At 43.2% G+C, this 72,089-nt stretch overlaps 2 protein-coding genes and 1 pseudogene across 8 annotated transcripts; 2 read left to right on the top strand and 1 right to left on the bottom strand.

The window, feature by feature from the left end:
* Window positions 1-18,058: 18,058 nt before the first annotated feature.
* On the bottom strand, window positions 18,059-26,145 carry LOC139556255 (interleukin-10 receptor subunit alpha-like). 3 transcript variants are annotated; one of them, XM_071369967.1, is made up of 7 exons: window positions 26,037-26,145; window positions 23,861-23,993; window positions 23,211-23,416; window positions 22,921-23,096; window positions 22,554-22,698; window positions 22,079-22,218; window positions 18,059-21,992 (listed from the first exon to the last, which is right to left on the bottom strand). In XM_071369967.1, exons 3-7 carry the CDS (start codon window positions 23,401-23,403, stop codon window positions 20,982-20,984), a joined length of 1,665 nt encoding a protein of 554 aa, XP_071226068.1. In that variant the 5' UTR covers window positions 23,404-23,416; window positions 23,861-23,993; window positions 26,037-26,145; the 3' UTR covers window positions 18,059-20,981. The 3 variants fall into 3 exon arrangements, with proteins under 3 accessions (XP_071226068.1, XP_071226067.1, XP_071226066.1); XM_071369966.1 differs by lacking the exon at window positions 26,037-26,145 and adding an exon at window positions 25,832-26,006 and having other exon boundaries at window positions 22,554-22,614; XM_071369965.1 differs by lacking the exon at window positions 26,037-26,145 and adding an exon at window positions 25,832-26,005.
* A 3,986-nt stretch (window positions 26,146-30,131) lies between these two features.
* Window positions 30,132-33,870, top strand: LOC139556253 (putative nuclease HARBI1). Of its 5 annotated transcripts, none has more exons than XM_071369961.1 (10): window positions 30,132-30,887; window positions 30,975-31,151; window positions 31,242-31,303; window positions 31,386-31,472; window positions 31,560-31,601; window positions 31,670-31,843; window positions 31,923-32,611; window positions 32,681-32,796; window positions 32,893-33,004; window positions 33,099-33,870. In XM_071369961.1, exons 7-10 carry the CDS (start codon window positions 32,140-32,142, stop codon window positions 33,185-33,187), a joined length of 789 nt encoding a protein of 262 aa, XP_071226062.1. In that variant the 5' UTR covers window positions 30,132-30,887; window positions 30,975-31,151; window positions 31,242-31,303; window positions 31,386-31,472; window positions 31,560-31,601; window positions 31,670-31,843; window positions 31,923-32,139; the 3' UTR covers window positions 33,188-33,870. The 5 variants fall into 5 exon arrangements, 3 of the variants coding, with proteins under 3 accessions (XP_071226062.1, XP_071226063.1, XP_071226064.1); XM_071369962.1 differs by having other exon boundaries at window positions 31,560-31,843; window positions 31,923-31,958; window positions 32,057-32,611; XM_071369963.1 differs by having other exon boundaries at window positions 31,560-31,958; window positions 32,057-32,611.
* A 2,339-nt stretch (window positions 33,871-36,209) lies between these two features.
* On the top strand, window positions 36,210-71,482 carry LOC139555856 (mediator of RNA polymerase II transcription subunit 23-like; annotated as a pseudogene).
* The last annotated feature ends 607 nt before the right edge of the window (window positions 71,483-72,089 follow it).

Raw genomic sequence — 72,089 nt, 5'->3', positions numbered from 1 at the left:
AGTGGTTGGGAAGGAATCAGTGGCTAACTGCAAGCATTGCAAAGCAATCACTAGCCTGCTATTCACTAGCCTGCTATATCTACTGCAGCCCTTATCCGCCACATACAACACCCGTTCTGCCAGTCACATTCTGTTAAAGGTCCCGAAAGCACACACATCCCTGGGTCGCTCTTTTTTTCAGTTCGCTGCAGCTAACGACTGGAACGAGCTGCAACAAACACTCAAACTGGACAGTTTTACCTCAATCTCTTCATTCAAAGACTCAATCATGGACACTCTTACTGACAGTTGTGGCTGCTTTGCGTGATGTATTGTTGTCTCTACCTTCTTGGCCTTTGTGCTGTTGTCTGTGTCCAATAATGTTTGTACCATGTTTTGTGTTGCTACCATGTTGTGTTGCTACCTTGTTGTGGTCTTGTTGTGTTGCTGCCATGCTGTGTTGTCATGTGTTGTTGCCTTGCTATGTTGTTGTCTTAGGTCTCTCTTTATGTAGTGTTGTGTTGTCTCGCTTGTCTTGATGTGTGTTTTGTTCTATATTTATATATTTTTTGTTATTTTTCATCCCAGCCCCCATCCCGGCAGGAGGCCTTTTGCCTTTTGCCTTTTGCCTTTTGGTAGACTGTCATTGTAAATAGGAATTTAACTGACTTGCCTAGTTAAATAAAGATTAAATAAATAAATATTCAGTGGCGAGGGTGTGTGGTCCAAGTCTGGGATTAAGGGTATCTTTTCCAAGCTTAAAAGGATAAACATTCACATGCAACACCATGGGCCAGAAAAGGTTGAATACATTGGCCATGCTGTCAATCCAGCCTGCCTCGTTCAAAACAACTGGGAACTGGGAACTGGGAAAACTCAGACTTCAGTGAGTTCAAGACAACTGAGAACTGAAAAAAAACTAGCTCCGACTGGGAAGATACGTTTTGAATGGTCATCCAACTCAGAATTCCTAGGCGGGAACTCGGGCCTCTTTCTGGAGCTCTGACCTGAAGATCACTGACTTCATGATTCAATTTTCCAAATTCACAGTCGTCTTGAAAGCACCATAAATACAGAGAATGCCAGACTTTGATGACAAAATGTGTCCACAATAAGGACCGCCACACCACCTTCCTGTTCAAGTGAGCACGACAAGGTGAGTCCAAAAATGTCTTATATGCTACTGCATAAATGATGTAATATGCCTTGGAGATATGTATACTGTAGCTAAGAAAGTAATACTAAGTGTATGTTGTGTAGTAAGCTGTTAGTAGCCCATGTGCCTCACCCTAATAATTTGGTCCCTTTCCCCCTCATAACTTAGCCTACTGTTCTGACTTGGTGGTGCACATGTAGCCAATAGTCTGTTTTAGAGAAAGGTCATCATCAAATATTGTAAGAGCTTCCATTGTCTACTTACAGTATATGCCCTCTTTAGTCATCCTATGGTTCTGACTTAGTGTACAGAGAGAATGCTGTAAGAACGGCCCATGTTCTGAATTCTGTCCCTGTACATTTCAAAAATGCTGAATGAATAGTCACATTAACTACGTTCGTCTTAGGTCGCTCATTAATGTCATAATAGAAATTACAGATTGCCTCTTATCCACTCATCGTTCCTTTATGCCATAGTTTATACATCTCAATTGTCAGTAGGAACCACATTTGTTTAAGCAAGTCAGCTGAATGAACTGTTTCGCTGCCAGACAAGGCTCCGTTGATAACCAGGTGTATCGGTGGAAAGGATTCACTCCATGGTGCTGAAAAGAAAGCTCTGCTGTTGGGACAGCTTTATGTAAGCCCTAACAGTTTGTGGGCATTGTTTGTCACTGTTATAGTACAAGTAATGTATTGTTTAGTGTTGTATTGTGTAGTAGCTTTGCTGGCATGCATCAAAAACAATGTTTTTTACTTTGTCCCACCAAGATTTACATGCTAAAATCTCCGCTGGTGCTACCACACCTGATTCTACTACTCAGCTGTTCATCAAGACCTCAGCTGTTCATCAAGACCATGAATAGTAGAATCAGGTGTTGTAGAACTAAGGTTGAACAAAAAAGCCAGCATACAGTGAATGTGGAAAGTATTCAGACCCCTTCACTTTCTCCACATTTTGTTACGTTACAGCCTTATTCTAAAATGGATCAAATAAAAACATTTCCTCATCAATCTACACACAATACCCCATAATGACAAAGCAAAAACAGGTAAAAATATTTGCTAATAAAAAAACTCAAAATGTAAATACCTTACTTACATTAGTATTCAGACCTATGAGACTAGAAATTGAGCTCCTTGAGATGTTTCTACAACCTGTTTGGAATCCACCTGTGGTAAATTCAATTGATTGGACATGATTTGTAAAGGCACACACCTGTCTATATAAGGCCCCACAGTTGATAGTGCGTGTCAGAGCAAAAACCAAGCCATGAGGTCGAAGGAATTGTCCGTAGAGTTCCGAGACAGGATTGTGTCGAGGCACAGATCTGGGGAAGGGTAGCAAAAAATGTCTGCAGCATTGAAGGTTCCCAAGAACACAGTGGGATCCATCATTCTTAAGTGGAAGAAGTTTGGAACCTCCAAGACTCTTCTGTCCAAACTGAGCTATCGGGGGAGAAGGGCCCTGGTCAGAGAGGTGACCAAGAACCCGATGGTCACTCTGACAGAGCTCCAGAGTTCCTCTGTGGAGATGGAAGAACCTTCCAGAAGGACAACGATCTCTGCAGCACTCCACCTATCAGGCCTTTACGGTAGAGTGGCCAGAAGGAAGCCACTCCTCAGTAAAAGGCATGTGAAAGCCTGCTTGGAGTTTACCAAAAGGCAACTAAAGGACTCTCAGACCATGAGAAACAAGATTCTCTGGTCTGATGAAACCAAGATTGAACTCTTTCGCCTGAATGCCAAGCGTCACATCTGGAGGAAACCTGGCACCATCCCTACGATGAAGCATGGTGGTGGCAGCATCATGCTATGGGGATGTTTTTCAGCGGCAGGGACTGGCAGACTAGTCAGGACCGAGGGAAAGATGAACAGAGCAAAGTACAGAGAGATCCTTGATGAAAACCTGCTCCAGAGCGCTCAGGACCTCAGACTGGGGCGAAGGTATACCTTCCAAAAGGACAATGAGCCTAAGCACACAGCCAAGACAACGCAGGAGTGGCATCGGGACAAGTGGCCCAGCCAGAGCCCGGACTTGAACCCGATCGAACATCTCTGGAGAGACCTGAAAATAGCTGTGCAGCATCACTCCCCATCCTACCTGACAGAGCTTGAGAGGATCTGTAGAGAAGAATGGGAGAAACTCCCCAAATACAGGTGTACCAAGCTTGTAGAGTCATGCCCAAGAAGAAGTAAGGCTGTAATTGCTGCCAAAGGTGCTTCAACAAAGTTTTAATTTTTATTTTTATTTCACCTTTATTTAACCAGGTAGGCAAGTTGAGAACAAGGTCTCATTTACAATTGCGACCTGGCCAAGATAAAGCATAGCAGTTCGACACATACAACAACACAGAGTTACACATGGAATAAAACAAACATACAGTCAATAATACAGTAGAAAAATAAGTCTATATGCAATGTGAGCAAATGAGGTGAGAAGGGAAGTAAAGGCAAAAAAAGGCCATGGTGGCGAAGTAAATACAATATAGCAAGTAAAACACTGGAATGGTAGATTTGCAGTGGGAGAATGTGCAAAGTAGAAATAGAAATAATATGGGTGCAAAGGAGCAAAATAAATAAATAAATAAATACAGTAGGGGAAGAGGTAGTTGTTTGGGCTAAATTATAAATGGGCTATGTACAGGTGCAGTAATCTGTGAGCTGCTCTGACAGCTGGTGCTTAAAGCTAGTGAGGGAGATAAGTACTGAGTAAAGGGTCTGAATACTTATGTAAATGTCATATTTCAGTTCGTTTTTGCTTTGTCATTATGGGGTATTGTGTGTAGATTGATGAGGGAAGAAAACATTTTGTCAATTTTAGAATAAGGCTGTAACGTAACAAAATGTTGAAAAAGGGAAGGAGTCTGAATACTTTCCAAATGCACTGCAAACCTGTAGCTTGTGAATAGCAATTGTGGCCATCCCTGAATTGTATTTACAAAGGTGACTATATCTGATGAATGTAGATTTGGTTGTGAATTTTATACTCAGTGATAACTCACCTTTGTTTACAGGTCATGTTGTACTCGGCCTTTCTTCGGTCAACTTTAAGGTGCATTTTCATGTAAATAGTTCATGGGGACATGTCAATTATTTGTGTATTTTCCAGGAACTTGCTCTATTCTCTTAAGAGAGATCAGGGGAAAAATGTCAGTTTACTCCATAATGTCTTAAATTGGGTTCTTTGTTTTTCGCTGCGCTCTGGAAAATCAACCTTTTCTCAATAGGGGGGCGCTGTTTTCACTTTGTAAAAATTTGTTCCCAAATTAAACTGCCTCGTACTCAATTCTTGCTCGTACAATATGCATATTATTATTACTATTGGATAGAAAACACTCTAGTTTCTAAAACCGTTTGAATTATATCTGTGAGTAAAACAGAACTCATTTTGCAGCAAACTTCCTGTCAGGAAGTGAGAAATCTGAAATCGGGCACTCTGTTCCAGGGTCAGTTTATTAATTTGCATGTAATCTATGGGTCGACATGCACTGCATACGCCTTCCCCTAGATGTCAGTAAGTAGTGAGAATTGGAATGGGGTGTCTAGGTAGATCTGAGGCCGTATAAAAGCTCTTGGAACCGGGTGTGCAGTCTTTTCAACGTTCGTCATGACGCAAGACAGACCTCAGGATTGCATTCTGAAAAGCTCTCGTTATAGGCGTTAGATATATCCGGCTCGATATAGGTGTTAAAAACATCATAATGTAGTTATTTTAAACCGAGTTATATCAGTTTATATCAGTATATTGCGATTTTCGGTATTTTATTTGTGCTGTGTTATAGTGAGTTGGACACGTCTTCGCCACATGGCTAATGTTTGCTGCTAATTCCAAAGTTGAAGACGACAATCTACAACCGAGCAACGATTATTATGGACAAAGGACAACTTGCACAAGATTCTGATGGAAGCTCATCAAATAGTAAGAACTATTTATGATGTTAATTCGTTGTTCTGTTGAAAAATGGTAAACTATTATTCCGCCATTAATTTCGGTGCGGTCTCGCTTTAACGCACGCTGTATGTCGTAGTAACGTTAATTTTAAAAATCTAACACAGCGGTTGCATTAAGAACTAATGTATCTTTCATTTGCTGTGCAACCTGTATTTTTTAGTCAAGTTTATGATTAGTTATTGATTAGATTAGGTGCCTCTCCCAAGATTTCTCCCGACATTTTGTTTGCATTTTGGCTACTATTCATATTGTATAACCACGATTTGTGCCGCTAAATATGCACATTTTCGAACAAACCATATATGTATTGTGTAATTTGATGTTATAGGACTGTCATCTGAAGAAGTTTGAGAAGGTTAGTGAAATTTTTTATATCTTTTGCTGGTTTATTCGTTATCGCTACTGTTGGCTTGAATCAATGTTGTTGTGTGGTTGGCTATTGTAGTAAGCTAATATAATGCTATATTGTGTTTTCGCTGTAAAACACTTAAAAAATCTGAAATATTGGCTGGATTCACAAGATCTTTGTCTTTCATTTGCTGTACACTGTGTATTTTTCATAAATGTTTTATGATGAGTATTTAGGTAATTCACGTTGCTCTCTGTAGTTATTCTAGTTCCTTTGGTGAGAGTTGTGATGGTGGCTGCAATGTAAAACTATGATTTATACCAGAAATATGCACATTTTCCGAACAAAACATATGCTATACAATAAATATGTTATCAGACTGTCATCTGATGAAGTTGTTTCTTGGTTAGTGACTATTTATATCTTTATTTGGTCGAATTTGTGATAGCTACCTATGCAGTAAAAAAATGGTGGAGAAAAAAAAGTTGTGTCTTTTGCTATCGTGGTTAGCAAGTAGAAATACACATTGTGTCTTCCCTGTAAAACATTTAAAAAATCAGAAATGATGGCTGGATTCACAAGATGTGTATCTTTCATCTGGTGTCTTGGACTTGTGATTTCATGATATTTAGATGCTAGTATTTACTTGTGGCGCTATGCTAGGCTATGCTAGTCAGCTTTTTTACTGATGAGGGTGCTCCCGGATCCGGGATTGGGACCAACTAGAAGTTAAATAAATACTAACAACTACATTATTTTTCCTACGATTTGTCATTATTGTTCGCTTTTGCGTAACTTTTATTGCTATGTTATGCTGTATTATAAACTGGGTGGTTTGAGCCCTGAATGCTAATTGGCTGAAAACCGGTGTATATCAGACCGTATACCACGGGTATAAAAAAATAAATGTATTTTTACTGCTCTATTTACGTTGGTAACCAGTTTATACAATAATAGCAATAAGGTACCCTGGGGGTTTGTGGCATATGGCCAATATACCACGGCTAAGGGCTGTATCCAGGCACTCGTGTTGCGTCGTGCGTAAAGAACAGCCCTAAACATGATGTTTTAAGTGAGAAGTAGACATTGGTCTGAAGCTGAAAAATAAAGGAAATTCACATGAGCACAACAATGCCTATTCCACCCATGCTCTACCAAGGTTTTCCAGCAAACAACTTCGACCTACTGTACTAGCTATGTTGGTATTGTACTTCAAACTATGTGTAAGCAGGTTGCTTAGGATTCAAACCTTCTCAAACAGCCTAATTCATACTCTTCAGATGGATAATTGTCACGTTCCTGACCTTATTTCCTTTGTTCTGTATTGTTTAGTTGGTCAGGACGTGAGCTGGGTGGGCATTCTATGTTATGTGTTTCTATGTTGGGTTCATTGTCAACTAGCCTGATATGGTTCTCAATCAGGGGCAGGTGTTTTACGTTTCCTCTGATTGAGAACCATATTAAGGTAGGCTGTTCTCACTGTTTGTTTTTGGGTGATTGTTGCTGTGTCTGTGTTTGTTCGCCACACAGTACTGTTTCGTTTCGTTCGTTCGTTTGTTCCTTCCTGTTCGTGCGTTCATTTTTATATGTTCTCAAGTTCACGTCTGTTCACGTTGTTTATTGTTTTGTAGTTTGTTTAAGTGTTTTTCCGTCTTCGTTTACTTAATAAATAAGTATGTATTCAAACCACGCTGCATATTGGTCCGATCCTTGCTCCTCCTCAGACGAGGAGGAAGACGAGCGTTACAATAATGTACTTTACAGTGTCCTGCTATTAAAATTATGTATACCGGTATATCATTTATCTGTATGTATTTTTAGATATAGGCCTATTGTAAATGTGTATTATTGTTGCATCTTTACTGCAAAAGAAATTCAAGTACGAGCATAACTTTAAGTGACATATTATTTTGACAGAGGTAATGAACTGCCTATTGATCGGCACAGCAATTGATAAAACAGGAAACACAAGTGGTTCTGAGCTTATGTCAATAATGCATTTACAAAGGTAAGCTAACAGTTAAGAAATCAGGAACGTAGACAGGAATGTAGACAGGCTCTATCTATCTGAGCTACCGTGTCCAACACACCACCACCTGTTATGGTATGTTGGACACCTACTGACAAATAAGGATGTTATTATGATTATTTATTTTCAATTACATGTTTCAAAACAATGACGCCAGAGGGCATGGCTGCCGTTTTACGGGCTCCTAACCAACTGTACTATTTTGTGTGTCTTTTCTCATTGTTTGTAACTTATTTTGTACATAATGTTGCTGCTACTGTCTCTTATGAACGAAAAGAGCTTCTGGATATCAGAACAGCGATTACTCACCTCGAACTAGATTAAGATTTTTACTTAAATGAATCCGACGCAAAGGATATACTGCTTCTCCGAGACCAGTCCCAAATCCCAGTCATTCGTGTGAAGAAAAGACGGAAATACAGGGGGCAGAGATCGAGGTGCCTATTTAGAATTCATCGTTGAGTAGGTAACCTGCCTCTATCGGCCAACGTGCAATCACTGGAAAATAAACTGGATGATCTCCATTTGAGCATAACCTACTAACTGGACATTATAAACTGTAATATCTTATGTCACCGAGTCGTGGCTGAACGAAGACACGGATAATATACATTTGGCTGGGTTTTCCGTGCATCGGCAGGACAGAACAGCTATGTCTGGTAAGACAAGGGGTGGGGGTGTGTGTCTATTTGTCACTAACAGCTTGTGCGCGATGCCTAATATTAAGGAAGTCTTGAGGTATTGCTCGCCTGAGGTAGAGTACCGCATGATAAACTGTAGACCACACAATCTACCAAGAGAGATTTAATCTGTATTTTTCGTAGCCGTCTATTTACCACCACAAACCAATGCTGTTACTGGCACTAAGACGACACTCAATGAGCTGTATAAGGCCATAAGCAAACAAAAAAAATGCTCATCCAGAAGTGGCGCTCCTAGTGGCCGGGGATTTAATGCAGGTAAACTTAAATCCGTTTTACCTCATATCTACCTGCATGTCACATGAACAACCAGAGGGAAAAAACTCCCCACTGTAACGGTTGCTTTCCTCCTCTTCTTCTGAAGAGGAGAAGCAGGGGTCGGACCAATACGCATCGAGGTAGTTTGACATAATGAATTTATTTAACAAGACGAACACGGACACGAACTACACTTGAATGATACAAAATAACAAAACGAAGTAGACAGACCTGAACTGGAAACTTACATAGACACGAAGACCGCATGAACAGGAATAGACTACAAACAAACCGAAACAGTCCCGTGTGGTACGAATAACATACAGACACGGAAGACAATCACCCACAAACTAACAGTGTAAAACAGCCTACCTATATATGATTCTCAATCAGAGGAAATGAATAACACCTGTCCCTGATTGAGAACCATATAAGGCTAATAAACAATCACACTCCCACATAGAACAAACAACACAGACTGCCCATCCCAACTCACGCCCTGACCAACTAAACACATACAAAACAAGAGAAAACAGGTCAGGAACGTGACATAACCCCCCCCCCTCAAGGTGCGATCTCCGGACGCACCACCAAAAAGTCTAGGGGAGGGTCTGGGTGGGCATCAATCCACGGTGGCGGCTCAGGCTCTGGGCGTGGTTCCCACCCCACCATAGTCAATCCCCGCTTTTGTAGCCTCCTCCCAATGACCACCCTCCAAATACACCCACCTAAAATAAGGGGCATCAGCGGGACAAGGGGCATCAGCGGGACAAGGGGCATCAGCGGGACAAGGGGCAGCTCCGGACTGAGGGACGGCAGCTCCGGACTGAGGGACGGCAGCTCCGGACTGAGGGACGGCAGCTCCGGACTGAGGGACGGCAGCTCCGGACTGAGGGACGGCAGCTCTGGACGCTCATGGCTGGCTGACGGCTCTGGACGCTCATGGCTGGCTGACGGCTCTGGACGCTCATGGCTGGCTGACGGCTCTGGACGCTCATGGCTGGCTGACGGCTCTGGACGCTCATGGCTGGCTGACGGCTCTGGACGCTCATGGCTGGCTGACGGCTCTGGACGCTCATGGCTGGCTGACGGCTCTGGACGCTCATGGCTGGCTGACGGCTCTGGACGCTCATGGTTGGCTGACGGCTCTGGACGCTCATGGCTGGCTGACGGCTCTGGACGCTCATGGCTGGCTGACGGCTCTGGACGCTCATGGCTGGCTGACGGCTCTGGACGCTCATGGCTGGCTGACGGCTCTGGACGCTCATGGCTGGCTGACGGCTCTGGACGCTCATGGCTGGCTGACGGCTCTGGACGCTCATGGCTGGCGGACGGCTCTAGCGGCTCCTGTCTGGCGGACGGCTCTAGCGGCTCCTGTCTGGCGGACGGCTCTAGCGGCTCCTGTCTGGCGGACGGCTCTAGCGGCTCCTGTCTGGCGGACGGCTCTAGCGGCTCCTGTCTGGCGGACGGCTCTAGCGGCTCCTGTCTGGCGGACGGCTCTAGCGGCTCGGGACAGACGGGCGGCTCTAGCGGCTCGGGACAGACGGGCGGCTTTGAAGGCTCGGGACAGACGGGCGGCTTTGAAGGCTCAGTACAGATGTGCGGCTTTGAAGGCTCAGTACAGACGGGCGGCTTTGAAGGCTCGGGACAGACGGGCAGCGCAGGCGGCGCTTGACAGACGGGCAGCCTGGTGCGTGGTGCCTGCACTGGTGGTACTGGGCTGGGGCGGGGAGGTGGCGCCGGAAATACTGGACCGTGCTGGCGTACTGGCTCCCTTGAGCACCGAGCCTGCCCAACCTTACCTGGTTGTATGCTCCCCGTCGCCTGACCAGTGCGGGGAAGTGGAATAACCCGCACCGGGCTATGTAGGCGAACCGGGGACACCATACGCAAGGCTGGTGCCATGTAAGCCGGCCCAAGGAGACGTACTGGAGGCCATATATGTAGAGCCGGCTTCATAGCATTTGGCTCAATGCTCAATCTAGCCCGGCAGATACGAGGAGCTGGTATGTACCGCACCGGGCTATGCACACGTACAGGAGACACCGTGCGCTCTACTGCGTAACACGGTGTCTGCCCGTACTCTCGCTCTCCACGGTAAGTACAGGGAGTTGGCGCAGGTCTCCTACCTGACTTCGCCACATTCCCTTTTAGCCCCCCCCAATAAATTTTTGGGCTTGACTCACAGACTTCCAGCCTCGCTTACGTGCTGCCTCCTCATACCACCGCTCCTGGGCTGTGGCTGCCTCCTTCCACTCACGAGAGCGGCGATATTCTCCAGTTTGCGCCCAGGGTCCCTTTCCATCCAGTATTTCCTCCCATGTCCAGAAATCCTCCTTATTCCTGTAATCCTGCGTTTGTAGTTGCTGCTTTTTCCCTCGTTGCTTGATCCTTTGTTGGTGGGTGATTCTGTAACGGTTGCTTTCCTCCTCTTCTTCTGAAGAGGAGAAGCAGGGGTCGGACCAATACGCATCGAGGTAGTTTGACATAATGAATTTATTTAACAAGACGAACACTGACACGAACTACACTTGAATGATACAAAATAACAAAACGAAGTAGACAGACCTGAACTGGAAACTTACATAGACACGAAGACCGCACGAACAGGAATAGACTACAAACAAACCGAAACAGTCCCGTGTGGTACGAATAACATACAGACACGGAAGACAATCACCCACAAACTAACAGTGTAAAACAGCCTACCTATATATGATTCTCAATCAGAGGAAATGAATAACACCTGTCCCTGATTGAGAACCATATAAGGCTAATAAACAATCACACTCCCACATAGAACAAACAACACAGACTGCCCATCCCAACTCACACCCTGACCAACTAAACACATACAAAACAAGAGAAAACAGGTCAGGAACGTGACACCCACACAGAGACAAATACAAAACTTGCCCTATATTTAGCAAATCTGACCATAATTCTATGCTCCTGATTCCTGCCTACAAGCAAAAACTAAAGCCGGAAGTACCAGTGACTCACTCAATACGGAAGTAGTCAGATGATGCAGATGCTACGCTACAGGACTGTTTTGCTAGCACAGACTGGAATACGTTCCTGGATTCATCCAATGGCTTTGAGGAGTATACCACCTCAGTCACCAGCTTCATCAATAAATGCATCCACGACGTCGTCCCCATAGTGACTGTACGTACATATCCCAACCAGAAGCCATGGATTACAGGCAACATCTGCACCGAGCTAAATGCTAGAGCTGCCGCTTTCAAGGAGCAGGACTCTAATCCGGATGCTTATAAGAAATCCCGCTATGCTCTCAGACGAACCATCAAACAGGCGAAGCGGCAATACAGGACTAAGATTGAATCCCACTACACCGGCTCTGATGCTCGTCGGATGTGGCAGGGCTTGCAAACTATTACGGACTACAAAGGAAAACACAGCCGCGAGCTGCCCAGTGACACAAGCCTACCAGACGAGCTAAATGCCTTTTATGCTCTCTTTCGAGGCAAGCAACACTGAAGCATGCATGAGAGCACCAGCTGTTCCAGGCGACTGTGTGATCACACTCTCCGTAGCCGATGTGAGCAAGACCTTTAAACAGGTCAACATTCACAAGGCTGCTGGGCCAGACGGATTACCAGGACGTGTACTTAGAGCATGCGCAGACCAACTGGCAAGTGTCTTCACTGACATTTTCAACCTGTCCCTGACCGAGTCTGTAATACCTACATGTTTCAAGCAGACCACCATAATCCCTGTACCCAAGAAAGTGAAGGTAACCTGCCTAAATGACTACTGCCCGGGAGAAAGTGAGAAAGAAAGGATGAAAGAGAGAGAGGTGGGAAGAGAGTGGAAGACAGACAGAGAGAGAGATGGAGAGAGAAACAGAGAGAGAAAGTAAGCAGTGCAAGTGTACTTAGACTTGAGTATTTCAACAACTCTTCTCTTCCAACTTGTTAGGCAATAATATCTACCTACGGGGGAAGGATGGCCAGCCACACAGCAGAGTGATTTTTACTAATGAGGAGAAGGAGGCCGTGCTGACCGAGATGCATGCTGGCCATTTGGAGTGAGGCGCAAGATTGTCAAAATCAACCTGCGCTTCTTCTGACAGGGAATTGTCAAGGAGGTGGACAGCTGGGCAAGTGAAATAACCTTTTGTTTATCAATCACATTCTATTATATCTGAAATTTTATGATTTCAATTAATGTCATATCAGAGAGCACACAATATTTCAATTTCTCACTTTTTGCCTTAAAGGTCAGTACCTTGTCTAGCCTGACAGAAGTTTGAGAGGGTCGAAGACTGTGGCGTCGGAGTTGAAGCCCATCAAAGTTGTTTCACCATGGCACATGATGGGTAAGTGTCTCAATTCAAATTTTGCCCTGATAAATTGTTTTGTAATGGTTTCTTTATTTGACCACAGCAGAGTTCAATATTATAGAACGTGTGTGTGTGTCAGTATCCTTACAAATATGAAAATCTGCAGACTGTATGACACAGATACAGGTAAGAATAAAGTAATCTTCTCTAACACTTTAAATGATAGGAGTGGACCTCATCGGACCATTCACTAAATCCAGGAAGGGCAACAGCTGGTGTCTGCCGGCGACCGATCACTTTACCAAGTGGGTGGAGGCAAAACCGATTAAGGTCAGTAAGGGAAGAGTACGTGCTTAACTCTAAATTCCCTTCTGTAACCCATTTAAAAAGGGTGCTTGGCACCATCAAGGACGAGACTAGCGAGGCCACCTCCGAGACGATGGTGGACATCTTCAACACTTGCCCCCCAGGAGATATCACGTCCACCAGAACCAGTGAGTTCGGATCAGTCTGATTCTCTGTGCTCTGAGACGGAGGGGGACCAGCTTGAGGTAGGCTATACCTTCCAAAAGTGTTGAAAAGTACTTATCTCCCATTTATAACATTGCACTAATCCATAAAATTGGCTTGTTTACGTCTCTGCCCCTTACCCTGTTCCTTTTAACTCTGCTCCTGTTCTCCAGGACCTAGGGGTTCTGCCCAACACCCAGACGTATGCCCAACACCCAGACGTGGATCCACCTGATGTCCTCCATTACCAACCATTCTCCAACATTTTATTACATCATCTACAGCTACTGTTGTTGTCATGTTGCCATTATCCGCTAAGAAAGTTTTATTGCTCTATCGTACCGGGTACATAATATGTGAGATACACAGATTAACTAAAAACACTAGCACTGCAAACACTCAGAACAAATAGAGCAGCAGTGCCTGGACTTTGCAGTTTCCCTCTTCAAGTTCCCCTTCTGAGACTGGCTTCCTGTTGAGAACATGTGACAGGCAGAAACTCGCAGCCACCTCCTCTATATTCCAAATACCAGAATTCAGAATTTTTGTCTATGATTGCCATGTGAGCGCGGTGAAAATAAATGAATGACGATCAAAGTTTATGTATTAAAATCTTAAATATTGCCAGGTTGGTTTTCACAGCTGTTTCACAAGGTGTTCATTATTGTAAGTTATCCTTTGATTGTATTTATTTGCTCCACATTATTCATTGTTGTGTCCTAGGACCTACTAGATACATGTATATTCAACCACAAGGGTGTACTATATATTCAACCACAAGGGTGTACTAACGAGCTATGCGAGATAGAAAGAAATTAATCATAACAGAGGACTACTGAAATGATATTATTTCAGTGTAGATAAGGGAAGGGCAGGTTAAAATAAAAACATGACAGCCAGACAAACCAGTGTATGAATCAAATGGATTTGCGTATGAATGGAGTGGAAATTAGCTGACCTCGTCATCTGTAGGGTAAGTAACGTCAATGTTTAGACAGCAGGTAGCCTAGTGGTTAGCACATTGGGCAGTAACCAAAAGGTTGCTTGTTCAAATCCCTGAGCTGACAAGGTAAAATCTGTCATTCTACCCCTGAACAAGGCAGTTAACCCACTGTTCCCCAGTAGGCTGTGATTTTAAATTAGAATTTGTTCTTAACTAACTTGCTTGGTTAAATTTTTTTAAATGTGTTTAAATGTTTAAATGTTGTAATGTTAACAAGCTAATAATGTTTTCATTTTATTAGCTAAACAAAACTTTTAAACAGCGAAATTGTTGCAGAAATCAGTCTTGTTTGCATAGCGATGATGAAATGAACATAATTTAGGCCGTAATGATCTCCAAAATTCGAATCATTAGGTCATCACAGCGTTGATATAGCAACGGATGCTAATAGTTTATCGAATCCCATTGTGACGTAGAGGAGGACACTATTTGGCCGGGGGACATTACTTGGGATGGGGTCCCCTCAGGGGAGCATGCTTAGTCCCCTCAAGTACTCCCTGTTCACCCACGACTGCGTGGCCAACCACGACTCCAGAACCATCATTAAGTTTGCTGACGACAAACAGTGGTAGGCCTGATCACCGACAACTATGAGACAGTCTATAGGGAAGAGGTCAGAGACCTGGCAGTGTGGTGCCAGGACAATAACCTCTCCCTCAACGTGAGAAATAAAAAGGAACTGATCGTGGACTACAGGAAAACGAGGGCCGAACACACCCCCATTCACATCGACGGGGCTGTAGTGGAGCGGGTCGAGAGTTTTAAGTTCCTTGCTGTCCACATCACCAACAAACTATCATGGTCCAAACACACCAAGACAGTCATGAAGAGGGCACGACAACACCTTTCCCGCCCTCAGGAGACTGAAAATATTTGGCATGGGCCCCCAGATCCTCAAAAAGTTCTACAGCTGCACCATCAAGAGCATCCATGGTGCAGCTGGTTGGTTGCACCACCGCCTGGTATGGCAACTGCTCGGCATCCGACTGTAAGGCGCTACAAAGGGCAGTGCGTACGGACAAGTACATCACTGGGGCCAATCTTCCTGCCATCCAGGACCTATATACTAACCTGTGTCAGAGGAAGGCCCAAAAAATTGTCAAAGCCTCACCCAAGACATAGACTGTTCTCTCTGCTACCGCACAGCAATCGGTACCGGAGTGCCAAGTGTAGGTCCAAACGGCTCCTTAACAGCTTCTACTCCCAAGTCATAAGAATGCTGAACAATTAATCAAATGGGCACCCAGACTATTTACATTGACTCCCCCCCCCTCTTTGTTTTTACACTGCTGCTACTCGCTGTTTATTAACTTTACCCCTACTTACATGTACAAATTACCTCAACTAACCTGTACCCCCGCACATTGACTCAGTACCGGTACCCCCTGTATATAGCCTCGTTATTGTTATTTTATTGTGTTACTTTTTATTAAATGTTTTACTTCAGTTTATTTAGTAAATATTTTCTTGAGTCTATCTATTGAACTGCATTGTTGGTTAAGGGCTCGTAAGTAAGCATTTCAAGGTAACACTGTTGTATTCACCGCATGTGACAAATAAAATTTGATTTTATTGCTAAAATAAAGGTTTAAGGAAATACATGCATGCAGCACATCATAACAAGAAAAAACAGCTCAATGAAGCCTGATGGTTTTTTAAGTACAAAATCAAATCTTGCTTCATTTAACAACAACAACAAAAAATCATGAAAAGGTAACGTAATGTGATAATATCTTACTGTGGTGTGTAAAGAATTCAATAATTTACCTTGTATGCAGTACAAATTACAACATTTTGGAAGCACCTCCTCTAAGAGTATGAACTAGGCTGTTTGAGAAGGTTTGAATCCTAAGCAACCTGCCTCCACATAGTTTGAAGTACAATACCAACATAGCTACAGTAGTAGGTCAAAGTTCTGTGCTGGAAAAACTTGGTACAGCATGGGTGGAATAGGCATTGTGGTGTTTGTGAATTTCCTTTATTTTTCTGCTTCAGACCAAGGCCTATTCTCACTTAAAACATAGTATTTTTGTTTTTAATAATCCCAAGTTCTCGTCTTCTGGCCTACAGGTCATCCATCAGCATTAAACTTTGCTTTGTCCATAGCTGTCTATTACCCAGTTCTGCTGCAAATATGGATTTCCTTTACAGAGGAGCACAATCATGAATTTCTGATATGATCATTCACCAACCATAAAACCTACTTCCCGATAATGAAAGGGTTTTGGAGCGGTCGTGTGATAGATCCAGCTCAGACCTGTATATTACCCCATGGCTCTGGCTGGGAGGATGACAGACTTTGAAGCTTGGAGTGGGAAGATTAGCTGAAGGCTTTCCTGGTCATTACCGCAGTTGTCTCCTCAGCTGCGCAAGGTAATTGAGCAGAATATATGTCTGGTCTCAGCACTGTGTTCAATATCACCCCACTCACCCCTCATTTGTGCAAAATAAGCAATATGACTTAAACAGGCAAGCACTCCTTCGTCTTCCTCAAAAGAGTGAGGCTGGCTGTGAGAGGAGGGAGAGAACTCAGTGAGTGAGGGAGAGTGCGACAGAGAGTGTGAGGACTTTACTTTGATGGTGTTTGCAGTGCGTGACCCACATGGACACACAGCCTACAGGTTTGAGCTGTAGTGCTGCATATCCACATTTGCCAGGCTTACGAGTTTTAAATACAGCAAAGCTTTGCTAAATCAGCTAAATTGTAACTTCCTAGGTTTTTCTTTAAGAAGCATATGAATTATGTTTTTTGCCTAAGTAAAAGGAATGCTCAAAGAGAAGTGAGATAAGCTTGCCTTGAGCTATCACGTTTGTACAGAAATTACACTTCTGTACAGAGCAGGAAACTGTCTCTCAGAAGTGCACCTTCCAAATCCATATCTTCCAATTCACAGTCAGTACAGACAGATAGACTGCAGATGTGCTGTTATAGGAAAAGGGCCCCATCTAGTGTACCTATTATTCTGTTTTTATGATATAAGATATGAAGTTCTGGTTTCACTTGTGAGCAACAGATTGGGGGCACTGATGTGTACAGTAGGCCTGCATGTATTTTTTTTTATTAAAAAAAACTCAGTCTTGAAGTCTTGAACTGCTGTGCTTTATCTTGGCCAGGTCGCCAGTTGTAAATGAGAACTTGTTCTCAACTAACCTACCTGGTTAAATAAAGGTGAAATAAAAATACAAATAAATTTAAAAAGTCTTGAGAGATATTTCATATTTAATCTGTTCAATTTTCAAGAATGTCTGAATCATGAGAATAAAATACTAACATCCACTTAGCTCCTCTTTTCTGAATCCTGATTGGTGCATTTCCTTTTCTTCAGTTCCTCTTTTCAAAAGCTTTCATCACAAAAGAGAATAGCTCGCTTGTGTTATGCCTCACAATGAACCAACATTATGCTTCTGGCAGTCTGTTCTATGTTTTTTGATACTGTGTACAACACAGGAGGTTCGTGGCACCTTAATTGGGGAGGACGGGCTCGTGGTAATGGCTGGAGCGGAATCAGTGGAATGGTATCAAATACATCAAACACATAGTTTTCATGTGTTTGATGCCATTCCATTACTCCGTTCCAGCCATTATTATGAGCCATCCTCCCCTCAGCAGCCTCCCCTGGTGTATTGTACAATATATTGTAGGCCTACAACATTGTTGATTTCTTAATTAAGAACAACAATTGCATTGCTTTTGTGCACACTCAGTGCTGTATGATGTAAAACTATGCTCTTGAGTCACTGGCCTTCTCATATAATGGTTGTAAACCCTTGTTTGAACACACAGATAAAAGCACACAGTTGATTCACACCATGTTCCAAATCTACAGTAACTGCACCTTTTATTCTTCAGAACAGATGACAAGATATTTCATAACCACAATGTATTCTTAAGTCTATTTCCTCACGCCCTCCCTACTCAGTGAAGATTAGAATACATGGAGATTCCATAGGGAGCTTTGTCACCTCCTCAGGTATTGGTCAGAGCATGGACTATTATTACCAAACAGTTTTACGACACATGGACGGTCGTTTTCAGCATTGAATCATGACTAGTAGTGTGGGTGATGCCCTACACAATGTAATATTATATGTTGTTATATGATCATTTTATAATTAACCACTAACAAGCCTGCAGATGGAAGCAGGAGCTATCAGAGTGTACAATCATTTATCTGGAACCGACTGGTTCTGTCCTTTAAAGAGACTACAATAAAGCTCACATTCTGCAGTATAAAGACAAATCTGTCTTTAAGGAATGATGTTAAATATCAAACACAGGCAGATATTTTTTTTACCTTTGTGGATGCCTTTTCGTGACATAAATGACCCACTTCCTTTTAAATGTGGCTTTTTGGAACAAACAAAAACAAAAGGTCCCTCAGTTCATGTTCTAAATGGTAGACTTCTTCAAAGAGGTGATCATGAGAATAAATATCCACAGTCCATGTGAAAGTCAACTGTTAACAGTTAACCAGTTCACACACGCACGCATGCACACACAGTCACACTCGCGCATACCCACCAAAATATTAACTAGAAAAAAGTGAATAAACATGCTTTTGGTCGTTGGTGCTTTTAAAAGTCAGGTAACATTGTAAAGTCAATATTGCCTCAATGTGCTAAGTATAATACAAGGCACCAACGACATCAACGTGTAAAGTGTTTAAGGAAATAACAGATATACAAACCAGTCAAAAGTTTGGACACACCTATTCATTCAAGGGTTTTTCTTTATTTTTACTATTTTCTACCTTGTAGAATAATAGTGAAGACATCAAAACTATGTAATAACAGATGTAGTAACCAAAAAAGTGTTAAACAAATAAAAATATATTCTATATTTCAGACGCTTCAAAATAGCCACCCTTTTCCCTTTCCCTTTCCCTTTGCCTTGATGACAGCTTTGCACACTCTTGGCATTCTCTCAACCAGTTTCATGAGGTAGTCACTTACATTTCAATTAACAGGTGTGCCTTGTTAAAAGTACATTTGTGGAATTTATTTCCTTCTTAATGCGTTTGAGCCAATCAGCCTTATTTGGTAAAAACCAAGTCAATATTATGGCAAGAACAGCTCAAATAAGCAAAGAGAAATGACATTCCATCATTACTTTAAGACATGAATGTCAGTCAGTCATTGTGGAAAATGTCAAGAACTTTGAACATTTCTTCAAGTGCAGTCGCAAAAACCATCAAGCGCTATAATGAAATTGGCTCTCAAGAGGACCGCCACAGGAAAGGAAGACCCAGAGTTACCTCTGCTGCAGAGGATAAGTTCATTAGAGTTACCAGCCTCAGATTGCAGCGCAAATAAATGCTTCACAGAGTTCAAGTAACAGACACATCTCCACATCAACTGTTCAGTGGAGACTGCGGGAATCAGGTCTTCATGGTCAAATTGCTGCAAAGAAACCACCACTAAAGGGCACCAATAAGAAGTATAGCCCTGCTTGGGCCAAGAAACAGGAGCATTGGAAATTAGAGTGGTGGAAATCTGTCCTTTATTCTGATTCTTGATTTTTGGTACCAACCACCGTGTTTTTGGGAGACGCAGAGTCGGTGAACGAATGATCTCTGCACTTGTGATTCCCACCGTGAAGCATGGAGGAGGAGGTGTGATGGTGCTTTTCTGGTGACACTGTCTGTGATTTATTTAGAATTCAAGGCACACTTAACCAGCATAGCTACCACAGCATTCTGCCGCAATAGGCCATCCCATCTGGTTTGTGCTTAGTGGGACTATCATTTGTTTTTCAACAGGACAATGACCCAAAACACACCTCCTGGCTGTGTAAGGGATATTTGACCAAGGAGAGTGATGGAGTGCTGCATCAGATGACCTGGCCTCCACAATCACCCAACCTCAACCCAATTGAGAAGGTTTGGGATGAGTTGGACCGCAGAGTTAAGGAAAAGCAGCCAACAAGTGCTCAGCATATGTGGGAACTCCTTCAAGACTGTTGGAAAATCATTCCAGGTGAAGCTGGTTGAGAGAATGCAAAGCTGTCATCAAGGCAAAGGGTGGCTACTTTGAAGAATCTAAAATATATCTTGATTAACAATTTTTTGGTTACTACACGATTCCCTATGTGTTATTGCATAGTTTTGATGTCTTCACTGTTTTTCTACAATGTAGAAAATAGTCAAAATAAAGAAAAACCCTTGAATGAGTAGGTGTGTCCAAAAGTTTGACGGGTACTGTATATATCCTTTATTTGCATTGTCTTCATAGTCAATGGGAAAGGACATATTGTTCTCTGCAGGTTGACAGTAAGCTTTGAAGTTTAGTGTGTGGTTAGAAACCTTTATAGCCACACTCCTCCTGCTTGTTAATCATCATGAGGTAAAGTGGCATTGCATGTTCCTTCATATAAACTTTGTATTCAATTGTACACAAAAAAGCTATCTGGCAATACATCAATCGTGATAAGTTAGTAGAAAAGTATGGATGAACAGGTACAAAGTAAACAAAACCTCCTCAAAAATAAGTTAGCTACAATCACATTGCTGAAGCATTTACAAAGCATTTTGGATTAGTTAAAAATATGTCCTTCATTTGATTTGGCAACTGAATCAATTGGTACATACAGCAATCTGAATTATTCTTCCACATACGGTAAACAAACGTTTTTGCTGTAATAATGTGTGTCCAATAGGTTAACTGTCTATCAGGTTAAGTGTCCAATAGGTTAACTGTCTATCAGGTTAAGTGTCCAATAGGTTAACTGTCTATCAGGTTAGTCCTCCATGTTGATCTGTAGACTCCAGACATTCTGTAGTTTAGTCAGGTCACTCTCACCCTCACTCTCCTCTGAGGATTGCCTCACTAACACACTGGGTAGGATCTCCAACTGCTCTGACTCCCTGTCCTTTCTCGCTACCTCCACTTCTGGAATAGGCTTGGAGAGCAAAGGCATCTGGAGGATCCCTGTTGTAGGGCTCCAGTCAACACAGTTACCACCACCTAATCCATCCTCTTCCTCAGACTCCTGTGGAAACAGAGCTTGCCTCTGGCTTCTGTACAGGTTGACCTGGGCTAGCAGCAGGGGCTGATTATCCCTTCTGTTAGACCGCGTCTGGTACTTTGTTGTCACCATCTGCTGCTTTGGGGCTGCTCCCACGAAGCCGTAGTCTGAGGGGTAACTTTGGGGCTCTTCAGCTTTGTCTCCCCACAGGTCCACCTCAGTGGTCTCTCTGACAGAGAAGTGCTGTGGTGCGTAGGGACCCACCTGATCAGGCTCTTTGTAACTTGTGCTCTCCACCCCCAGCTTTATATCAGACAGCAGTGGCATTCTAAAGAGCCCTGTCTTGGGGTCCATGTCTAAACAGATCCCAGTCCAAACATTCTCCACAGGCTCCTGTGAACCTGGTGCACATCTCTGTGCTATGTATGGGTTGACCTGGCTGAGACGCAGGGGCAGGGTTTTCTCACTGTCAGATGCCTCACTTTCCCTTACTTCCGGCATCTCTGGGGCCGCTCCAACAAAGCCGTAGTCTAGAGGCTCTGGTTGGGCCTCACCGAACTCATCTTCGCATGATCCCTCCTTTGGAGGCTCTATGCCAGGGGCTTGCTGGGCAGAGGAGGGTAGTACGAGCTCCGGCTCTGTTTGGTGGATCAGGGCAGGGATGTTGTTAGGCTTTATGGCCATCGACTCCATGGGCTTGGCAATGTTGACCAGTACCACATTCACTGTCACAGTATGCTCAGGACAGAAAGTCTGCGGTGGGTTCTGAATGTCCAATATTTTCTGAAAGAGCAAAAAGGGTGACATCTTAGTAAATTGCACTTCGTAGCCATTGTTGAAGGCTTCTATTAGTCACATATTATTCTTACCAGGAAAGGGGGACTTTTCTGTTTATTACCACAAACAGAGTGGTAGACAAGGCATCCGGCCAGGATCAGCATGAAAAGGCAGATAACTGATGGTACAACGGCTCCCATCAGCATCAGTAGCAGCTGGTCGTAGAAAGGATCTGTAAAGACAGAGTGGTAGGGTAGAGATCAAACAAGAGATCTATACAGTGTACAGCCATCATAGGAAGAGAAAAGTCTATAGGTTACAGCTGAGAACACACACACCTTCAAATTCAACATAACTCCTTCTCTACCAGGAAGAGAAAATACACTCTGGAAAAACACCTAAAGTCTCCTGTCACATTTACCGGTAGAGAGAACAATTCTTGGAATGCTTTTGCGATTTACCAAAACCTGTTGGGCAGGTTTATCCTGACAGACATCCATGCATGTAATAAAACCTTTCAAAAACACTGCACACTAGGTCATTGGATTAACTCAAGTCTTATTTTACCCTTTGGGGTTGTTAGGCACTGCCATTCAGATGCATGCCAAGGTATAGGAAGTGATAGGACCTGGGAATTAGCAGAGAAACAATACTGGGTTTCATAGGTAAGCAACCCATATTCAAAGGATCTGTTTTCCACAGTGAAGTGATGCTAAAAGACAAAATGAATACAGAAAGTTAAAATACACAAAATAGAACTAACACTCATAATAATCTGCATTATCAAATAATTACGATGATATAAAAATATAGAATTGTCTATTATAATATATCAATGCAGCAATTTGCACTGATTAAAGTCCCTATAGGGAGTCCTACATATTATGTAATTTAATTATTTACACAGTGTTACAGTAACCAACATAACACCAACCGTTTTGCTGCTTCTGTTGTCGTACACAGAGAGGTTGTATGTCATCTGAGGGTATATTTTCAACAAGGAGTACTCTTTTGTCATGTTTCCAGTCTTCCATCTCATTGGACCCTTCAGCTTGACAGTAACACTATTCTCCTTCATCACAAGTTTTACAAGTGGAGGTCCAAAGGTTGCTGTTGGGGATGATGAACATTTCATATCCTTCTCTGATTTTATTTTGAAGTGGTTCGCTATCGCTCCTAATTCATAGATAAGGAAAATTATATTTGAAGAGGATCTCAACTTACTGTCAGCTTTGGGGTCAAACCTCTTTTCTGTGAATGCCCATTTGGAGGATAGGTTTGTGCCCACAGCCTTGACTCTGGCAAAGTAGCCTTCATCCAGGTCAGTGGTCTCATTGGATAGATCACACCAGGTCTGAGGGATGTCTCTGCATTGCTTCTTCACCCTCCAGCGCACCTGTGTCACCCCACTATCCATTCTGTCACCATAACTAGGAGACGACAAATAAACACATCATGAGATGTGTCCTTAAATCCATGGATCATGGGTATTTATTTACAATTATAAACTGGGTGGTTTGAGCCCTGAATGCTGATTGTCTGAAAGCTGTGGCATATCAGACCGTATACCACTTGTATGGCAAAACATTTATTTGTACTGCTCTAATTACATTGGTAACCAGTTTATAATAGCAATAAGGCACCTCCGTGTTTGTTGTTTATTGCCAATATACCACAGCTAAGGGTTGTATACAGGCACTCCGCGTTGTGTCATACATAAGAACAGCCCTTAGCCGTGGTATATTGGCTATATACCACACCCCCTCGGCCCTTATTGCTTAACTAGTTAATGGAAATAGTCTCTCGTGACAAAATTGAGGAGCTGATTTGGTTCTGGGTACCAAGATTATGGAAATGTATAAAAGTGTCCTTACATTGCATACTCCACTGTGTAATGTGTGTCATTTGGTGTGTCTTTCCCAGGATGCCACTTTGCAATGTTCCTCAGGTTCACAGAGTTAAAATGAACTCCTTCAGGACGTCCTACACTGGACCCATGTGAGACAACTAGGAAAGGAGAAACAGCAGAAAGTAGGTGATCAACTGCCAAGGGCATTACGAATTGTCAACTTGAGAGAGCATCACTCCCTGTAAACAATTCTAAAATTAAATAAGATTATTAAGAGAATGAAATTACATCCCTTTTCCTTAACATAATATAGAATATCTTAAAGTTCTAGTTGAAGAGAAACATTGTATAGAACAACAACAGGATGTTGATGTGATTAAGGTTGAGAGATAAGATATTTCATAAGCCCTCACAAAGAAACGCTTATTTTCCCGACTGCACGAGACCACATTTGTTTCCTGTGTGTTTCAGAATACCACGTGCTCAGTTAAACAGGTCTTTCAAGGACCTCTCATGATTATATTAACCATATTAACCCTATTCATTGCATCATAAATGCTTGTTTGTTTTACTGTAAGCTTTGCCAACATACTTTTTGTTGTGATCAATGCCTCAACATAGCATTAAGTCTTACATATGTCACTACTCAACTCTGTAACTATATATTTTTTCGATATAGCACATACTATATAAGGTTGGTGGAAAATACAGTAGAGGGAGTGAAAACAAAAGTAAACCAAAGTAAATGCCACCCACATACGTGTTGCAGTTGGCTACAGCTGAAGGTGTGTTTGGGCGAGTTTTAAAATGACACAAAATGATTACATTGGTTAAGCATGCTTAAAATGCATTTTTATCCATCTACTGCACATCGTTGCCCTAAGGCAACAGAACACCTTTTTGCCCCTCACCCCCCCCATAGGGCGACAGGTAGCCTAGCAGTTAGAGTACTGGGCCAGTAACTGAAAAGTCACTGGTTTAAATACCTGAGCCGACAAGGTGAAAAATCTGTCGATGTTCCCTTGAGCAAGGCACTTAACCCTAATTTGCACCATGGGCGCTGTACTACTATGGCTGACCCCGTAAAACAACACATTTCACTGCACCTACTCGGGCGGTGTATGTGACAACAAAACATGTTTTTTTATGCATATTTGATGAAATGTCTGTAAACAATCAAATGAGGTGCAGAAGTTGGTATGATGTATCATTTGGGGCAGGAAGCAGAGTGAAGTGAAAGCATTGTGTGAATAGAGACATGTACTTGTGTAGGAATTTCTAAAGAAGCATATTTGATTGGTTTTGAACATATTTTGTTTTTATATATATTCAAAAAAGTTTTATTTTGTTGCCCCAGGGCAACGTTGTGTAGTTAGGGTACTTTTCAGGGTAATGAAAGACATGTTACATGATGTTAAAAGATGGCCTTGGTCAATGTTTTTGCCAACATATCCACTGACATTGACAAGCAATTGAGCAGTTAGGATCATACCCTCTGATAGTGAGGACAGTGAGCTTAAGGACAGTGACAGCAAAGAAGAATAGACCCCGGAATCAGGTTTGAGAGGCAGTGAAAATTACTAGTTTATGTCCAACTTGTATTTTTTTATGAATATTTGTTTCTACTATATTTCACTTAATGAATGTTCTGAAAATATTTTAGTATCCTTATGGCACAGCATTATGCCATAAATGTCTGGGTGTGGGGGGTAAAAGTTTTTTATTTTATTATTATTGATGGGAAAATGGGAATCTTAAATTATATTCAACATGTTTCTTACAAATTGATCTACAACAGCTGAACAATGACAGCTGAACTATTCCTATAGCTTGACGGAAAATAATACCTTGTATTAGCAAAATATTGAGATTAACATATAATTAAACTTGCCAGTTCAATATGTGATAAGATGTAAACTGCACTACATACCACAATAGTAAACATTTTCCTTGTAATTACTGATTATGAGACGCAGCCAATGAAAACGAAGCCTACCTGCCGTCCATAGATAAATAATCAAGAGATATTTGACCATTCTTTCCCGTAGCATTGGTAAAACAAATATATAATATTAAGCTCATGGACATTTCAACCAATCGGCTACAGTAAATTTTTCAGTTCGAGGATCTCCTTCAGTGTCTTTTATGTTGCTATTTGCTTTACTTTACCTTGGTCAGGTAGCCTAGTAGTCAATACTCACGTGAAATGGGCGGAGTTATTTACAGTAAGCATGGAGGAATTTAGTGAACACGCATCTGTTAATGTCGGAACAAATTTGGCCGGGTATGGTGAGATAGCGCTCCGTAAGCCACGCCCCAGTGGGCAGAGCTAAGCATGGTGGACTGGGACACGCTTTAATTCTAAAACGTTGGGGGAGGGGGTGCTAAACTGACATGGATTTCTTTTAAAGATGGTCATACTATGGATCATTTAGCTATTTGATTTAGAATTTTAGTACACCTTTGGGTATCAAAAGTATTACTAAATGAATTGATAAAATATTGATTTTGGCCTTTACTGCTAAAGCCCATAGAAACGCATTGGATAACAAAATCATAAATGGAAAAGTACAATAAATAACATTTAAAAAATAAGAAACAAGGTTTAATCTAGGAGACATTAAAAAAAAATCCGTAAATATATGTATTTTTTCTTTTATCTTACACATATTTAGCACCTTTTTGGGGGGTAGGAGCAAAACTACCTTCATACTTCCTTCGGTTTTTAAAACCGGTACCGATGTTGTGCCGAAAATCTCCCCCCTGCCAGAACCCCCATTTCACTGATCTTAGTAGCAGAAAGCTTTTTTTATTTGTGTCCTTCAAGGTAGCTGTCAATGATCAAATTAAGCTGCGTTTCATTTTTTTTTTTTATGGCGAAGGCTTTTGATTGTGGGGAAGGCACTAGTAATGTCTGCAGTTTTCGGTTTGGCTATTTGTTTCAAGTGTATTAGTCTACAAATAAATCTCTTTGCCAAAAGTCATCTCTCCCATGTCTTATTCGACTAGTAGTTGTTCTGAAATGTTTATTGCTTGCCTACATTTTACTCCCTCCTCTATAACACACATACATTAATTATTTATTTCGGTTGCCTATCCTGACATGAAGTTTGTTCTATAGAAAGTATGGGTCCACCGTGGTTCTGTGTAGCCTAGTTATGATAATATAGGCTATTTGAGACCAATGCACTGCAGTTAATTTCTTCTTTGACCTAATAAGTCAAATATCTTTGAGTGTATTTGAGTAGTAAACAGGTAAACAACAACGAGTCCTAGACAGTTTGCAATAGAACATACCAGAGGGGGGCATTGTTTACTAGGCTACTTCAATTATTGGGAACATCTGGTTACCAGCAGTGTTCGGGAATACATTGAGTTTATGACAAAACAGATCAGAGGACACCTTTTCACACAGAGATGTATTTATAGCAGTGAATGTCATGTATTTCTAAGTAGCAGCCATATCAGGCAGGGAAACTAATTGTTCACACTTTGATAGAACATTCAGATTTTACAACTTGACGGTGGCGCTCTTTAGCCTACCTGAATTGTTAGGATGTTCATGTGATCACAACAAAACTACTTATTGGGCTCAAATAGAGATATCATTTTTCTTTGAAAAAATTGGCCTGGCTGAGAAAAGAAGATTCCGTTTTCTGCCTGAGTGTGGCGCCGTTTACAGCAATTTTCTGGATTATCTCGTGACCAGAACAAAACGACCTATTTTACTAGAGATTGAAATAAACAGTGTTTCTTTGACAAGATGGGCCTGGCTAACATTAACTGTTTTCTCACCTTATTCTCCTTGAGGTGATCCATGGTTGTTGGTTATTTACCAGGTAACAAGAAGTGAAAATTAAACAAGGACTGAAACAATAGACACCTTATTTTACATAACTAGAGATTTAAATAAATGTTGTTTCTTTGAAAAGATGGGCCTGGCTGACATGAAAAATGCATTAAAGGGAAAGGATCCACAGACACACAGGCTGATTATCTTCCTGCACATCTCTTTATTTACCATGCTGGCTGCCATGGTTAACATAAACGCAGGACATTGAATGCTACCTGAATTGACTCAGAAAAGTAACATAAGTAGGCCTACAGTATCACAGCGAGTTCAAACAGGTGTGTGCTAGTTAGATTATCCAGGGTCCACAGCAACACTATTGATTATTCTCTACCTCCAGTGCATGCTCTCACTAACATTCATCTTTTCTCTGTCTCCCCTTCCGGAGGGCCTGAGGCTCTGGGACCGTGACTGAGGACTCCCTGGCCGGACACCTCGACATGCCTGGCCCAATCCAAGCTGGCCACACTCTACCTGCCTGTTACCATGACGACTTTAGGGTCTTGAATGTATGCTTTTATACGGCCTATATCTTTGTATTACAGCAGTCAAATAAAGAGTATTGAAAACTGGAAGTGTGACTTCTTTCCCTAATGATTTCCTATGACTGAGGTATTTTGTTAGTTATCAGGTATTCCATACCAAGGCTAGATGAGCCTGAATGGCAACAACACCAGACACAAATACAATGCAACTAATTAATCTCATTGGTACATGACTGTTCAGTCTGTTGAATACTCCATCAATGAAAATATGGATTTGTTGGCTGAATAAAGGTTTTATTAAAACTTCAAAAAGGTCACACACACAATAGGTTACGTTTATAAAATAAAGTAATTGACAGGAAAAGTAATTTACAACATACATTATTGTCACCGCCTCTCCCTTTATTTTGCTTAACTGGGGGAATGGGATGGACAAATGGTTTACAGTAGGCAGGGTGGTGCTCAACAGGCAGAAAGCATCCCAAAGGACACCCTGTTACTTTTTCCTGTATAATGCATTACTTTTGACCAGAGCCCTATGAGCCCTGGCCAAAATTAGTGCACTGTGTATTGGGAAAATGGTGCCATTTGGGAGACATTCCATCTGTTGATGAAGCCACCTAAATATCAATGGCTGCATACCAATTATCCATCCCTCGCCTAATGGGTTTCCAAGCATTGGCTTGAGCTACTTTCCGCCATTGTTAAATGGATATGCAGCCAAAGTTAATGGTCACACACCTTTGAATCATTAGTAAAAAAAAAGTGTGTTATATAAACAAGCAAATAATTGACACAAGTTGTTACAGTAGTGGGTAAGACATTGGATCCAGAGCTCTATAAGTTAATTATGGACTTTAAAGTAACAAGCAGGAAGCATGTAGAGGGGAGCCAGGTGGGATTGGGCCAAGCACGTCCAGGTGTCAGGCCAGGGTGTCCTCAGTCACGGTCCAAGTGCCTCAGCCCCTCCGGAACGAGAGTCAGAGAAAAATAAAAGTTAAGAGTTAGTGAGAGAATGGCTAAGACTATAGTACACACCACATGCACTGGGGTAGAGAACAATCAAGTGTTGCTGTGGACACTGGATAATCTGACTAACACACACACACCCGTTTCACCTCTATGTGTCACTGTAGGCCTGTTTATGTTACCCTGTCTGATTCAATTCCGTTAGCATTCATTGTCCTGCGTTAACCATGGCAGCCAGCATTGTAAATAAAGAGACATGCAGACAGATAATCAGTCTCTGTCTCTGTGGGTCCCATCCCCTTAATGTATTTTTCATTTCAGCCAGGCCTATGTTTTCAAAGAAATACCATTTAATTCAATCTTGAGTTGAGTAAAATAAGTTGTTTTGTTCTGTTAACCAAATAATACAGAAAATTGCTGTAAACAGCCCCACACTTAGACAGAAAGAGGAATGTACTTTTCTCAGCCAGGCCCATCTTTTCAAAGAAAACAATTGAATTCTATCTTTATTGAGCAAAATAAGTAGTTGTGATCACAAGAAAATTCTAACAGTTCAGGTAAAGAGTGCCACAGTCAAGCAGAAAATGTGCACATAAATATGTGTAAAATAATAACCAAGTTTTTGAAGTGTCTGTATATATATACATATATATTTGATGAGTTAAAAACACAGACACTTCAAAAACTTTTTTCTTGAGATTCATTTCTTTATTCGATTGTCCTTTTTGCCATTTATGAATGTATTATTCAATGCATACACTGGTCTCAAATATATTAACATAACTAGGCTACACAGAACCACGGCGGACGCATTGTAAAATTAGATACTTATCGTATTGAAACGTGTCCCAGTCCAACATACCTACCTCTGCCCACTGGGGCGTGATTTACAGAGCGCTCTTTGAAATAAGCGCTCTGTATCGTCGTATTCCACCGGATCGAGTTCTCATCACACCGGTTGTAAAGCACACATTAACCCTACAATTATTGCCTAATTAAAGCACTGGGGCCTGTTGCACAAAAGTAGAATTAAGACATCCGGGATAAATGACTCAGCTGAGCTCAATGAAGCCAAAACATGTGCGTCCAGGCTTAATTGGTTGCACAAAGACCAAGCCAGGATGAGCAGACACGGATTCATTAAGCCAGGTGAAACCAATCCTGGATAGGTGCGCGCTCACGGCTCACTCAAATAGACCCCGCCACAGATCACAGATTAACTGATTTACCATGGCAACTAGAGCCGCGTACTTTTCCCCGTCGGAAGCACAAATCCTCATGGAGGCATACGAGGAGGTAAAAGATATAATTAAGAAGAAAGGCAACACCGCCACAGTGATAAAGCAAAGAGAAAAAGCGTGGCAAAGTATTGCAGACCGCCTGAATGCGTAAGTAGTGCACAATTACACACTCACCGCTCCGCTGAAACATCACAATTACAATTCAAATATTTAATTCACATCTCCAAAAATGCAGTTGTACTGTAATTATGAAACGGTTAAATTTTTAATTGAAATGCACTGCAGATATGAGTGAAATTGTGTAAAGTAACTCCATCACACTGTATAAAGCTATGATACATTTTTTGATATTTTTACTGAAAACAAGACAAAAATACCAAGTAATTTTTTGCAGTGTGACTCCATTAAATGTGTGTGTGTGTGTGTGTGTGTGTAGATTAAACATGAACGGGCCAAAACGGACATGGCAGCAGGTCAAAATCAAATACAAGAACATTCTGCAGAATGGTATGGTCCCTGACTAATATTTAACAAAGCACAAGCATATATTGTACCCAGAAGGTGCCTGCTCACACATTGTCTGTACTGTTTTAGCAGTGAAAAAGAATACCCACAGACAAGGCACGGGTGGTGGGTCACCAAAGGCTGACCTTACCCCAGCAGAGGACATGGCCTTGGAGCTAAATAAAGGCAGGCCCGTCTTAGAGGGGATCCCTGGGGGGAAAGAGACGAGCATAGGTTCCTCCCAAGATGCCACCCGCTTCATTCAAGGTATGTCCTTCCATCTCTACATGGGATACAACCACATTCATATTGAATCAATTTGGACTGTCTGACTTTGGTTTACCTATTGCCTTGCAGTGTCTGGCAGCACTGTGTTCCTGTTAGAGCCACCAGCACAAGCACCAGACGATGCTGATCCAGTGAGTACTCCATCAAAGGCATACTGTAGGCCTGGCATGTCTTGTCTACTAGCTTCAATATGAATCCGATTAAATGTGATAGGGTGAAGGCCCCAGTGCAGCAGCAACAGCACATGATGGAGACGATGATGAGGAGGAGACCATCTCTCTGGATTCCAGAAGGCATGAGGTATCATGTTAAGACTGTGAAAGTACTATTTACTCTACAATGGTGAGGAGTCCTCATCAAAATCAAAAAATCTAATTTCTTTTACAGGACCCAGATGCTATACAGTGGGAAAACCAGCCTGGCAACATAGTGCGTATTAATAAAAGGACACCACATCCTGCCAAATTCCAGCTGCGCTAATTGTATTGTGTTCACAGAGCTCACAAGCTATCAGAAAGTTGTATGGCAACCACCTCCGGCGCCAAATAGAACTGGCAGACATAGACATTCAGTACAAGAAGAAAAAGATGGAAAATCTTGCACTGGAGTCCGAAATAAAAAAGAGGACAATTAGGAAACTGGACCTTGAAATAAAAAAACTTGAGAGGGAGGTGAGATATGCCTTCAATGTACACTGTATGCTAACTGTAACACAAATGTATTAATCATTATTTTTCTTTCCTCCCCCAGCTCCAAGAAGATGACACAGCTCAAAATAAAAATTAGGTATATTCTCATAAAGTCAAGTGAGCCATGACATATGAGCTCTTATTGTGAGCACACAGGACGGTGGCATCTTTCTAAGGTTTTTTTTATTTTCCCAGCAATCAGTACAACCAAGTCATCGTTATAAGGCATCGCCCTCTTTTGCCCACCCCCCCAGCACCAGGTGTGGCCACTAGCCTATATGAAGGCCCAAAATTGTGTGTTCCTTTCTGCTCTGACAATGGCATGCCCATTCGTGCGAGATGTGGTGGATGAAGAAGCACTTGTGCTGAGGAGAGCCTTCAGGCGAGAAAGGGTCTTCAGGGACCGGTTGGACCCACTGGCCTTCCCTGATGACCATCTATATGAAAGATACAGGTTTTCTGCAGATGGCATCAGGTATCTATGCAGACTACTGGGTCCCAGGATTAAGCACCGCACTGCACGGAGCCATGCACTGAGTGTGGAGCAAATGGTTTGTGTGGCCTTGCGCTTTTTTGCTAGTGGAGCCTTCCTGTACTCAGTGGGGGATGCAGAACAGCTGAACAAGGCCACAATTTGCCGCACAATAAGGAGTGTGTGTCTGGCTATCAAAGCATTAGCAGATGTCTTCATCTCCTTCCCTGGCCACAGAAGACTCTGTGACATCAAAGAGGAGTTCTATAGGATTGCAGGTAAGAGGATCTACAAATTACAGGACAACTGTTAACACATAGTAGGATACTCATTACTTTGTGTGACAGGTTTCCCCAATGTCATTGGTGCAGTGGACTGCACACACATAAGGATAAAAGCCCCCTCAGGTGCCCATGAGGCTGATTTTGTGAATAGGAAATCCTTTCACAGCATTAATGTTCAGGTGAACATAACTTTTTGATATTGTCCATTGACGAACACTCTGCATTGCCAGTGATGTGCATTGATTGGTGTAATATTCCTCATCTTATGATTTCAGATGGTCTGCAATGCTGACTGTGTGATCAGCAATGTTGTGGCAAAATGGCCTGGCTCAGTCCATGACTCCAGAATCTTTCGGGCCTCTGAAATCTATCAGTGCCTATCACAAGGTAAGCCACACAACCCCTATTTATAACCATCATGGCTGTGTCAAGAATATCACTGTGTTTATGAGGTAGTAATGATGAGATTTTGTGTTGACAGGTGAATTCTCTGGTGTGTTGCTGGGAGACAGGGGGTATGGCTGCCAGCCTTTTCTCCTGACACCTTTCACAGACCCCCAGGAAGCATAGCAGGCCTACAACCATGCCCATGCCAGGACCAGGGCCAGAGTTGAAATGACCTTTGGCCTCCTGAAGGCACGCTTTCACTGCCTTCACAAATTAAGGGTCAGCCCTGTTAGGGCATGTGATATTACTGTGGCTTGTGCTGTCCTCCACAATGTGGCCTGCCTGAGGAAGGAGAGGGCCCCCAGAGTGCCACCAGCCATGGACTGGGACAATCCGGCAATCTTCCCTGATGACGACAGTGGTCGGCTGCTGAGGGACCAATATGTGTTGAATTATTTTAGTTAGTATGTGTGCTTTCAATTTTGGTTAAATATGTCCTGCGGTGGCAGAGGAATTTGGGTTTTTTTGGGTTCGTTTTTTGACGAATTTGCCTCTTATGATGTTTGTGCGGTATACTGTGTGTAATACAAGGCTGCAGGGAGGCTACTGCATCCATTCATTTGTCTGTTCAGTTGATGTGTATGGATTTGTCCTGCATTTATTTTAGTGTGCAGACATGCAGGGTGTGTTATATACAGACCTTTGAATGTGTATGTATCATTTTGTATAATATGCTTGGATTCTGTGCTTTCCATCTTGTAGAGTCACTGTGACTTCAGTTTCGAAAGGAGCTGATGGTTTACCTGCTTTGTTTTGTCCTTATTCAATAAAGGAACATAATGTTACACATTGTGTTTTTATATTCATATGGAATGTGTATTTGTTTATATGACAGAGTACTAGGGCCACACTGAAGAAAAAGGATAAAGTCATAAATTTATGAGGCTGGTTCTTTCTGCAGAAAAGCTACATATTGTTTTTACAGTTTTGATACTTATGACAATGTGATACTTAATATTCTGGCACATCAGCATGTCTTTGTTTATGAAACCATACTGAAGTACAATTTCATGAAATGCCCCACATCTGTCATTTTAACAACTGTCCTCCTTTAAAACAACTGGTTACAATATTATGACTTGTGTTTTTTTCCCCTCTGTGGCCCTAATATTCTATCATTTTATATATAGCCTTATAGTCTATGGGAAACTGTAAATTATCTAATGATAGCAACATCATCTAAAAATCATTTTTTATCCAAAATCATTGAAATTAATGATCACAAACGTTTAAATAATAACAGTGGGTCTAGTTATATGTGATAACAATGTATAGTGAGCAGTGAAATAACTATTGGTTTCCATTTGTGGTGACTGCTGACTGACATTAGGGATGAGATTAAATAGATCCTGGAATTTAGCCTGGTCTGGAGCAGGCTAGCTCCACAGAATAAATCTCCATGGTAATTTATACCATAACATATCCTCCTGCCCCCTATCCATCTTTAGTGCAACCGGATTACGGATCAATTGAGCCAGGATCACCAAGATATCCTGGCTTAATCCCTTATCCTAGTTTTGTGCAACAGGCCCCTGGTCTATTCTGACTGGGTAACACAGGTTATTTGATAACTTCTGTGAATTGTTATATGATAATTAAATGTTTTACAGAAGAATCTACAAGATCTGTGTAAACGTTTGTAATAACTTTAGTTTTGTAGGGCACCATAACATTAACCGTTTGTCAGGCCCACAACATTATTGAGACGGCAGTGCATTCATTAATGTACTTGATTGCCTGATTGAAGACTGGTTTGACTGGTGAATAATTTATCAGATTGTCAAAAGAGCATCAATGGCAGCACTCGATTTGAAGCTCTTGATGTTGAGGTTTTACATTATTATGAATAAGTACGTTTAATTCATTTTAACTGGACAAGACATATTAAATGTAGCGGTCTCATTCATATTTGCATTTCAGATATGTCACTGATCTCATTGAACCGTAGATCGTATTTTTTATATTAGATGAAATTACTCTACAGATGTGGAACAATTTACTTTTGATTGTGCCACATCGGTTTGTTTTTAAGGCTGTACAAACGTCCGGTTAACTGTATAATTAACTACAGATGATGGCAGTTATAGAGTTGTTATACAAATCTTTGCCTTAGCAAAGACAGTGCAGTTTAGAAACTCCGTGGCCGTTGCATCCAAAGGCAATCCATGCTCAGTGAATGGAGCAAAGTGCTTTTGCGATTTCTGAATTGATTTCGTAATGTTACTTTTCATCGTTGAAACATGGCGATTTCATGGAAACCCAGCTCCAGAGCATATTTAAGCAATAAAGCACGCGGGGATGTGGTATATGGCCAATATACCATGGTTAAGGGCTGTTCTTAGGCACGACGCATCGCAGAGTATATTTTTGCCATTTTCATTTTCTATGAAGGTATCTTAACTTTTACCCAAGGATGACAATTGGGTAGTTTTTCCACCATTGTTCCATAGTCTGAGTTACTCCTTGGCTAATGAAAAACACGCCATAGATTTGTCAACTAACCTGGGGTGTATTCATTACGCCGATTCGTTTTGCAACAAACCGTTAACTCCAAATGCTCTTCAAGGTGATGTAGGGCGGCAGGTAGCCTAGCCGTTAGACCAGTAACCGAAACATCTCTGGTTCGAATACCCGAGCCGACACCGTGAAAAATCTGTTGATTTGCCCTTGAGCAAGGCACTTAACCCTAATTTGCTCCACGGATACAGCACAGTAATACTATGACTGACCCAGTAAAACATCACATTTCACTGCACCCATCTGGTATATGTGACAATACAACGTTTGTATTTAGTTTTTATTTGATCAAACTTGTGTTCTTAAACGGAAGTTGTAGTTCATTTCATTCACAAATTGTATGGTTTCAACAGTTGCCATTCTAATCTGAATAGTCTGCAAATTGCCTACACACACAGACAGGTTTAGACATCTTTGCAAATGTATTAAAAATATAAGTACATGCATATTAATTACTTTGGCAATTATTTGATCGCAAAAGTGACCAATCTGATATAGTCCAGCTTCTCTCGGATCAGGGCTTTCTTTGGCAGTGGTGTAGTTTTCATGTCATGCTCTGTTTTTTGTGTGTGTGTTCTGTTGTAACCAACTTTTCTGAGACTCCCATTTGGGCCAAGTGACTTTAGTGATGTTGGTGTGAGACAGTGTTTGGGGTGAGAGGGAAGGGAACTAGAATGAAGCAGTCAATGAGGCCAGTCAAGTGCCACCTTTTTTTAAAATTAACTATATTTCTGAATCCACTATTGGCTGATCTCACTTGTTTTGGTGAAGTGCAGGTCAGTGTTGGAACCCCCCCACCCAAAGTCAAGCCAATTCCCTGTATTGACATATACTGAATTTTACACCCCCCTCTGACATCGCTCTATCTTAGCCCTCCCCCCTCACATCCGGTAATCGAGGACCAGCTGGTGTACCTGGTGGTGTACGCCATGGAGCGCTCTGAGACGTAGGAGCAGTTCTATGACGGCAGCACCAGCCAGCTCCTGTGGCAGCACCTCTCCAGCCAGCTTATTTTCTTTGTGCTCTTCCAGTTCGCAGCTTCCCACACATGGTGCTCTCGTTTCACCAGAAGGTGGGATGGTGTTGATTGGAACAGAAACACACTTATAGATGTGGACACAGTCAATTGTCCTATTATCTTTAACACTTGTTCTTACTTCATTTTTACCATTAGCGGATGAATAAGCACTTCTGTTCCACACAGTTAGTGTGTGAGACAGAGACCGTAAGACAGACCGTGTCTAAAATGTCTGTCTTGTGTGTGTTGCTCCTCAGCTGGCCGGCCGAGGCCTGATCAAAGGCAGAGACCACCTGATATGATTCCTCCTCCAGTTAATCTCTGGCAGCACCCAGAAGAACGCCCAGGCAGACTTCCTCCCTGTCATGAAGCTGTTCAACCTGCTCTACCCAGAGAAAGAGGTGTGTGTGTGTCAATGACTGTATATATGAATGGACAAAGCCATGGGTCACGTGACTACATCCATTCCTATGTGACTCAATAGCGCACTGAAGCCAAATAAAGTTGGTTAAGATTTAGATGGCAGCCTCCTGAGTGGTGCAGCGGTCTAAGGCATCACTACAGACCCTGGTTCGATCCCAGGCTGTGTCACAGCCGGCCGTGACCGGGAGACCCATGAGGCGGCGCACAATTGTCCCAGCGTCGTCCGGGTTAGGGGAGGGTTTGGCCGGCCGGGATGTCCTTGTCCTCTAGCAACTCCTTGTGGCGGGCCGGGCGCCTGCAAGCTGACTTCTGTCGCCAGCTGGATGGTGTTTCCTCCAACACATTGGTGCGACTGACTTCTGCGTTAAGCATGCAGTGTGTCAAGAAGCAGTGTGACATGGCAGGGTTGTGTTTTGGGGGACGCAAGGCTCTCGACCTTCGCCTCTCCGAGTCCGTAGGGGAGTTGCAGCGATGGCAACTACCAATTGGGGAGAAAAAGGAGAAAAAGTACCAAAAAAATAAGCAAAATATTATTAAGATGGTGTGTCATGGAGACATAACATAGCAGTTTGAGCTACTCCAGGAAGTGACGTTGCAGGCTAGCTCGGTGCTGCCCCCTCTCATTGAGTAACTCAAGCTGAAGGCCGACCGGGGTACTGCAGGCTGCCATGAACAACTAAATTGTCCTGCCATGAACAACTATACAGTTCTGTGTGCAATTTATACAATTATCGGTTCAAGGTCATACATCTAGAATCAATTCTTTTCTTGAAAAAAATATTTTTGTGACACAAAGATTGCAATTTTTCCATTCCTAATAATGGGGGATCCTGTTTTCTGCAAACCAGGCCTGCAGTACCACGGTCGGCCTTGAACTTCCGTTGCTTCAATGAGAAGGGCCAGTCATTCTCCCCTGGTATGTGTATGTCTACCGGTGTAAAGGTTAGCATGCTCACTGTATCTAGAGGGGAGATCATGGAGTAGGACTATACAGTAGCATTGCCCCCTGTGTATCTGTGTGGTAGCTCAATTAAGAAGTGACTGTGCTGCAATCAGAGCTCAGAGGGCCTGTTATTTCAGTTTCCTCCATCTGTCTGAGCAGCCCTGCAGGAACCAGGATCCTCCACTTTGAGCCTAACTACATCTGGAGCTGCCGTATCCAAGGGGACGCAATTAAGGCATCTGCAGCCCCATCTCCATCAATTAACTCCCAGCCAAATCTTGCATTAGCATGCAAATACTGAATCTGTGTACTAACGCTGCACTAACACACACACTCATGGTTGACTCGTACAGCTTATCCCGGAGCTAAGTGGTTATTTATTAGCTTTTGACCAATGATGATACAGCAAATTGTGAATGAATGAGTAACGTGTTTCAATGAGATAATAATGCATTATACTAGTCCGGTTCTAAAGCTATTTACTTGGTGTCTACTTTGTTTACAAGACATTGTTATGAATTTAGGATTTATTGAAGACGATTTATTTAAGGTTTTATTGGGATTGCTAAAGACATTGTGATGTGTGTATTTCAACAGTGCATCCCGGTGCCGGACATCAGCAAGCCCCAGTCGACCCATGCCAGATCCGCATTTCCCACTCCCTCAAGCTGCACCATGAGTAAGAGACTGTCTCCTCCACCTTATAGAACAATAGGCCCTTAATACCAGCTCTTATCTGTCATGATGTCTACTAGGAAGCTCAGATGAATACACTTACATGTAAGGTGTCCACATGCTTCCCATCCGAAACAGTTCGGAATAGTTCATGCATACATTATGATGACATTTTGTGACATTTTGGTCTTCGGCAAGGGTTTTTCCGGGTGTTAGTGCACACCCAAAAAATTCTCAAGACAACCCGAAGTCGGTAGTCTGTAGCCGAAGTCTACGCCCCTTCGCTGGTGATTGGTCAACAGAATGGATTCTTCAATTAAGTGTTTGTTGTCATTCAGCGAGAGATGAATCGTTTTCATGCACAATTTTTCACTTGAGAATACTGCAACAAACATCTTAATGTAAAATTGTGCGATTAAGATCGACAAAACGTCAAAATGAATGACAGATTTCTTGATTAATTCTGACTATTTTGAGGAAGTATGCTGGCTATGGCGTCTCACAATGGACAAACAGTACTATTGCCACATTTTGTTATTGTTTTTCAAGCTAAAGTTTTTTAAAGGGAGTATGCGAGCACACTCGTTCGGTAGGCGCCAGCTGAACCGAAGCATGCAGAAGGCTTTAGGCAGTCAGTCTAAAAGTATTACAGTGGTCAGTGGTCACCAACGTGCAGTGTAACTCACAGATGCATGATTTTTGATCCCTTGAGTTTGAGATAAAAGCAACATCTCAAATCTGTGATTCAAACGACATTTAAACGACTTGCCTCATATTGAACTCTACCTGTCCTTGTGGGTTTAGGTTTCTCCAGCAGAGCCTGAGGAACAAGTCCCTGGGGATGACGGTTTATAAGATCGCCTTGCTGTGTGATGCCTACTCCACTAACTCAGAGTGCTTCACTCTGCCCATGGACATGCTGGTGGAGACGGCAGCATGCGCATAACCTTACCTGGCACCAACTGTACCGCATCAGGCTCCGTCACACCACTACCCATGAATCCCCTGGACTCTCTCACTGTCCACGCCAGGATGAGGTGAGCTATACCTACCATAGAGATAGATACAGATACCATATATGTCCATTATCCCTACAACCACTACTACTGTTCTGCTCACAGGATAATACAGCAACATAAACAGTAATGATTAATTTACACTGAACAAAAATAAACGTGTAACGGATGTGAAATGGCTAGTTAGTTAGAGGTGCTGCGCGCTAATAGCATTTCAATCGGTGACGCCACTCGCTTTGAGGCCCTGAAGTAGTGGTTCCCCTTGCTCTGCAAGGGCCGCGGCTTTTGTGGAGCGATGGGTAACGATGCTTCGTGGGTGACTGTTGTTGATGTGTGCAGAGGGTCCCTGGTTCGCGCCCGTGTCGGGGCGAGGGGACGGACTAAAGTTAAACTGTTACAAACGCAACATGTAAAGTGTTGGTCCCATGTTTCATGAGCTGAAATAGAAGATCCCACAGATATTCCATATGCACAAAAAGCATATTTCTTAAAAATGTTGTGCACAAATTTGTTTACATCTTTGTTAGTGAGATTTTCTCCTTTGCTAAGATAATCCATCCACCTGACAGGTGTGGCATATCAAGAACCTGATTAAACAGCATGATCATTACACAGGTGCGCCTTGTGCTGGGGACAATAAAAGGACACTAAAATGTGCAGTTTTGTCACACAATACAATGCCACAGATGTCTCAAGTTTTGAGGGAGTGTGCAATTGGCATGCTGACTGCAGGAATGTCCACTAGAGCTGTTTCCATAAGCCGCCTCCGACGTTGTTTTAGAGAATTTGACAGTAGGTTCAACTGCAGACCATGTGTAACCAGGCCAGTCCAGTACCTCCACATCGGGCTTCTTCACCTGCGGGATTGTCTGAGACCAGCCACCCGGACAGCTGAGGAAACTGTTTGCACAACCAAAGAATTTCTGCATAAACTGTCAGAAACCGTCTCAGGGAAGCGCATCTGCGTGACCATTGTCCTCACCAGGGTATTGACCTGACTGCAGTTCGGGGTCGTAACATCATACTTCATTTACAAAAATATAAATGCAACATGTAAAGTGTCGGTCCCATGTTTCTTGAGCTGAAATAAAATATCCCAGAAATGTTCCATACGCACAAAAAGCGTGTTCCTCTCAAATTTTGTGCACAAATTTGTTTACATCCCCGTTAGTGAGCATTTCTCCTTTGAGATGAATATCTGTATTCCCAGTCATGTGAAATCCATAGATTAGGGCCTAATGAATTTATTTCAATTCACTGATTTCCTTACATGAACTGTAACTCAGTAAAATTGTTGAAATTGTTGCATGTTGCGTTTATTTGTGGTCAGTGTAGTTAGAGCTCTTAATAGGGGTTATTGAAGTAAAAATGGAATATCCTCAGCCTACGAGAGGCTTACAGGAAGACTTGAGGATGCGTCCTATGATGTTTTAAATTAAGTAAAAAAATACCCTGCTTGAAATGCTGTGGTAAAAAATAATCTCCTTAAAAATAGTCATTTGGATCCTTGTCGTGTTTTTTTTAATGACATGCCATGTCAATTTATTCACATTAATACTGCCCTATTTAAAACGGAATGAGGTTTAAATAATGAGTTTATATTTAAACATAACATTTAAACGTTGTCGTCATTTCACCTCAATCAGTTCAGTGTAGCCCAGTTTGTATGAAATGACATTTCTCTGTGCTACATCACAAAAAACAGATGAGCATGTTGAAGCATGACGTCTTCCTCCCTCTCTTGTTGATCACGGTTGTATTTTCCCTGCTGTTAGTTGCCATTTAGAACTGAGGATAGAAGGTGGTTGTGGTGATGAGTTTAAACAACATATATCCATTTCAACCTAAAAGCTATTTTTACAGAGATGAGTGGGCTCTTCTTTAAGTCATGAAAAATATGCTCTGGCGGCTTTGCAGAGGATTCAGTGCTTATTGATTTTACAATAAAAAGCCATCTGCAATTTCTAAGCCAATAATGCCTCGAACATTCAGCTGTTTTCTGCAAATACCAACACTTGCATATGCAGTATTCTGACAGTTTAGTGATCAAAGCCTATTAAAAAAGGTAAGCAAATACTCAATAAATAAATAAAACCGGACTAAATGTCCCGTCTAATTTCACTCCAGCCTCATCAACAGCATCGCCACACGGGTGATCAAGTTTGCCCACGCCAAGTCCAGCATTGCCCTGGCCCCAGTCCTGATGGAGAACTACAGCAGACTGCTGGTCTACATGGAGATAGAGTCCCTGAGCATCAAGGCATTCATCAGTAAGTCCTGGGCTGTGTTCAGCAGGGCACAACGTTGTGGAACGTTCAAATAAAACATTATGTAGAACAAACATGCCTTTCACTGTAGAAAAATAAGTCGCGTCAGATCTAGCGCGGACATTTGGGTCTGCTATGTTGCAAATCAAATTAAGCTTAATTTATACAGCACATTTCAGACATGGAATGCAATGCAATTTGCTTTACAGGAAAAAAATAACAAAACAATGAAAATAAAAGCTGAAATATTTACCTCACCACAAACCTAAGATACAAAACAAAAGAATGACAAACTGAATAACTCATCTTTGACTCATCTGTCCATAGAACATTCTTCGAAGAGTCTTCCAGGTGCTTTTTGGCAAACTTGCATCAACTTTTTAGACAAGATTGGTTTTCACCAGACATAATGGGACCTAACACTGCATTCCACAGTAAGAACCTCATACCAACGGTCAAGCGTGGTGGTGGTAGTATGATGGTTTGGGGGACGCTTTGCTGCCTCAGGACCTGGAAGACTTGTCTTAATAGAAGGAACCATGAATTTTGCTCTGAATCAGAGAATTCTACAGAAGAATGGCAGGCCATCCGTTTATGAGCTGAAGCTGAAGCACAGCTAGGTCATGCAGCAAGACAATGATCCAAAACACACAATCAAATCTACATGAAAATGGTTAAAAAGCAACACATTTGAAGTTTTGGAATGGCCTAGTCAAAGTCCAGACCTAACCCCAATTGAGATGTTGTGGCAAGACTTGAAAGAGCAGTTCATGCTTGAAAACCCACAAATGTTGCTGAGCTAAAGCAGTTCTGCATGCAAGAGTAGGCCAAAATTCCTCCACAGTGATGTGAGAGACTGATCAACAACTACAGTAAGCATTTGGTTGCAGTCATTGCAGCTGAATGTGGCACAACTAGTTATTGAGTGTAAGGGGGCAATTACTTTTTCACACAGGGGAATTGGGTGTTGCATAACTTTGTTATTTTATTTATTTATTTAAGTATACATTTATTTTCGTTATCTCAGGTTCCCTTTATCTAATATTAGGTTTTGGTTGAGGATCTGATAACATAGAGCAAATCAGTAAGGGGGCAAATACTTTCTCACAGCACTGCATTTGGAAAGTATTCAGACCCCTTGACTTTTTCTACATTTTGTTACATTACAGGCTTATTGTTTTTCCTCCTCAATCCACACACAATACCCCATAATGACAAGCAAAAACAGGTTTAAAAAAAAACTGATGTCTTGGCTGTGCGCTTAGGGTCATTGTCTTTTTGGAAGGTGAACCTTCGCCCAAGTACGAGGTCCTGAGTACACTGGAGCAGGTTCATCAAAGATCTCTCTGTACTATTCTCCGTTCATCTTTGCCTCGATCCTGACTAGTTTCACAGTCCCTGCCGCTGAAAAACATCCCCACAGCATGGTGCTGCCACCACCATGCTTCACCATAGGGATGGTGCCATGATTCCAACAGACGTGACGCTTGGCATTCAGGCCAAATAGTTCAATCTTGGTTTCATCAAACCAGAGAATCTTGTTTCTCATAGTCTGACAGTACTTTAGGTGCGTTTTGGCAAACTCCAAGCGGGCTGTCATGTGCCTTTTACTGAGGAGTGGCTTCTGTCTGACCACTCTACCATAAAGGCCTGATTGGTGGAGTGCTGCAGAGATGGTTGTCCTTCTGGAAGGTTCTCCCATCTCTACAGAGGAACTCTACAGCTCTGTCAGAGTGACCATCGGGTTCTTGGTCACCTCCCTGACTAAGGCCCTTCTTCCTTGTTTGCTAAGTTTGGCCTGGGGGCCAGCTCTAGGAAGAGTCTTTGTGGTTCCAAACTTTTTTCCATTTAAGAATGATGGAAGCCACTGTGTTCTTGGGGATCGTCAATGCTGCAGAAAGTTTTTGCTACCCTTCCCCAGATCTGTGCCTCGACACAATCCTGCGCACCAAAGTATGTTCTTTATGGCAAGCCTAAATAAGTTCAGGAGTAAAAATGTGCTTAACAAGTCGCATCACTCTGTGTGCAATTAGTGTTTAACATGATTTTTGAATGACTACTTCATCTCTCTACCCCACACATACAATTATCTGTAAGGTCCCTCAGTCGAGCAGTGAATTTCAAACACAGATTCAACCACGAAGACCAGGGAGGTCTTCCAATGTCTCGCAAAGAATGATTCCTATTGGTAGACATAAAAGCAGACATCGATTATCCCTTTGAGCATGGTGAAGTTATTAATTACACTTTGGATAGAGTATCAATACACCCAGTCACTAGAAAGATACAGGCATCCTTCATAACTAATTTGCCGGAGAGGAAGGAAACCGCTCAGGGATTTCACCATGAGGCCAATGGTGACTTTAAAACAGTTAGAGTTTAATGGCTGTGATAGGAGATACCTGAGGGTGGAGCAACAACATTGTAGTTACTCCACAATCCTAACTTAAATGACAGAGTGTAAAGAAATAAGCATGTACAGAATATAAATATTCCAAAACATGCATCCTGTTACAAGGCACGAAAGTAAAACCTTAAAAATGTGGCAAATAAATTTAAGTAAAAAAAAAATGTTTTGTTTGGGGCAAATCCAAGAACACACATCACTGAGTACCACTCTTCAAATTTTCAAGCATGGTTGTGGCTGCATCATGTTATAGGTATGCTTGTCATCGGCAAGGAATAGGGAGTTTTTTAAATAAAAAGAAACAGAATAGAGCTAAGCACAGGCAAAATCCTAGAGGAAACCTGGGAGTCTACTTTCCAACAGGCACTTGGAGACAAAATCACCTTTCAGCAGGACAATCTAAAACACAAGACCAAATATACACTGGAGTTGCTTGCCAAAACAACATTGAATGTTCCTGAGTGGCCTAATTACTTGAAAATGGCTGTCTAGCAAAGATCAACAACCAACTTGACAAAGCTTGAAGAATTAGAAAAATAATAAATGTACAATACGTGTGCAAAGCTCTTAGACTCAAATCAAATGTTATTTGTCAAATGCACTGAATACAACAGGTGTAGATCTTACCGTGAAATACTTACGAGCCCATAACCAACAATCTAGTTCAAGACTTACCCATCAAGACTCACAGCTGTAATCACTGCCAAAGGTGATTCTGACATGTATTGACTCAGGGGTGTGAATACTTATGTAAATTAGACATTTCTGTATTTAATTTTCAATAAATTAGCAAAAATGTCTAAAAACAAGTTTTCACTTTGTTATTATGGGGTATTTTGTGTAGATGTGTACGAATTTTTTAGTTTTTTAATCCATTTACAGTGAGGGAAAAAAGTATTTGATCCCCTGCTGATTTTGTTCGTTTGCCCACTGACAATGAAATGATCAGTCTGTAATTTTAATGGTAGGTTTATTTGAACAGTGAGAGACAGAATATCAACAAAAAAATCCAGAAAAACGCATGTCAAAAATGTTATAAATTGATTTGCATTTTGCACTAAGTTCACCCGCTTCCTTAGGACCCCAAAACAGTGCTGTCAGCTGAATATGAGGAGCTCAACCGTGCCCTCATCCTCACTCAGGTCAAAGCCACCCACATGACATGTATGCCTTTATCTAATGTTAGTTCAACATTTAACACGTTTCTGATAGAGGCTGTGAAACTCATTATAGGTCAGTGTTTAACGCTAACTAGTAGGTTAGCGTTTAGAAAATGTTCTCCAAACCCAGTGTTACTCACAATTTTTTGTAAGGGGGCCACTTTGGGTTGAGGCAGTCATTCAGTCATTTAATTTGTTGTACTTTTTCTTCCAATATTATGAATTGTCAATTGAGAGCAAATTCAGAGCAATAGAGCACATGCAATTGATTTGTTGTACAGTACATCACAAATATATACATACACACATCAAATAGGCTACATCACATGTATAAGACCCATATTAAGGGTTACCTCAGTAGTTGGATGAGCGAAAATGTCCCTTCTGCTCCTTGACTGAATTCATTCTAAATGTATAGTCTGTTGTTGCTGTCCTTGTGAGGCAATCCAGGTGTGCATTGGTAAGTCTGTTTCTCTGTTTCTCTGTTTTTGTTTCAATGTTCATTGTTGAGTCCCTTCTCCTTTTCTCACATGTTTGGGGCGCAGTCAGTGCACACAGATGCCACATTTGACCAGTCAATATTATTATCAGCAGAAAATGTAACAAGGGTTTTCAGAATATCCTCTCCTTGTGTTTGTCCCTGAAGGGGCAGTAAACATAAAAGTCCCTCTATGAACGACTCGTTTTGAGGAAAGCAGAACCAAACATAATTGGGCAATGTCACTTACATCAGTGCTTTCGTCAAGCGCCATACTAAAACACGGCGCCACGGATATGTCAGTAATCAGTTGCTTACCGATGTCTTCTATGCGTCTTGTTATGGTCGAGTCTGAGAGTTGCAGTCCCTTAATTTGCTTTAAAATAGCTTTCTTGTTTGTGAAATCAGCATACAATATTTTGGCTGAGGCCAAAAAACATTATTTTACAATCTCCACGTCTGTGAAGGCCTTCTTGTTTCTTGCGAGTATCCAAGCAATCTCATATGTTGCCTCTTGTTGTTTTCTCTGCCACGGTGCAAGATCTGTCCATCATTTGTTGTTGTTTTTTGAGCTGCGCTATTTTGTTGTTTCTGAGATTGCTTCGTGGCGGATATGTTTTGTCAAAGTAGGCATGGTGTGACTAGAAATGTCGCTCTAAATGTGCTTGTTTAAAACAATTGACTGCCTTGTATAATAAGATAAAGTGAGCTAGTCCCATCATGCAGTACAAAAAAATACTTGTCTTTCCATTTCTCTTGGAACTTTGTGTTCTTCTTGAATCGACTGTATCCTTCTCTTAGCCACTGGAGCCACGTTAGCTAGCTGCATTTCCCCGCGTCCATCTTCCTGGTTATCTGGTGATTGTTCGTTCATAGCTGTCACGTTGTTCTCCAGCTCTTCCCCCTCATTTTCATTGTCAATAGATTTACGTTAATTTTTTTACAATAAATCGATCCATGTCGACCAGACTGCAAAATGAGCTAGTAGCATATAGATATGTGTCGGTCGCTGTAGGTGAGTGGTTGCGTTCTATTTCGGCCTTTCTGTTCAACTGCCATCTATCTGCCGTCCAGGGAACAATTCAATGAAGTGATTCAGGCCTGCATTAAACACATTGAATTGAAATGGTGTCATTTATTTTTTATTTAAATTTATTTTTTTATTTTTTTTGTGGTATCCAATTGGTAGTAGTTATAGTCTTGTCTCTTCGCTGTAACTCCCGTACGGACTCGGGAGAGGCGACAGTCGAGAGCCATGCGTCCCCCGAAACACAACACAACCCAACCAAGCCGCACTGCTTCTTGACACAATGCCCATCCAACCCAGAAGCACCAATGTGTCGGAGGAAACACCGTACACCTGGCTACCGTGTCAGCGTGCACTGCGCCCGGCCCGCCACAGGTGTCGCTAGTGCGCAATGAGACAAGGATATCCCTGCTGGCCAAACCCTCCCCTAACCAGAGTGAACAGAGTGTCCCATGGTGGCGGTGGGGTTATGGTATTGGCAGGCATGAGATACAGACTATTAACACAATTGCATTTTATCAATGGCAATTTGAATGCACAGAAATACAGTGGAAATTATATCCTGAGGCCCAACAGCGGCCATCACCTCATGTTTCAGCATGATAATACACAGCCACATGTCGCAAGGATCTGTACACGATTCCTGGAATCTGAAAATGTCCAAGTTCATCCATGGCTTGCATATTTACCAGACATGTCAGCCATTGCGCATGTTTGGGATGCTCTGGATTGACGTGTACGACAGCGTGTTTCAGTACCTGCCAATTTCCAGCAACCACTGGAGAAGTGGACAACATTCCACAGGCCACAATCAACAGCCTGATCAACTCTATGCGAAGGAGCCTTGTTGCGCTGCACTAGGCAAATGGTGTTCACACCAGATACTGACTGGTTTTCTGACCCACGCCCCTACTTTTTTTGTTAAGGTATCTGTGACTAATAGATGCATATCTGTATTCCCAGTCATGTGAAATCCATAGATTAGAACTAAATGAATGTATTTTAATCTATATATATTATTAATAAATAATATGAGTTAACCTGGGAACATTGTAATATGGTAAAAAAATGTAATAAGATGATTAGGTGAGCTCTGTGAATGTTAAGTGAATGGGGAATAGAGGGCATGGTCTCCCTGTGGGGCAGCTGCTCCCTCTCCAGACAAAGGACAGTGCCCTTTCAGTCTGTCACTCGGTATAACATACTATGAGGAGTCAACTACCAATCCTATTCACCCGAAGCAAACTGAAATCACGCCCAACGGGCCAATGGATGCCGAGCTCGCCCTCGGAAGCCCCACCTTCCTGGCTATAATACCGGGGCCTGCATCCATTTCCTAAATTCTTTCCTCTTCAGCGAGCATGAAGGAATAACGTGTCACGCAATTTACAAACTTTTCAAGCACTTGAAGGCTACGAGATTCGGCTCCAATTTAGGTGTCTGTTAGTGGTGAGAAAGTACTTGTCCCCCTAGATGTTGCGAGTTTTGGGTCTTGGTATCGGTTTTTGTGTTTGCTAAAAGCTAACTACTTTCTGCTCAGCTTGTGCTGATGAAAATGGCGCCGGAAGAAAAGGCAGCAGTTTTACAGGTGCCCAACCAATTGTGCTATTATGTTTTTTTTCACGATGTACATAATGTTTCTGCAACCGTATCTTACCGCAGAAAAGAGCTTCTGGATATCAGGACAGCGATCACTCACCTCGGGTTAGACGAAGATTTTTTCAAAAACAAGCAAGACTCACATGATATTCTCCAAACACACGGCAGCTTTCCTACTCACAAGAAGAAGCGACGCAGGTACAGAGGACGAAGAGCCGGATGCCTCGTCAGGACCCGCAGAAGGCGAGTAGGAAAGCTGCCGTTACCGTCAATTCTACTCGCCAACGTGCAATCATTGGACAATAAATTAGACGAGGTACGATCACGAATATCCTACCAACGGGACATCAAAAACTGTAATATACTATGTTTCACGGAATCGTGGCTGAATGATGACATGGATATTCAGCTAGCGGGATATACGCTGCACCGGCAGGATAGAACTGCACACTCCGGTTAGACGAGGGGGGGGGGGGGGGGGGGTCTGTGCATATTTGCAAACACCAGCTGGTGCACGAAATCTAAGGAAGTCTCTAGATTTTGCTCGCCTGAAGGAGAGTATATTGTGATAAATTGCAGGCCACACTACTTGCCTAGAGAGTTCTCAGCTATACCTTTCGTAGCTGTTTATTTACCACCACAAACAGATGCTAGCACTAAGACCGCACTCAGTCAGCTGTATAAGGAAATAAGCAAACAGTAAACCACTCACCCAGAGGCGGCGCTCCTAGTGGCCGGAGACTTTAATGCAGGGAAACTTAAATCAGTTCTACCAAATCTCTATCAACATGTTAGATGTGAAACCAGAGGGAAAAAAATTCTAGATCACCTGTACTCCACACACAGAGACGCGTACAAAGCTCTCCCTCGCCCTCCATTTGGTAAATCCGACCACAACTCTATCCTCCTGATTCCTGCTTACAAGCAAAAATTAAAGCAGGAAGCACCAGTGACTCGGTCTATAAAAAAGTGGTCAGATGAAGCAGATGCTAAACTACAGGACTGTTTTGCTATCACAGACTGGAACATGTTCCGGGATTCTTCCGATGACATTGAGGAATACACCACATCAGTCACTGGCTTTATCAATAAGTACATCGAGGACGTCGTCCCCACAGTGACTGTACGTACATACCCCAACCAGAAGCCATGGATTACAGGCAACATTCCCACTGAACTAAAGGGTAGAGCTGCCGCTTTCAAGGTGCGGGACTCTAACCCGGAAGCTTACAAGAAATCCCGCTATGCCCTGCGACGAACCATCAAACAGGCAAAGTGTCAATACAGGGCTAAAATTTAATCATACTATATCGGCTCCGACACTCGTCGGATGTGGCAGGGCTTGCAAACTGTTATAGACTACAAAGGGAAGCACAGCCGCGAGCTGCCCAGTGACACGAGCCTACCAGACGAGCTAAGTCACTTCTATGCTCGCTTCGAGGCGAGCAACACTGAGGCATGCATGAGAGCATCATCTGTTCCGGACGACTGTGTGATCACGCTCTCCGTAGCCGACGTGAGTAAGACCTTTAAACAGGTCAACATACACAAGGCTGCGGGGCCAGACGGATTACCAGGACGTGTGCTCCGGGCATGTGCTGACCAACTGGCAGATGTCTTCACTGACATTTTCAACATGTCCCTGATTGAGTCTGTAATACCAACATGTTTCAAGCAGACCACCATAGTCCCTGTGCCCAAGAACACAAATGCAACCTGCCGAAATGACTACAGACCCGTAGTACTCATGTCTGTAGCCATGAAGTGCTTTGAAAGGCTGGTAATGGCTCACATCAACACCATTATCCCAGAAACCCTAGACCCACTCAATTTGCATACCACCCAAACAGAGCCACAGATGATGCAATCTCCATTGCACTCCACACTGCCCTTTCCCACCTGGACAAAAGGAACACCTATGTGAGAATGCTATTCATTGACTACAGCTCAGCATTCAACACCATAGTACCCTCAAAGCTCATCACTAAGCTAAGGAACCTGGGACTAAACACCTCCCTCTGCAACTGGATCCTGGACTTCCTGACGGGCCACCCACTGGTGGTGAGGGTAGGTAGCAACACATCTGCCACGCTCTTCCTCAACACTGGAGCTCCCCAGGGGTGCGTGCTCAGTCCCCTCCTGTACTCCCTGTTCACCCAAGATTGCATGGCCAGGCACGACTCCAACACCATCATTAAGTTTGCAGACGACACAACAGTGGTAGGCCTGATCACCGACAACAACAAGACAGCCTATAAGGAGGAGGTCAGAGACCTGGCCAGGTGTTGCCAGAATAACAACCTACCCTCAACGTAACCAAGACTAAGGAGATGATTGTGGACTACAGGAAAAGGAGCACCGAGCACGCCCCCATTCTCATCGATGGGGCTGTAGTGGAGCAGGTTGAGAGCTTAAAGTTCCTTGGTGTCCACATCAACAACAAACTAGAATGGTCCAAACACACCAAGACAGTTGTGAAGAGGGCACAACCAAGCCTATTCCCCCTCAGGAAACTAAAAAGATTTGGCATGGGTCCTGAGATCCTCAAAAGGTTATACAGCTGCAACATCGAGAGCATCCTGGCCGGTTGCATCACTGCCTGGTACGGCAATTGCTCGGCCTCCGACCGCAAGGCACTTCAGAGGGTAGTGCGAAGCTGCCTGCCATCCAGGACCTTTACACCAGGCGGTGTCAGAGGAAGGCCCTAAAAATTGTCAAAGACCCCAGCCACCCTAGTCATAGACTGTTCTCTCTACTACCACATGGCAAGCGGTACCGGACTGCCAAGTCCAGGACAAAAAGGCTTCTCAACAGTTTTTAACCCCAAGTCATAAGACTCCTGAACAGGTAACCAAATGGTTACCCGGACTATTTGCCTTGTGTGCCCGCCCCAACCCCTCTTTTACGCTGCTGCTACTCTCTGTTTATCTTATATGCATAGTCACTTTAACTATACATTCATGTACATACTACCTCAATTTGCCCGAGCAACCAGTGCTCCCGCACATTGGCTAACCGGGCTATCTGCATTGTGTCCCACCACCCGCCAACCCCTCTTTTTACGCTACTGCTACTCTCTGTTCATCATATATGCAGTCACTTTAACCATACCTACATGTACATACTACCTCAATAAGCCTGACTAACCGGTGTCTATATATAGCCTTGCTACTGTTATTTTCAAATGTCTTTTTACTGTTGTTTTATTTCTTTACTTACCTACACACACACACACATACCTTTTTTTTTCTTCGCACTATTGGTTAGAGCCTGTAAGTAAGCATTTCACTGTAAGGTCTACACCTGTTGTATTCGGCGCACGTGACAAATAAACTTAGATTTGATTTGATTTCGTAGCCAGTGCTTCCTTGTTTGAGTAAGATGGCCAGTGGTAAGAGTCAGTTCAAAAAGACTAACCAGCCGAGTTAGGCTCATGCTGGTTTCGCTGGCAGAGATTATGCACTATTCCTGATATGCTCTGGAGTATTTTCAAAGTGAGAATCTGTTGACATCAGTCATCTTTGGATTTGGTGGTAAACGTGCCTTTAATGGTGTTTTCTCTCCCAAAGCAGAGTTCCTCCAGGTTTGGATGAAGGTATTTATCTCCTGTCCCTGCAGCGGTGAAGTGTCGCTTACCCCTGTTTAAAGTTTTTACAGATGAGTGGCGAGTTACTTCACTCCAGAGATTAACAAGGGCTAATCCTAGCACAGTGCTTCCAAATAAACGTGCCGCTTCTCTGGATTCCTGAGAGGGACAGGCGGATGTATTTGGATGAGCCTTTTTCGTCAAAAAGGTTGTTTGGCTCGGGGCCCTCCTCCCCAAGCATTTACTGTGGCAACAGTACCCCCAAGTGGCTTGGTCAATGGGGGCAAGTTACTGGTTGCCGAGGTCCCTGAAACCGGTCTGGGCCAGGTATCAGAACGCACAATTATTTCCGCACGTTCAGAAACACAGTTGTCAAGAGTGGTGGATATGAATAACATAAAATGACGGGAATTCACAATTCAGATATGGTCCTGTGTATGACCGGTAGGGGGCAATGCAGTTTAATCCACATGATCCTGGCTGGCTACCTACCTTACTGCTGTCCCCCACCCACTGGGCAATGATGGTATTAATACCGTTTTAGGTTCTCTGTTGTGTGCCTCTCCTTGTTCTCAGTGGTAATAACATGGAACTTCATGTCCCACTTCTCATTAATGTGATGGCTCGTTGCGGTGATATATGACAGCGTGTTCATAGACGTCCAACAATCTGTTGTTAACGCCACATATGGCGTTTGAGAGATCGCGCTTTGTACTTGCAGAGCAATCATTGTAAAATTGATCCATCAGGACTGTCACGACATCCTCTACCATTGACAATGGCTGCATATCAACTGCAATCATTTCTGTAATCAGCACTGGGATTTTCTCACTCTGTCCCTTATCGCACTGCTACCAGCAATGGGTTGGGTCTCACGGTGCCTCCCTTTCAGCATTACATCTGTACTGCCACTGTAGCCCAATTCCACCTCGCAAAGTTTGAATTTCATCACCTTCTCATTTAACTTCTCGAAGTATTGCTATTCAAGACTTCGCTGCTTTCGCTTCCTTGTTTCACTCTGCCATTTTTCCAACTATGGCAGCCGATAACGACGTGCGGTGCACTTTATATCCTTGGCAAATAATTTGAAAGATGCATATCTCCTCCTAGTTACAGCATTGTTGCATTAGGTATTTGTTTAATTTAAATCTTTGCCTTTATGATTATTATGATCCGGACCTGTTAGTGGTAGTTTTGTGATAACTGCAATGTGGTTAGGAATTTTTTCTAAACGTTCACAATTCCAAATTAGTTTAAACGTCACACCTCTAGTGTCCAGTGCGCGCTTTACGCACATACAGTGCATTCGGAAAGTATTCAGACCCCTTCACGTTTTCCACATTTTGTTACGTTACAGCCTTATTCTAAAATGGATTAAAATTATATATAATAATAAAGAAAAAGAAATCGCAGCAATCTGCACACAATACCCCGTAATAACATAGGAAAAACAGGTTTTTTGAAATTTTTACAAAGAAAAAAAGGGAAATTACGTATTTACGTAAGTATTCAGACCCTTTGCTATGAGACGTGAAATTAAGCTCAGGTGCATCCTGTTTCCATTGATCATCCTTGAGATGTTTCTACAACTTGATTGGAGTCTACCTGTGGTAAATTAAATTGGTTGGGCATGATTTAGAAAGGCACACATGTCTATATAAAAGGTCCCACAGTTGACAGATCATGGCAGAGCAAAAACCAAGCCATGAGGTCGAAGGAATTGTCCGTAGAGCTCCGAGACAGTATTGTGTCAACGCACAGATATGGGGAAGTGTACCAAAAAAATTCTGCAGTATTGAAGGTCCACAAGAACACAGTGGCCTACATCATTCTTAAATGGAAGAAGTTTGGAACCACCAAGACTCTTTCTTGAGCTCTCCGCCTGGGCAAACTAAGCAAAAGGGGGAGAAGGGCCTTGATCAGGGAGGTGACCAAGAACCCGATGGTCACTCTGGCAGAGCTCCAGAGTTCCTCTGTGGAGATGGGAGAACCTTCCAGAAGGACAACCATCTCTGCAGCAGAGTGGCCAGTAATAGGCACATGACAGCCCACTTGGAGTTTGCCAAAAGGCACATAAAGGACTCAGACCATGAGAAACAAGATTCACTGGTCTGATGAAACCAAGATTGAACTCTTTGGCCTGAATGCCAAGCGTCACGTCTGGAGGAAGCCTGGCATCATCCCTACGGTGAAGCATGGTGGTGGCAGCTTCATGCTGTGGGGATGTTTTTCAGCTGCAGGGACTGTGAGACTAGTCAGGATCGAGGGAAAGATGAATGGAGCAAAGTACAGGGAGATCTTTGATGAAAACCTGCTCCAGGGAACTCAGGACCTCAGACTGGGGCGAAGGTTCACCTTCCAACAAGACAATGACCCTAATCACACAGCCAAGACAACACAGGAGACACTCCCCATCCAACCTGACAGAGCTTGAAAGGATCTGCAGAGAAGAATGGGAGAAACTCCCCAAATACAGGTGTGCCTGTCACACCCTGATCTGTTTCACCTGTCCTTATGATTGTCTCCACCCCCTCCAGGTGTCGCTTATTTTCCCTGGTGTATTTATCCCTGTGTTTCCTGTCTCTCTGTGCCAGTTCGTCTTGTATGTCTTTCAAGTCAACCAGTGTTTTTTCCCATACTCCTGCTTCTATTCTCTATTACTAGTCCTCCCGGTTTTGACCTTTGCCTGTTTTCTGAACTCAGTACCCGCCTGCCTGGCCATTCTGCCTGCCTTGACCACAAGCCTGTCTGCCACTCTGTACCTCCTGGACTCTGTACTGGTTTTGACCTTTTGTCTGTCCACGACCATTCTCTTGCCTATCCCTTTTGGATTGAATAATACATATGAAAGACTCAAACCATCTGCCTCCTGTGTCTGAATCTGGGTCTCGCCTTGTGTCCTTATAGTGCCAAGCTTGTCGTGTCATACGCAAGAAGACTCAAGGTTGTAATCGCTGCCAAAGGTGCTTTAACAAAATACTGAGTAAAGTGTCTGAATACTATTTATTTTTAATAAATATGCAAAAATGTCTTAAAAAGCTGTTTTTGCTTTGTGATTATGGGGGTATTGTTTGTAGATTGATGAGGGGGACTTTAAAAAAAAAATAAAAAAAATTGGGGTGAAAAGTCAGATAGTTTATTTTGATTGTACAAATGCTATGGCATAGGCTAAATCTGTGTCTGGAATAAATGCAGGCAGCAATAGCTAGACATGCATTAGGGTATTTATTAGCCTATTTCATTGATATTTGAACAGAACTAAGTAAGTGAATCATGCGCATTTTCATATGTCGTTCTTGTTCTTTGTACTCTGAGATGGTCATCACTATTTACCACAGCCACAAAGTCATAAACCCTGCCTATTTCTACAATGTATCTTCTTAAAATCTGATTTTATACCTAACCCTAAACCTAACTACACTGCTAACCTTATGCTTAACCCTAACCTTAAATTATTATTTTTATTTTATTTTTTCTATATAGCCCATTTTTACTCGGTGGCTGTGGTAAATAGTGGAAACGCTCTGAGATGCGTTCTGAGTGATAATGCAGTAATGTGCACTTGAGATATAGGCTTTACAGGCATTTAAAGCACACTTCTGGGTTTTCCGATCATGAGTGAATCCTATTATGAGTATCAAGTGTGACGGAGACGAATAGTAGTTTGACGAGATCGGCACACCCCTGTTTATAACTGTACGTTGTGTGGATGGAAACAGCCTGACCATACACACACACACTCCTCTACAGCCCACTTGTCATTCTAATCACAAACGCTGCACTTGGCTAAATGTGAATCTCTACTCTCCACTATCTCTGACTGCACCGATACAGCTTTCTTGCCGCTACCATCTTTAAAAAAAAAAAAATCACAGGCCCAGTCTATACTAGCAAGGCAGTTTTAAAGTGCTTTCTGAAGCAGAAGTTGTGGAGTCTGACTGACAACCTGTAGCCAGCGCCGTGCTGCTAAAGTGCTGTTGTGGATTCCCTCTCACAGTGTAAAAATCAACACAGCCTCACAACCAATCCCTGGAGCCACATGGCAAGCCATGTGCTGAGAACTACTGTTCAACAGAGGCTATGTTCTATCTGATGTCTGCTCTGTCTGCAGGCCAGGGGTTTGGAGATCAGAGCCTTTCTGCTTATCACCAGGCAGGAGGAGTGATAATGGGTCTGTGAAGGGCTGTTGTTTGCGTAACCCTCTGGAGAGAGTTTCTGCGAAATGTTATTTAACGCTTCAACTCCCTCCCTAGCACTTTCTATCCATCCCTCTCTTTTTTTATATATCCCTCTCCCTCTCTCTCTCTCTTTCTCTCTCCCTCCCTTTTCTTTCTCTCTCCCTCCCTGGCACTTTCTCTCCAATTCTCCCTCCATCTCTCATCTGTAGGAAAGAATCTGCACCCTCTTTCCGCCACAGAGTTTGAGTGTCAGGAATGAATAAAGCCTTTTCTATTGTAAACCTGCCTGTGCTCTTTACGTCACTACCCAGCAGAGAGTGATGGCTTTCCTCGAGAAGGTAGTCATGGGTTGCTTTTTGGAGCATTGTGTCAAGCGCCGCACACCGCCATTTGTAAAATGATTTACCGCCAGTGAAAGCCTCAGGTATTTTCCAAAAGGGCTTTTAATTAAGAAGTGGCTAAAGGCTTTGGAGGGGAAAGTGTGCTCGCTCTTCCAGTGACTGGAAGTCTGGTAATGACTGTCTTGTAATGCAGCAGAGCTGCTACAGTAAAACTGTTCTCCTGTTCTCTAAATAGGGCCTGTCTACCAGGAAGCTGGAGCCTGGGGGATTGGGAGATGCCAGTGGTGGTGGTTGTGGTGTGGCCAGGTGTGGTGGTAGGAAGGGGTCTGCAGGGGGAACTACCACTGGGAAGAGGAAGGGGCTGCTGTGGGCCCCAGGCGCTCTGTCTCTGGATGCTGTTGAGGAACACACACACAAACACACACACACACACACACACTAGAGGCAGATGGTGTCAGAAAGCTGTTTGGTGGTTGTTGGTGTTGATGATTGTTTTAAGGGTGCTGATAGTGTTTGAGATAACAGCTTTGCGTTGAATCGTGAAATCATCTTGTTATTGACAGATGGCCTTTTGAATTCAGAGGAAGACTAGTAATGATGACTCATAGTAAACAATGAGCCATGTTACAGTACATTATGCCAATTTGACGTGTCTGTGCATTCGTTGTGAGGTGAGGCCATCATCCTGACCAGGCAGTGTGTCCTGTCTTGCCCCAGCGTTCTGGAGAGGATAGGAGCGCGGGCTCTGGTGGCCCATGTCAGGACGTTTGCAGACTTCCTGGTTGATGAGTTCTCCACGTCGGCCGGTGGCCAGCAGCTCAACAAGTGTATCGAGATCCTCAACAACATGGTGTGGAAGTACAACATTGTCACGCTGGACAGACTCATCCTGTGTCTGGTAAGGGCGTGAACATTATTTATAATAAGGGTTAAATGGAGAAAACCGGACCTCTCTGAAATGAAAATGGATGGCCCTCCCTTTAGCTAAATATATTTGAACTAAACCCAGTCTTAACGCTTGGAAACGTGACCCTCCCCTATACCCAAAATAATGAATTTAAACAAAGTGGATAGCAGAGAACATGTCTACTGTTAACCCTCACGTGTTGGACAGCCCAGAGCCTTAGATATGCAGTTTTAGAAACTGTTCTTCATCCTGTGAGCATTACATGGTAAAGCAGTAGGTTTCATAGCGCACCGTGGACAAGAGTAGGGATGGAAATATCTCCTTTATAGTAAAAACCTTGCATAAATCTATCATCGTATTTGCAGGTCCGAGAAAAATAGCATTTTATAAACATTTCATGCAATTCTACGTAATTTTACATATTAACAGAATCTTTTTTAATACCACAGAGCAGCCTGGTGACCTAAAGGCCGGCGAGAGGGAGCACACGTGACAGTATTTTACAGCTTGTTTGCGCTGTTATAGATCACTTTATATAATCGTATTATTTTCTTAAACGTCTTAAGTGGTAGGCCTGTCCTTTTTGACATTTTCTTTAAGAAGAGGTAGACCTATGGCATACCCTCTGAAACCACCTCAATTCCAGTCCTGGTTTTAACTTAACAGCTTTTCACTGACTCGGAGGTAGGCTCTTTAAAGAGTGCATGGTGGGTGGAGGAATTGACCGACAAATCTATGGATATAGCAGCCTATAGCCTAATTCCGTCTATCAAACAGGTAGGCCTACCTGTTATTTATTAAATAGTAAGAAATAGGCTACAATACAAATCCCTCTTTGTTGTTAAAGTCTAATTAAAATGAAGACTGTTTAAATGAATTATGACTACTCGAATTTACCTACTTACAGCACCATGAGCTGTCCATTTCTGATTTATTTTTTTATTTAACCTTTATTTAACTAGGCAAGTCAGTTAAGAACAAATTCTTATTTACAATGATGGCCTAGGAACAGACAGAGATACACTGACAGAGACAGGTTAACTGCCTTGTTCAGGGGCAGAAGACAGATGTTTACCTTGTCAGCTCTGGGATTCGATCTAGAAACCTTTCGGTTACTGGCCCAACGCTAGGCTACCTGCCGCCCCTATTATGCCACGGCTGCTGCTTCAACTTTCAGCACCACAGTGGAAGTTACTCGAATCTGGCTTATTGTGAAGTCAATAACTCTGATAAATACATCATGGGCAAGAAACATATTGTTCGTTATATAAAATCAATTTTAGTAGTAGCAAGCTATCAAAGTTGACCTTCGGTTCTCCTTCTCAAACTGAACAAAACATAGGCTATAGGTACGCAAGAGAGTGGAAGAAGCCTGGCATTCGTCCTGAACTGCCATCCTAGGCCTACACAGCACAGCATTGGTTAGGCAGCACACAAAACGTTTTGATCAGCAAGAGCAGAACAGGCCGGAGCTCTAGATTGGAATATCCATTGCAGTTTGTAATGCAGCCTAGTTGGATTTACACCATCCCAGCAGCGATCTTAGACATATAACTTGGCTCTGTGCTTCCCCCGATCATGCATTTTGTAGCCTATAGGCCATGGGTCATTTGATTGAGACCACACTATAGGCGCACTTGATATTGCGAGCCCAGCGGAGAATCAGAGATGAAAAGCTGCATCGGGCACACGTCTATATACACTGAGTATATCAAACATTAGGAACACCCTCCTAATATTGAGTTGCTCTCAGAACAGCCTCAATTTGTTGGGGGCATGGACTCTCCTTCTTTAAGGCCAGGCACCACAGGCAAACATTTTGATTTTGCTTCCATCGGTCAATTTTCAGATTTTGGGATATTTTACTATAACTTATATAACTACTACTATGACTTCCCTACTTTCATAAAATGTAAAAAATAAATCGGCAATAATGTATATAAATACTTGATTTGTATAATTTTATCCCAACTCTGTCAACTACACCTAGCATTCCCTGTGTTCTTGTTAGCATGTTTCATGTAGATATTCAACCACAATTTTAAAACTCTCCATGTTGAATCATATATCATTCAAAAGCTTGTTTTCCGGAGCATATCGTTAGCTAGTCCATACATGGCGATATGCTTTGTAGACGTAGGGCTTTGTGCTGAAATATTAGTAATTTCCTGACATCCGATTGGTTACTGGCATTTAAAGGCCCTTTCCGGCAACCTGATTTGTTAAAATGCCTCACGTGCGCGCAGCACGTCCTTGTTTGAAAATATCTCTGGCGAAGGATCTACGTAAAGAGAGACCAAATGAGCAAATCTCGAAGAATATACTAACAGTATGTGAATAAAAATAGTCGAGCTCAGTTAGCCAATGCGAGAAAAGCATTGAATGAAAGAAAAAATTAGCCTGATCAGCCGATCGAGGCAGTGGCAGTACAGGTAGATGAGCAAAAGGAGGTAGCCGGCAGCAGCGCGTCGAGACGCAAATGAGTTGAGACGAAGATGACAGCTAGCAGCGATCAACCAGTCAACAGCCAGCCAACAGTGGCTTTTATTCCACGTCACAAATAAACCAACTTGTACATGATTTAATTTGCCCTAAGTGTCTACACACTAGACTGAAAATCACTATTGACCCCACCAACCAGGGATTCTGTAATTCTGTCATGATACAATGTGCACACTGTGAAGGTGATCGTGATGCATTTAGAAGGAGTGTTTACACTTCCTCCAGGCTGCAGGAGTGCTCCAGGGGAGATGTGGCATTTGACATAAATATGAGAATTTTTCTTCTAGCCCACGAACTTGGACTTGGTTATGCAGCATTTAAGAAAATAAGTCCTAGGGATTACTTCCTTTTGTCTCAGCTCATATCAGAGACACGACAAGAGAGTGCCAGGTAAATAAAAGGGGAGTGTAGCCCATTATTGTCAGGTGACTTGCTGTGTATAGATTTCCTTGCTCCAGCAAATATATTCAAAGTGAATAAACAGAGTGATAGGAAAACATAACTATACAATGAGACTGTCACATTGGCCTACCATGTCATATGGCTGTAGCCTACTGTGATTACTGAGAAATGATCTTTACATAAAGTAAATACATGCTGATATGCTAATATTTACATAGGGTAACATGCTGATATTTAGTCATGCGGTTATGACTGTAATGTCGACAGACATCATAATAAGTACCCCCCCCACACACTTTAGTTGCAGAGATTCAGAGAGGGCTACAGTCAATGCCATCATAGACATAGACAATCATGTATCCTTTGATGGCACTTTGCACAAGAGAGGATTCACTTCCAACTACGGGATAGGTGTGTGCATAGACATTGCAACAGGTTTAGTGATAGACTATGAGGTGTTGTCTTCATACTGCCATGCATGTGTGATGAAAAGGAAAAGTGGAATTAGTGAGGGGGAGTTCAGGGAATGGAAGGATTCACATGCAGATGACTGTGCTCAAAACGTATCTGGTTCGAGCAAAGCAATGGAGCAGGAATCAGCTAAATGCTTGTGGGCCAGATCAGTCATTCGCTACCACTTTCGTTACACCAAGATGCTCTCAGATGGTGACAGTACTGCATACAATGCAGTTATTAAATTAGATCCCTACCCAGGCATTGAGAAAGGGGAACTAGAATGCATCAATCATGCCCACAAGAGGATGGGTACAGCGCTTCGTAAACTTAGTTCAGAGAAACACCTTGGGGGAAGAGGTGTAGGGAAACTCACTACACAAAAATGTAAGAGTCTGCAAAACTATTACAGGGTTGAGATTCTTGATAACCAGGGTGATGTAGAGGGCATGAAGAATGCTATCTGAGCTGGTCTTGTCCATTCCATGTCAACAGATGAAATCCCTAATCACGGTCACAAAAACCATGGAGGCCATACATTTTTTAATATTGAGGTTGCACAGAAAATGGTACCTCTATATCATAGGATGTCAAATGACAACCTCCTCAAAAGAATGCAGCACGGAGGAACCCAGAATGCAAATGAATGTCTGACCTCTAATATGGTCACGATGCCCCAAAACTGTCTTAGTGGGCAAAAGCCACAGTGGACGAAATCCCAGCCAGTATGGCAGTAGCCACCTTCAATGAGGGAGCCACTGCTATATCAAATGTGATGGACAAATTGTGGCTTGACAGCACCTTGGTGACACTGGAAAGAATCAGAGAGAAGGATGCGAGGCGTGTTGTGAGAGCTGATGCTGCTTCAACGGAGTGTGCCAAGCGTAGGCGCAGGTCCCATGACACGGTCAAGAAAGTAAAGCGGCACTAGCAACAACTCAAAGACGGCCTTACATATGGGGCAGGCATAGCTGATTAATGTTCTGCACATTTCAACAGCCATACAAAATACTTGTATGTGACAAATTGAACAAAGCGATATGAGAATTTGCCCAAAACTGCATATTTGCCCAGCAGACCAGTATTCAAAGCATATGCTCTATTGCTAGAAAGAAATATATTAAACATGTTAATGTGCAAATTTATTTGTAAAAGGTATATTTGATGTTTATTTGTCAGTTTTGAAGTGATATATGAATACGAGTTTAATTAATGTGACAAATGGTCATATTTATGGAAAGTACATTTTAATTGCATTAGTCTATCTTTATCGGCCATTTTCTGAAAATGACATATTTCCCGTGTGCCAATTCATTCTGCTCAGTCTTCCAAGGATGTACATTCACATTATTCCACACACAGGTTCTTAGGTCTTATAGTCAGACTTTTACAGACTTTTACAGCTTTTTTTATATCTTGTGTCATTTAGATTTTAAGTGGCATTTTATATGTAAATATATGAACAATATGCATCAGTCATACATGTGGAGTGTTTATCAATATTTTGATAAACTGATCTGTAAAAGTCTGACCATTGAGTATCTTATCACAATAATAAAATGTAAAAATTCTGCCTTGAAGCAATGTGTTGAAAAAAATGGATTCTCGTAATATGCAAATTAGCGCATATTAACGGAGGTTGTCTCATTTGCATATTTTAATGTTAAAATATATCAAACTTGTAATACAATAATGTTGTATTTATGTATACTTTCAACTGGTAAAGATTCAGTCTGACTAGACTAAATAAGAAAAAAAATCCCTATTAGCCTGTGGTGCTTGGCCTTAACCTGTCTCCTCCCCTTCATCTGCACTGATTGAAATGGATTTAACAAGTGACATCAATAAGGGAGCATAGACTGACCAGATAAAAGCTGTCATGGAAAGAGCAGGTGTTCTTAATGTTTAGTATTCTCAGTGTATACTGTAGCCTAATAAGCAACTAATTCTAAATTCAGAAATTTCATCAATTACGAATTACATGACCCTCTGCTGGACTAGATTTAAAAAGACTAAACCCTCCCCGGGACTGAGATTTTCCTCCAGGTAACCATTCTGTAAATGTCGATCCATCCCTAAGGATGAGACAAACAGATTTAGAACTATGGTCCAGTCATATGTTTGACCTCTATTTAAGTCTTTGGAAGCTTCAATTACATTGTGATAACATACATTCATATTTCTTTGTTCAATATTCATCTGTGTCGGTTCAGCAGCTATCAAACAATTGTTTCATTCCCTATTAACCTCTCCCTCTTTCCCATTACTTCCATATTAACCTCTCCCTCTTTCCCATTACTTCCCTATTAACCTCTCCCTCTTTCCCATTACTTCCCTATTAACCTCTCCCTCTTTCCCATTACTTCCCTGTTAACCTCTCCCTCTTTCCCATTACTTCCCTGTTAACCTCTCCCTCTTTCCCATTAATTCCCTATTAACCTCTCCCTCTTTCCCATTAATTCCCTATTAACCTCTCCCTCTTTCCCATTACTTCCCTATTAACCTCTCCCTCTTTCCCATTACTTCCCTATTAACATCTCCCTCTTTCCCATTACTTCCCTATTAACCTCTCCCTCTTTCCCATTACTTCCCTATTAACCCCCCCCCCTCTTTCCCATTACTTCCCTATTAACCCCTCCCTCTTTCCCATTACTTCCCTATTAACCTCTCCCTCTTTCCCATTACTTCCCTATTAACCTCTCCCTCTTTCCCATTACTTCCCTATTAACTGCTCCCTCTTTCCCATTACTTCCCTATTAACCTCTCCCTCTTTCCCATTACTTCCCTATTAACATCTCCCTCTTTCCCATTACTTCCCTATTAACCTATCCCTCTTTCCCATTACTTCCCTATTAACCTCTCCCTCTTTCCCATTACTTCCCTATTAACCTCTCCCTCTTTCCCATTACTTCCCTATTAACCTATCCCTCTTTCCCATTACTTCCCTATTAACCTATCCCTCTTTCCCATTACTTCCCTATTAACCTCTCCCTCTTTCCCATTACTTCCCTATTAACCCCCCCCCTCTTTCCCATTACTTCCCTATTAACCTCTCCCTCTTTCCCATTACTTCCCTATTAACCTCTCCCTCTTTCCCATTACTTCCCTATTAACCCCCCCCCCCTCTTTCCCATTACTTCCCTATTAACCCCTCCCTCTTTCCCATTACTTCCCTATTAACCTCTCCCTCTTTCCCATTACTTCCCTATTAACCCCCCCCCCTCTTTCCCATTACTTCCCTATTAACCTCTCCCTCTTTCCCATTACTTCCCTATTAACCTCTCCCTCTTTCCCATTACTTCCCTATTAACCTCTCCCTCTTTCCCATTACTTCCCTATTAACTTCTCCCTCTTTCCCATTACTTCCCTATTAACCTCTCCCTCTTTCCCATTACTTCCCTATTAACCTCTCCCTCTTTCCCATTACTTCCCTATTAACCTCTCCCCCTTTCCCATTACTTCCCTATTAACCTCTCCTTCTTTCCCATTACTTCCCTATTAACCTCTCCCTCTTTCCCATTACTTCCCTATTAACCTCTCCCTCTTTCCCATTACTTCCCTATTAACCTTTCCCTCTTTCCCATTACTTCCCTATTAACCTCTCCCTCTTTCCCATTACTTCCCTATTAACCTCTCCCTCTTTCCCATTACTTCCCTATTAACCTCTCCCTCTTTCCCATTACTTCCCTATTAACCTCTCCCCCTTTCCCATTACTTCCCTATTAACCTCTCCTTCTTTCCCATTACTTCCCTATTAACCTCTCCCTCTTTCCCATTACTTCCCTATTAACCTCTCCCTCTTTCCCATTACTTCCCTATTAACCTTTCCCTCTTTCCCATTACTTCCCTATTAACCTCTCCCTCTTTCCCATTACTTCCCTATTAACCTCTCCCTCTTTCCCATTACTTCCCTATTAACCTCTCCCTCTTTCCCATTACTTCCCTATTAACCTCTCCCTCTTTCCCATTACTTCCCTATTAACCTCTCCCTCTTTCCCATTACTTCCCTATTAACCTCTCCCTCTTTCCCATTACTTCCCTATTAACCTCTCCCTCTTTCCCATTACTTCCCTATTAACCTCTCCCTCTTTCCCATTACTTCCCTATTAACCTCTCCCTCTTTCCCATTACTTCCCTATTAACCTCTCCCTCTTTCCCATTACTTCCCTATTAACCTCTCCATCTTTCCCATTACTTCCCTATTAACCTCTCCCTCTTTCCCATTACTTCCCTATTAACCTCTCCCTCTTTCCCATTACTTCCCTATTAACCTCTCCCTCTTTCCCATTACTTCCCTATTAACCTCTCCGTCTTTCACATTACTTCCCTATTAACCTCTCCCTCTTTCACATTACTTCCCTATTAATCTCTCCCTCTTTCCCATTACTTCCCTATTAACCTATCCCTCTTTCCCATTACTTCCCCATTAACCTCTCCCTCTTTCCCATTACTTCCCCATTAACCTCTCCCTCTTTCCCATTACTTCCCTATTAACCTCTCCCTCTTTCCCATTACTTCCATATTAACCTCTCCCTCTTTCCCATTACTTCCATATTAACCTCTCCCTCTTTCCCATTACTTCCCTATTAACCTCTCCCTCTTTCCCATTACTTCCCTATTAACCTCTCCCTCTTTCCCATTACTTCCCTATTAACCTCTCCCTCTTTCCCATTACTTCCCTATTAACCTCTCCCTCTTTCCCATTACTTCCCTATTAACCTCTCCCTCTTTCCCATTACTTCCCTATTAACCTCTCCCTCTTTCCCATTACTTCCCTCACTCATCTCTCCCCTCTTCCCATCTCTCCCTCTTTCCCATTACTTCCCAATTAACCTCTCCCTCTTTCCCATTACTTCCCTATTAACCCCCCCTCTTTCCCATTACTTCCCTCACTCATCTCTCCCTCTTCCCATCCAGGCCATGAGGAGTCACGAGGGTGACAAGGCCCAGGTCTGCTACTTTATCATCCAGCTCCTCCTCCTCAAGCCCAAAGGCAACCGCAACTGTGGCTGCAGAGCGACTGGCACACCAAGCACATGACCTACCACAAGGTACCATACTGGCTCCAACTGTGCTGTCTGCTAGCATGAAAAGAGCAGTGTTGCCTGAAAGACAGTTTGAAAGAACCACTAGGCACAGAGTGGCTCAAGGCGATAAGAACGTGAATGTCAACGGGAGGCCACTATTGTTCAGCCTGCTCCATTCCCTGTTGACGATTGGTCCTGTTTCAATTTGATATTTACATTGGCTCAACTGTGTTCTTTAACTGAGCAGTGGAAATGGGTTGTCTCTCGTTCTGTTCTGCTGTGGTGACTATTGCTTTGACCACTTACTGTTTTGCTGTTATCAAACATACTCTTTTAATAAAGCTTAAAGATGATACAGTTACAGCGTTTGACATTTCATGTGCTTTGAGGGTCAGGCGGAGCATGTAAATCCGCCCATTCAGCATCAGTCCCACTACCTGCCCATCTACTTCGGTAACGTGTGCCTCCTTATCCTGCTCGTCTTCAACATTGTCATCCACCGCTTCCTGGAGCTGCGGCCCGGAGACGCTACTGGACCACCTGGGAGGACTCTACAAGTTTCACGTGAGGGAAGGGGAGGGGGAATGGTTGTGGTCTGTAGCTTTGATTGTGTACACAGCCTGGTATAGCATGTATTTTCCACAATTCTACAAATTTTTCCATGGAGCCGAGAGAAATTTCCTGCAATTCTATGCATTTTGCCAAGACTAATACTGTTATTTTGCTCAAACATAACAAAATATATACTGCTAAAGTCATTGTTTTTGGAGTTTTAAATTCTCCCTGACTGTCGGGCCATTCCCGAACTGTGACTGGAGGTTCAACGAGTTCCCCAACCCGGCATGTCACCTGTGTAGAGCTGATGGTCCTGGCAGTGCCCGGCAAGGACATTGGCAACGCTCTGCTCAGCGTCGTCCTCAAGAGGTCAGCATGGGGTCAATGCTCGTAGGTCGAACAGGGGCTGCTAACCAGTCATTGAGAGGGGGAAAAGTCTAAGAATGGGCTCTAGACTATATACATTTTTAAAAAACATATATATATTCTGACTGCACTGTCCTCTTGATGCATGTGTAAAGTGCTCCCGAGTGGCGCAGTGGTCTAAGACACTGCATCTCAGTGCAAGAGACTGCAGTACCTGGTTCAAATCCAGGATGCATCACATCCGGCTGTGATTGGGAGTCCCATAGGGTTGCGCACAATTGGCCCAGCGTTGTCTGGGTTTGTCATTGTAAATAAGAATTTGTTCTTAACTGACTTGTCGGGTAAAATAAAAAAATAAAAGTCCCTGTTATTATGCAGAAGCCTTGTGTGAGGAATGGATGATGAGTCATCTTGAAGTGGTGCTGAATCACTGCAGTGTTAGTTTTCTACAGAGCTCAGTTAGACCTGTGTGCCCCTCTAGATGACAGTGTCTGTATGTATCTGTGTTGTGTTTTGTTATGTTGTGTGTGGATACGCCTCCTGATGTCATGTGCCTTTTAACAGCAAACTGCTGTTGCCTCGGGGGAACATAAGTGCCTGGATGAATGCTAGTGATCACTGCCTTGCCTGTAAGATTCCTCTCTACGCACGCACGCACGCATGCACACACACAGGCTTTGTTATAGATCAGGAATGTAGTTCATGGCATACAGCAAACTTGTTTTTCCCCATTCGCATGATCAAGTTTCAACTATCCATGAAAGACAAGGTCCATAAATTGTGGTATTTTACTGCTCACTGTGAGATTCTGGGCAGTTAGACAAGTGTGATGGCTTTACCCAAATAAACATTACTTCATCTGTCCTCCAGACTCCTGTCTGGAAGCTTCACTAAAGTCTGCAAATAAGTGAGCTTAACGCTGTATGTTTTCCTCTCTAGGAGCCTTACTGGGTGGTCCTGCAGGACCGTATTATGAGTGTGCTGAGCAGCCCGTGCCTCACATCAGAGACTGAGTGGGTGGGGTACCCCTTCGCACTTCTGGACTGCCTGCCACCAGTCCTACTCTTAGATGTACTGCAGCTGCGTGCTGGCCCTGGCTCACACCATCTGGCACCACTCCAGCATCGGACAGCTCTCCCTCATACCCAATAAACACCCACCAGTAGCCCCTGATTGGCTGTTCTCCACCCCTCTAGTCCTGATACCAGTAGCCCCCTGATTAGCTGTTCTCCACCCCTCTAGTCCTGGTACCAGTAGCCTCCTGATTAGCTGTTCTCCACCCCTCTAGTCCTGGTGCCAGTAGCCCCCTGATTAGCTGTTCTCCACCCCTCTAGTACTGGTGCCAGTAGCCTCCTGATTAGCTGTTCTCCACCCCTCTAGTCCTGGTGCCAGTAGCCCCCTGATTAGCTGTTCTCCACCTCTCTAGTCCTGGTGCCAGTAGCCCCCTGATTAGCTGTTCTCCACCCCTCTAGTCCTGATACCAGTAGCCCCCTGATTAGCTGTTCTCCACCCCTCTAGTCCTGGTGCCAGTAGCCCCCTGATTAGCTGTTCTCCACCTCTCTAGTCCTGGTGCCAGTAGCCCCCTGATTAGCTGTTCTCCACCCCTCTAGTCCTGATACCAGTAGCCCCCTGATTAGCTGTTTTCCACCCCTCTAGTCCTGGTACCAGTAGCCTCCTGATTAGCTGTTTTCCACCCCTCTAGTCCTGATACCAGTAGCCCCCTGATTAGCTGTTTTCCACCCCTCTAGCCCAGGCTGGATCAACTGTCCTCTGCCTCTCCAGCCTGGTCCTGTCTCTCCCCAATAGCTCTGCTTCTAACTCTCCTCACCAAGTAAGGCCCTCCAGCAGCCTGGATTAACTGTCCTCCAGTCATGAGGTACGTCCCAATTATATCTCTGTTCTCCTAAATTGTACACTCATTACTTCCCACAAATCTAAAACCATTGGATTGGTGGAGGCATGGGCAAGTGGCAGTTTCCACCATACCAGTCATTTCCTTTCAAATGAGTGAAGGGAAGTGAACACGTGTACACTTTGGGAGGAAAGAGAGATAATTGGGACACCTCTACCCTCCTCTCTCTCACTCCTCCTCCCTCCACCCCCACAGTCCTGCCTCCTCCCTCAGCCCAGGCCTCTGCCAGCCCAAGCTGCTGACTCCTATCAGCTGGAGTTTAGTTAAGCCTCTGTTTGTTCCACTCCTACCTTGTTTTATCTGGACATAGAGGTTAAAGTCCTGCTGCCTCCCAGGCCCAGTTTAGGCTTAGCTCAGCAGGGCCTCTCATCTAGCCTGGGAATATCTCCCCATAACTGTGTGTTCAGGCCTTGTTCAGGCCTCGCTGGACTCCCTAAAGTGTCAGCAAGTGCCTTTCCTGCTCCGACGGACTGTCATGTGAAATGACAGCAGAGCTATGGCCTGCTGAGATTACATTACTGTGAAGCAGATGGAAATGCTATCCGTGTGGGCCGTGATGTGTGGGAGGGCGGAACATGAGACATGGGAGATCTCAGCGGGCACCGCAGCATTCTGACGGCAGAGCCCGGTGACGAGACACCCCTAGTGGCACAGGCAGCCGAGTGTGTACGCCTCACACTGACGCTTCTGAAACACAGAACACACATGGCTCTCGCTCTGAAAAAACTCTGTGTGCAAACACACACAGACAGACACACACACACACACACACACATACACACACACACACACCTGGGATCTATCTTGTCATCTGCAAACACACTCTGAAGCTTTTGTTCTGCTGTACATCTGGTTTATTATCCGCTGTCTGTTCATTCAGAAAAGCCTTTAGTTTATCATTCAAATTCAGTGCCTCCATTGTCTTCTTCCATTTGCACACAGCTCTCACAGTGAGAGCCTTAGTCACTTAGCATCAGGTCCTTGGCTTTACAAAGCCTTTCATGAATTTATGTAGAGATGTTTTTGTCCTTTTCTCCTCTTTCCCAGTATGTCTTTGAGAGAGCAGTCCCTTCTCTCCTCTTCAGTCTCTATCTTTCTCTTGGAGACATCTAACATCTCCTCTCTCCTTCCTCCCCAGGTTCCTGTCTGAGGTGCTGAAGCCCATAGTAAAGACAGAGTTCCAACTCCTCTATGTGGACCACCTGGTGGGGCCCTTCCTCCAGCGCTTCCAACAGGAGAGGACCCCCTGCATGCTGGAGGTACTGACCTATGGCCACTTCTGTCCATATATCCCCCCTCCTTTCCTCCCCCATATCCCAGTATAAGCCGAATACACCATACATTTCCACACAAAAGGCCTGTAAATGAAATTCCCTTTCACACTCCCTCGACCATTAGAGAGAATAGAGCTGATGGTGGGTGTGTGGGTGGGTATGTGTATGTGTGTGTGCACGTGCCGTATGTGTGACATGTGCGTGTGGCCCTGAGGTAAGTCCCAGGGCTGGTCCCCCATCTCTCCAGGTTTAACCTCAAGAAAATGAACAATAGCTTGGTAGATTAAAGGGGGATTAGCTGGCTCAGGGAGAAATCCTGTTATTTGATGAGAGGAGAGAGGGAGAGTTACGGTCCTTGGTATTGGCTCCTCTCCCCAGAGGCGGTGTCTCTTCCCTGGGCTGCACTGTGGCTTCCCATTAATCTGCAGTTCTGCTGTTGACCAGCCTGCCACCCCCTGGACAGCTCATTGATAAAAATTGCCATTCTTAGAAATGTTTCGCTTTTTCACTCTAGCGTTGTGTTAATGAGACGTGCGACACACCATCGCCATTCAATCAGTGACTGATTTGCCTGTACCTTTTTTAAAGATCTGTGTTGTGTATCGCAGATTGGAGTGGCGTTCCATGAGATGCTGCAGACTGTGGACCAACACAGTCAACACCTGTCCTTCATGGACCCCATCTGTGACTTCTTCTACCACATCAAGTACATGTTCACCAGGGACAGCCTCAAAGGCCAGGTACAGTAAGAGCGATACTGTGTACCGTACCTTGTCCTGTAAATGTATGCTCACTTGTTTCTGTCCAGTCCTGCATTTGTCCAGCCTCTCCTCGCCTCCTCTAACTATATTATCAACACCCCAAATAAAAATATATATAATTTGTTTGTCCTCCAAACATTTCGTCTTGCATTTAGCTTTGATGTCACTCTCTGCAGCGTCCCACTTCATTTTAGCGTCTGAGGCTGGAGTTGGCGTCTCTCCTCAGTAGAAGTAGAGCAGAGACTAGTTTAATTCTCCTCCCTCCTCAGTCCTCTGACTGAGAGCCCAGCTTATCTCTCGTATTTCCTAGTGTTGAGTGTCTAATGTTAAGAGCCTGCTAATGTGTGTGTGTGTGTGTGTGTGTGTGTGTGTGTGTGTGTGTGTGCGTGCGTGCGTGTTCCCAGATGGAGGTCATCATGACCCTGCGTCCGGCCACGAGACGCACCTATCACCCACAGCAGCAAGATGGAGCCTGCAGCCGCCAGCGTTCCCCAGCCCTCCTCCTCTGTCCTCACTCGCCCCCCAGAGCAACCCCAGCCCCTCCAACCTCCCCCTGTCTGTAGCCCAGTAACACACCCACACCAAGGGAGGAGTCTACAAGCACCATGGCCGTGGTCCCACTGACACCAGCTGAAGTATTGAGATGGACACACTCCATGAATGTGTAGGTCAGGGTTGCAAACAGACAATATGATCCCGAGAGTCTGGTCTCCTGAGAGTGACCATGCAACGACCCAGTGCTGTGGTGTGTTTTGCTAGCACAGACTGGAATATGTTCTGGGATTCATCCAATGACATTGAGGAGTATACCACCTCAGTCAGTCATCGGCTTCATCAATAAGTGCATCGACGACGTCATCCCAACAGTGACCGTATGTACATATCCCAACCAGAAGCCATGGGTTACAGGCAACATCCGCATCGAGCTAAAGGCTAGAGCTGCCGCTTTCAAGGAGCGGGACACTAATCCGGATGCTTATAAGAAATCCCATTATGCCCTCAGATGAACCATCAAACATGCAAAGCGTCAATACAGGATTAAGATTGAATCCTACTACACCCGTTCTGATGCTCGTCGGATGTGGCAGGGCTTGAAAACTATTACAGACTACAAAGGGAAACCCAGATGCGAGCTGCCCAGTGATGCAAGCCTACCAGACAAGCTAAATGCCTTTTATGCTCGCTTCGAGGCAAGCAACACTGAAGTATGCACTAGAGCACCAGCTGTTCT

The sequence above is a fragment of the Salvelinus alpinus genome, chromosome 27 (assembly GCF_045679555.1).
Source record: "Salvelinus alpinus chromosome 27, SLU_Salpinus.1, whole genome shotgun sequence".
Taxonomy (NCBI): domain Eukaryota; kingdom Metazoa; phylum Chordata; class Actinopteri; order Salmoniformes; family Salmonidae; genus Salvelinus; species Salvelinus alpinus.
This window is presented reverse-complemented; position numbering and strand designations above follow the sequence as displayed.

Coding starts and splice junctions, on each gene's coding strand:
- LOC139556255 (XM_071369965.1), bottom strand. CDS start 25,886: ATGCTACGGGAAAGAATGGTCAAATATCTCTTGATTATTTATCTATGG. Junction 23,994..25,831: donor TATTTATCTATGGACGGCAG/GTAGGCTTCGTT, acceptor CTCCTTTCCTAG/TTGTCTCACATGGGTCCAGT. Junction 23,097..23,210: donor GTTTGACCCCAAAGCTGACA/GTAAGTTGAGAT, acceptor CATCCCCAACAG/CAACCTTTGGACCTCCACTT.
- LOC139556253 (XM_071369961.1), top strand. CDS start 32,140: ATGAAGGCCCAAAATTGTGTGTTCCTTTCTGCTCTGACAATGGCATGC. Junction 32,797..32,892: donor TTCACAGCATTAATGTTCAG/GTGAACATAACT, acceptor TTATGATTTCAG/ATGGTCTGCAATGCTGACTG. Junction 33,005..33,098: donor CTATCAGTGCCTATCACAAG/GTAAGCCACACA, acceptor TTGTGTTGACAG/GTGAATTCTCTGGTGTGTTG.